General features: G+C 36.4%; 2 protein-coding genes and 1 non-coding gene across 3 annotated transcripts; all 3 read right to left on the reverse strand.

Moving 5' to 3' along the window:
- Positions 1–8: 8 nt before the first annotated feature.
- Positions 9–7267, reverse strand: LOC102802493 (retinol dehydrogenase 12-like). The gene is made up of 8 exons (XM_006823648.3): positions 7108–7267; positions 6797–6882; positions 5823–5942; positions 5572–5698; positions 4786–5009; positions 2237–2384; positions 1523–1649; positions 9–911 (listed from the first exon to the last, which is right to left on the reverse strand). The coding sequence occupies exons 1-8, from the start codon at positions 7178–7180 to the stop codon at positions 776–778; spliced, it is 1041 nt and encodes a 346-aa protein (XP_006823711.2). The 5' UTR covers positions 7181–7267; the 3' UTR covers positions 9–775.
- Positions 7268–16775: 9508 nt separating this feature from the next.
- On the reverse strand, positions 16776–33181 carry LOC100375642 (transaldolase-like). The gene is made up of 9 exons (XM_085506475.1): positions 32978–33181; positions 31254–31377; positions 30805–30912; positions 27160–27291; positions 26165–26225; positions 25333–25447; positions 23440–23569; positions 22370–22437; positions 16776–16976 (listed from the first exon to the last, which is right to left on the reverse strand). Exons 1-9 carry the CDS (start codon positions 33075–33077, stop codon positions 16798–16800), a joined length of 1017 nt encoding a protein of 338 aa, XP_085362601.1. The 5' UTR covers positions 33078–33181; the 3' UTR covers positions 16776–16797.
- Positions 33182–34530: 1349 nt separating this feature from the next.
- On the reverse strand, positions 34531–34660 carry LOC144363533 (U11 spliceosomal RNA). The gene has a single exon (XR_013422743.1). It is a non-coding gene; the product is annotated as a U11 spliceosomal RNA (small nuclear RNA).
- Positions 34661–72089: the final 37429 nt, after the last annotated feature.

Genomic DNA, 72089 nt, shown 5'->3' on the forward strand with positions numbered 1-72089 from the left:
ACCTCGTATCATATTTAATGTTGAATATTTATTCATAGAACAATATATATTGACGCATTCAACACAAAGAAAATGAAGCGACATTTTGCATACTTTGAAACAACAATGGACATTACATCATATATAGTATATTATGAGATGAGATTCTAAGGTCTATGATCACACCAATATATAGTATATTATACGAAACTACATGAATAAACGACAAAATATTCACGTTATCATATCAGTAACGTGTTCTCAGTTTCTTTCTGTAATTACATCGTTGCTTTCTGTAACATGCACTCGGATTATTCCACAAACAGATGTTATCCAATTATATCAATACTACATTTACTTGTGCATCTATTGTAGATCTGTAACTAAACATGCATAATAATCATTCCCATCTCAGGTCGGCATGTCAATGAAGACGATCGTCGACACTGGTGTTACTCCAGGTAATAAGTACATGCAGTGCGACGACATTCACAGTCATCTTCTTAAGGGTATTTGTCCAAGCTTACGCTTTTTATTGTTCACTTTGTCAACATTGTTGTTATCTTCCAAGCAAAACTAACTGATTTGACCAAAAATTAATTATGTAGGTCAAATACCTCCACTGAAGTATTCCCGCGAAATCCTCATAATATATTATTTCCAGCACAAATTCTACCATTAACTATGAACACGCCTGTCATGGTTACTCATACCGGTAACATTGTTTTTTGGACGTGTGATTTGTATAATTATGTGTCTATGACGTGATTAAGTATTGAATATTAACACTGTTATCTTATATATTGTCATTTTCGCCAACATCTTTCACTTCTTTGCGATCTTCTCCTATTTGTTCCAAGATATTATCGTCTAGATAATCTTTGAGACATTCCAAACTGTATTTCCAAAGGATTTCTTGCTTCTCAACGTTCCTAAAAATAATAAGAATAGATTAACGACATCGAGATTAATTTGTGATGCAACTGTAATCATAAATTCAGAATTGATTCATAATAAACACGTGATAACCTCAAAGCTAAATAAGTACTACAAACAGCGTTCAAACTTGTTTTTTGATATCCAATGATTTTCGAAAAGAACCTATATTATATTATTTTTATTGGCCCATAATAACCCATTGATATATGGATATACTAGTACAGTCATTCATTCGGTTCTAATATCATCTCTCCGACTGAACAATTGCTTAGCGATTGGTTGCTTTGAGTCGAACTATAAGGCGTATATTCCCGATTAGAAATCGGTATTAACGGGTTATACCTACTACTATGCCTATGAAATTCATAAGAATGACTTTTGTCGAATTTCAATGTTTTTTTTTTTAAATTATTCAGCATGGTTTTTATAATAGTAAATGTGCGAAACATCAAACTATCAATTTAAAAACGATACTAATGTACACAAATAACAAAAAGTGATAGTCTATGCCAGAAAATGTCCAATGTCTGAATGGTTATGAAACCAGAGTTTTAGAAAATTGATATGGCAAACGTTCTGACTGTTCTGTATCGCGGTTTGTTACCTGGATAATGAAGATGGCGTTGTTCTCTTGCACTCAGAAAAATATACTCCAGTGACGTCATTGTATTCAGGATTCACTGCCAGGTCAATTGATGTTGCAGCGCCTTTTTCCACGTCTATTAACATGCCTGCGATTGATTGGTTGAACAATAGATTAGTTACACTTGTCCCAGGGTAATTCATATACATCAAATATTTTTTACATACAAACAAACTGATATTACAACATGACATACGGGGTATTAAGAAAGTCCACAAATATAGAATTGTTAATATGCTATGTATGTGTTGAAAACTTGTTCCAGCTACTAACACAACACTCATTATGAATAATGGTGATGGACCCCTTAAGTACAATTGCATATGTATTTAAAATGTTACATCAAATAACGTCATTTTATTAAAAATAAGAACAAAAACAAATAATCAAAGACATTGCATTACTACTAATTAGAATACATATCACCAAGTTTGCGGTAATTTAATATTTTTGCAAAAAAAATAATAACAATTTTCAAAAAAATCGATGTTAAAGCATTAATTCACAAAATTATAGATTCACATTCATTAGATTGTTTGTGAATAAAATAAAACCCAATTGTAGAAGTATTCGAAGCTGATTATGTGCTTTAAATGGTAGGTGAATACTTTAAATTCAAATTTGTGGTCAAAATTAGTTTTTATAAGTAAGGCGCATTCAATCACGAGACCTTACCAGTGCGTCTAAAAAAGCCCCATACATTTTTCATCCAATAGTCTTGATAGGTCTTATCGATTTCAGTATTTACAACACCGGGATGTAATGACGTTACATTGACTCCAGATCCTTCCAGTCTTCTTTGGAAGGAAAACATCGACATGATCTATATGATAAGCAAACACTCCTGTCATTGGTCTTTTGCAATCAATGAACTGTTGTACGTCACGAATATGCAAATATGCCTGTATTGCGTGTAACATATGTACCAATGTCACAGATGTTGCGTTGCGTTTAGCGTGTTTTAAGGTAGAAATGCAGGTTCGTGGGCACTTGGGTGAATTTGTTTTTTGCTTTTCATTATTCGAACAGTCTTGGCTATAGACTGTTAAAATTTTGTAGAATTGTGAATAGTGGAACATACTCAAAAGACGATTTTAAAATATAGATAACAGGTGCAAACATTCTCTCTTTTGAATGCTTAGCTGGATTTAGCAAGCCTGTACATAAATAATAAATCAAAGAAAGCTTAGAAAGAACTCCCGTGTGCTGAGAGTATTGAAGACACATTAAAAATTAATTCAAAATTACTTGTACATGAGATATTGATGGAAAAACTGAAAACTAATTATGTGAATCAGGTAACTAATATGAACAGAGCAGAACAGAACAAGAAAATTATGAATTATTATGCTAACTGGAGAATTATTATGAACAAATTTTAACCCAAAATTAATCAGGCCTGTCTATTGTCCTAGAGCATTTATGTACCAAATTTATTCAAATGTGATGATCAGTGATTGAGATATCAGTTTTAATTAATTATGTTAACTAGGTGATTGATAAGCATAAATATTTACCAAAAACTAATTGGGTCTCTGCATAGCTCTAGATTCATTGAAATGTGATGAGTACTCTTTAAAAGTGCCATTAAAATCCAATTCGTGGTTCTTTATATATCAGTGGAACATTCATACTTGAGATATCAGCGGAAAAGCCGAAAATAGATTAATCATTATGCAAATTAGGTAATTGCCCAAAAGTAATCAAATCTGCGCATTAGCTTAGAGCATCTATGTGCTAAGTTTCATCAAAATCCAATGAGTGGTTCTTTAGATATCAGTGGAACAGTCATGGAACAGCTAAAAATCAGCTAATTATCATGCGAATTAGGTAATTATTATGCGTGGATTTTTACCAAAACCTAATTAAATCTGCGCAAGTTTCATAAAAAATCAATGTATGGTTCTTGAGATATCAGTGGAACAGACGGACACACATACACACATACCCCCCCCCCCCCCCCACACACACATACAGACAAACTAACTGCAAAGACTCCCATTGTGTGTTTCGCACACGGGAGTCAAAAAGAAACATGGTGAAAAAAGTAATGACGGGATCTCTATAGTATGCACTATATTTAACTTTTTACAAAACGATAATACATTTAAATTTGGAACTGTTACAGCCATTTTAATTATGAGCATTGGCAAACTTCTTACTGAGTGAATTGTTATGCAAATTAGCAATTAACTCAGCTTCTTTTTAGTGCACATCTCAGAACTAGCTTCTAGACGCTTTGACCTTTTGTTTCAACATTTTCACAAATGATTGACAATGTGTTTATCTTCAAAACGCCGTCGGGGCATTGTTTTTAGTTGAATAGTGTTACAGCAATCGTACAGACAACTAGCCTGGGTGTTAATTTATGCATAAACTTTAAGTAGTGAAATTGGAGCTGCTGCCCTACAAAATTGACAACTGGTAGACATTTTTCAAGACGGCGCTTTCTTCATAGTAAACATATGTACCCATAACCAATTTTGACAGGGAACAGAAGCATGGCTTAGAAGCTATTTTTTTTTTTAAATCAAATCACCTTTGACCAAAAAAGCACATTTTTGTGCATATTTCAAAACTACAGTGTTCATACAAAAAATACTAACAAAATTTTAAAATTCATACAATAAGCTTTCCGAAAATATATAGTTTTGTGGACAAGGGAGGTCATCTTGGTTTCCTAATTAACTACTAGTAATTAAAATACCTGTCAGGTAAACTGCATCTCTACCTTAATGTGCAATAATATGATAGCAAACAATTGAAAGCAGTCGATAACTATCGAACTTATGTGCATGATTGTCAGTGAACGATAAACGACGGACAGCTAACGACAACTATCGTAAAATTGAACGAAAAGGTCACTAATATTAATGTGATGATTTATTAATTATAATTAGTTACATTTGGAAAACCAACGAGATGCTGAATTGTTCGTGTTATGGACATAGAGTTACAAAACAATTGCCCGTAACTCGAAGTGTAGTTAACTGTTAGTTGAACGTTGAGTTACAATTTGAGCGTGGTTTCAAAAAAGTGGGCATGGTTTCTAGAACATGGGCGTGGTTATTTTTGTAACTAGATGTCCGCAACTCGAACAATTCAGCATCTCACAACAAAACTAATTAAACATATTTTCACCAATGTATCACTGAACTTATGAATGAAAATTCTATTAACCATGTACCCATGGAAAGCTATAGCTATTTCAACCGTCAGCGCACCTGATATAATTTTGAGTTCCCATAAAATGGTATTCTGCTGTAAGATAATTGAGCTTGAATATTTTCTAAGTTCAACTCTCCCCTGGCATGGCCCACGGACGACACGTTGATAATTCTACTTCCGGGTGATGATGACTTCAAAAGTGGTAATAATTGAAGCGTCAGTAAGAAATGACTCAAATAATTCACTTGGAACTGTTTTTCAAACCCATCTTCTGTTAATTCTGTTAACAAACCAAAACACATCGTGCAATATACTGTTCTCACCAATAGCGCCCTCTATCAACAGAGTACTTGTTTGGCGACATTGCTTACACGAATCTATGTCATGTTGACAATATATGAACAGACAGGGATTTCGTCAACATTTATTATGTAGCGAGCACCAACAATACAGCTAAGAAGACTTAGTAATTTATTCTGTTTGTTTGGGAGTTATGAAACCACTTCTACTAATGTTGAGTGTCAAAAACGCAGAATATGAGGTTTAATGCAATCCTTGAAGCAAACTTCAACAAAACCTTTATTGATTTTAAATAATATTCCAGTAATCTAAGAAATGTCTGTTATTCATCAATTACAATTGTGTAAAACTGTTATAAGCGCCACAATCGTCGCACCTCATCGCGTTCGACGTGGGTCTCACGCGACATATTCAACACTTATAAAGTACACTGTCTGTTTACACGAATTTCGATACTGGATCCACGTCCTCCTTTAACGTCTATATGTATAGATTTGTTTTTGCAAAAAAACCTAGTGTATATTAATGAGCCCAAACATTACCTTTTGGGGGTAGCGCTATACCAGCGTTACATACGAGAACATTCAGTGAATATCCACGAGATTTGTAATTGTGTACAAAATCCGTCGTTGACTTCAGGGACGTGAGATCAAGCTTCATAAATTCAAGCTGTGTAAGAATAAAGAGAAATTGTATTGTGAGATGTTTGTGAATCATAATCAAGCTGGTGTCAATACTTGGTAACAAAATATCAACTGTTATTGTGGAAACACAATAGCTGTTAATAACTTACATTCAATTCGTCTGGCTGCGGCTCTTCCACTGTGTCTCTCTTCTTGTTCTTCGTCTTCGATTTAGCTTTCTGCCGTTTCTGAACCCATTGGGAATATTCCGCTCTCATATTATCAATTGCCTGAATAATTGAATGATAACACGTTAGCAATACGAGTTACAGAAACATTACGAAGTAATATTGAATTGTTCGGGTTACGGACATCGAGTTACGAAAACATTGAGTTACACAAATGACCACGCCCATATTTTTAGAAACCACGCCTACTTTTGAGAAACCACGCCCAAATTGTAACTCGATGTTCAATTAGCAGTAGGCAGAACTTCGGAGTTATGGGCAATAAATATTTTTGTTTTTGTTGAACGTCCACATTAGTAACTTCAACATCGAGTTAGGGGCAATATAGGTTTGTTGTTTTGTTTGACGTTCAACTGTAATAACTCGTCACTACCTACGTCCTAGTCTGGCGCAGTCGGGGGCGATTAATTTGTTTTTGTAGTTTAAATAAAATAAAAATCCCCAATAAATAAATTTCGCACTAACACCTCCATTTTTTTATTTTATTTAAACTACAAAAACAAATTAATCACCCGACTGCGCCAGTCTACCTACGTCCCTGTGTTGCGATTATACAGTTACATTCTACAATCTGTTTCATTTTTGTTATAAGCGGCTGACAATAATTACAAGCGAACGAACATTAGCATAATAACACGCAACAAGAAATACACGGCGTAGCGCTTTGCCACTGCAGGCGAACGCTCTAACCACTCAACTATTATTACCTAACTGACCTTGGATGACCTGTAGTAAACACGACCCCACGGTGACTGAATAAATGTAGAATTACACAATCAGATCTCGAACAACACAAATGTGTGGCTTTTTACTTATACACATAGTAAGCCTAGCATTCATGATTCAATACAAACCCCTCAGCTTAGTGATTAACTACGGGGACGAACACTTTTTACCTGTGTCGCTTTATCTTCTGATCTGCAAGCAAGGATGACCTTTGCACCCATCATGCTTATATGTTTAGCCGTGACATAGCCGATACCTGTTTGAATAGTTGGTAAAATATCAGTCAGTAGCAAAACAAGCTGCGTAATTCAGATTCAAAGTTTTTTCTAATCAGAAATTCACGAAATACCCTACTGTAGTAGGCGATTTGGTCTAAATAACATACAACACACGAGAAAAGCAAGGCAGTGCGCAATGCAATTTGTTTATCTATAAATGGATTGCGAATCCCGCGGCCTCTGTCGCATACTCATTTATTTACCTGCAGTTGCACCAGTGACGATTACCGTCTTCGCCGACATGTCGACCCGCTGATAACAGTATTTGTTACCCATGGTTACTGTGAAATACGGTACTATCTGTAGGACTCCAGATGACAAGCTACTATATATTTCCGTAAGTAAATGGAAGTCGAATCACGCCTAAATAGGTCAATAAACCTTAGCTTTTGTATTATATTAACTAACACGTTAGAGATGCTGTATTGTTCGAGTTACGGACATCGAGTTACAAAATGATCACGCCCATATTTCAGAAACTACGCTCAAGTTGTAACTCGATGTTCAACAGTACTTCGAATTATGGACAATCTACTTTTTTGTTTTTGTTGAAATTCCAAATATAATAACTCTAACTTTAATTAACAGTTAATGACCGAACTTACGAGCAACATATAATTTTCGTTTCGCTATGACAAGTCAAAGTCAAAGTCGTGGTCGTCACACGGCAACAATGAGTACAGTGAACAATGAGTCAGTAACGACCACATGCCTGGTTTTATTTGATCCGTATATATTTTGATATACCTCTTCATTACGTGTTAATTAATAACCTTTGATCTGATTATATTGAATTAGTGTTCTAGCTTTTCCTCTCCAGTATTTCTATGTAGATCTCGCTTTCCATTCCGATTCTCATGGCCATGAGCCTGAGGTAGGCCCTCATTTCGAGGAGTCAGCGACCAGCGTTACGGATGGCGGTCACAGACCAATCTGTGATCCCTGCAATTGTTTTATCGAGTATTATCAAAACAGACTTCTATTCACTACGTTCAATTACCCACCATGATTCCGGTCAGTCAAAATGACTATTTTGAACTGTAGCCATTAATCAGCGATTCTTCCGTTGACGGAGAGATAGAATCTAGGTCATGGGAAGCCCCATGACACCAAGATTCTTTTACCCCTTACGTCACGAACCCACGTGACCGAGGCCACATGGCAGCGCCATGAGCAGCCGTCAATCACTCTTCTTTTTTCTCCGCCTCGTCGGGGAATGATTCAGAGCGGCTCTGCCTGGCTCTGTTGCTTTTTCCTGTCCAGGTTTCTAGCATGGGTCGTCGCCGCAGCCGCGGCATCCGACATTCTAGCTGGTAGGATAAGTTTTTCTTGTCTTTTTACCCTTGTGTCCCTTTTGTATGTTATGCTTTTCACAACAAAGAAATTAAAACCTGGCGCCACTATGTAACCATATGTTGGTTTCATGGCGGCACCTTTTACAACTGTAATTCGTTTCTCACATGCATGTCGTCTTTTATAATGTATTTAGAAATGGATAAGATACCCAAATTTACCGGCAACAGCGAGGATGTGCCCCTGGAGGTTTTTCCTCCTATGGGGCCCACGCTGGGTCCCGTTGTGGATCCATCCTCGCATGGCGCCGGTTTTGTCGCTGAAATGAGGGCATTGGTCGAAGGACTGTTAGGGCAAACTGCATCCCTGGCAGGCGGAGTAGATCACCTGCAGGCGGAGCGAGCTGTCTCTCAGCCGGCAAGTAGGAAGAAACACAGAAAGCACCGTTTGCATTCTAAACACGTCTCTTCTGGGGAACCCCCATTCCCAGCCGTGACCCCGCCCCCACTGATTCGGGGGAGGCCGAGGCTCAGGCTAGTGGCAACATGTCTCCTCGGGAACCTCAGACACGTAACACCAACGGGGACGCTGGTAGCCAAGGCTTTGTTTTGGGGGCAGGGCGTTTGGGTCAGGACATACATTGTACCTTCCCCCCCCCCCCGCTTTTAACCAGCCAGGGTTCACTGCGCGGTACCGGACTGATTAATTTACCTTCAAGTCCGAGCTCCGCTGCTGACCCACAGGCGTTCCCAGAAGGAACCGACCCTGTTATGAGACGCACTCTCGAACATGCTCTCGCTCACATAATTAGGCTGAGAGGTGGCAGTTCGTTTGCGTTGGATGCAGTGGGTACCTCAGAGTCCACATTGCGTAATGACTCGGTGAGCCACGCCATTGGGGTGATGCGGAATATTATCAGTCCAGGTGACACTATGTATATTCCCCCACCATCGATCCTAAAGCAGCCACTTACGGTAGCTTCTACGCTGATGTGATCGCAGGCGCCGGGATCCAGATCGACCCCATCTGCACGTCTCCCCTGTGTTGAGGGGTGGTCGTTGGTCAGCCACGGAGGAGGTAACGCCAAAAGCGCCGGGCTGGGGTAATCTTTTGCATAACCCTTTCGCTGGACTAAACGTTACCCCATCGGGGCAATCTCGGATTCGGACCCAAATTCGTGGGGCGAAACCAGAAGACCCCGACCAGACCCCAAGGCTCCTTCCCCAGACCCAGGTATCATGGTAATTCTCATCGACCCATTCTGAGACTATCCAACATGCCCTGAGGGCAGAGTTGCGACCCATCAATTTCCTAGAATTTGTGGGCACCACACTGGCGCACTCGCCTCCTAGACCAGGCGACACAGTTAATGGTAGGCCACCGCACGGCTATGTGCGATAACCTCCAGTGTCATATGGCTCTCTTGGCCGGGGCTACAACTGTGCAGCAGGACGAGGTCGAACTGAGTCAGGGACGCGAACTGTCAGGGGTTACGCCACCGCCTCAGTTACACAGACTGGACATCGCCCACCCTCTTTGATTGGGAGATAGTGGGTGCAGTCGCAGAGCTTCAGGGTGTAACAAACCAAATGGTCCAAGTCGAATCCGCTAGCCAGTTGGCCGCTGCCAATGGCAAACAGAGGGCGCCCCAAGCACAGAAAGCACAACGCCCTAGGACTAGCTCCACTAGGAGGCAAGCCAGGAGGCAAGCGCTCATACCCTTCACGGGAAGGAAGGGTAGCGGCGCCCCCCAGGGAAAGAGAGGACCAAGTGGTGGCTCCTCCTCCTCGGGTGGTCGTCAACCCCGGTAGCGGGGTAAGCATGTTTGACGCATACCTCTGCGTCGGGGGGGATGGGCTTGCATTCGGCAAGAGATCAGGCTACAGCTTAGTAACCCCAGTGATCTCCGAGGAGGCTTACCTCACGGTAGAGGAGAACCCCCCCTCTTACAACCGTCGAACCCATGGCCACAGATCCTTGTCGCACGCAGATTGCGCCGGTGCATTCCGGCTTGGAGACAGTGGGAAAACGATCCCTGGACGCTCCAGGTGGTCACACGCGGTTACAGAAAACCACTGACGTCTCCACCGCCCCTGTCAGTGTTCCCCCCCGTTGGGGGCACTGCCAGGGGATCCCCGCAAGGCCGAAGCAATCAGACAGGAAGTAGACAGTTTGCTAAGAAAGGGTGCCATACACAGAATAGTTCAGCCAGCTCTAAGTCCGGGCTTCTACTCAAATGTATTCGTAGTACCAAAATCTACAGGCAGCTGGCATCTAAACCAGTACTAAACCAGACTAAACCAATATGTGCTTCTCGATCAGTTTCACATGGAGACACCATCCAGTGTCCTACTCTCCATCCACCGGCTCAACTGGCTAGTCTCTTTAGACTTATGCGACGCTTACTTGCATATACCGCTGCACCCAGCGAGTTGCTCTCTTGTTCTATTCGTCCATCTGGGCCAAGTATTCGAATTTTGGGTGCTCCCCTTCGGGTTATCCACAGCGCCCTGCGTGTTCACCAGAGTGATGAAACAGGTAGTACTGCTGCTCCACCAAATGTCGGTAAACATCAATTCGTACCTAGACGACTGGTTGCTACACAACCCAGACAAGGGGTTATTAGCCAGACATGTAAGGCTTACACAGGATTTACTTCACCAGTTGGGCTTTCTAGTAAATCACAGAAAGTCCCGACCTGACTCAACAGTTGGTGTTTCTGGGCATGGAGTTCAACATCGAAGTAGGCCTGGTTTGCCCATCTCAAGCGTGTTGCCTAGCGCTAAGCAACCTAGCACAACACCTAGTCAGCGTTCCTTCAGTGTCCCTCAGAGAACTAATGCAGCTCATTGGAATGATGACCTCCGTTCAAAGAGTAGTTCCCCAGGCCGCAGTATGCAGCCGCCTGGTCCAAGGCTTGTTATTGAAACACAGAGCTCACCTACGGGAACTAAACAGGCGAGTATCGAGACCACCATATCAACTGGCTCGAGCTGAAGCAGTGCACCTAGCACTTTCACGCTTTCGACCCGAAGTTCGAGACCACAGAGTCCTGTTCCGCACAGACAACACAGCAGTGGTCTAATCCACCAACAAGGAGGGGGGACGCGTTCCCCATCGTTGTCGGTCCTAGCAAAGCAAATTCTCCTTTGGTGCCTGGAATACAATGTGGAGCTAACTGCACACCACCTTTTAGGGGTGAGAAATGGTCTGGCAGATGCCCTTTCGAGGTGCCTCCATCTCCAGAGCACGGAGTGGCAGATCCCCCAGTGGGTAGCCTCCAGGCTTTTTCGGCTGTGGGACAGTCCAAAGATAGACCTGTTTGCCGCACCCCAGAACGCCAAGCTCCCAACGTACCTAACACTCCTGCTGACACCAGGAGCCTGGGCCGTGGACGCCTTAATGATTCCCTGGTCCCGCATGGATGCGTACGCCTTTCCTCCCTTCCCGCTAATTCACCGGGTACTGGAGAAACTTCGACAAGAGCCCACCTGCATATTAACTCTGGTGGCACCCAATTGGCCGACCAAGGTCTGATTTCCGCTCCTGCTGGAAATGATAGTCGAAATACCAGTAGTGCTGCCCGACATACCGGACTTGCTGTCCCAACCGGACAGGACACTACCAACAAGCCCAGCAGTGTACCACTTACACGCATGGAGGCTCTCAGTAGACTCGCGCAGATGAAAGGTCCATGTAAGCGGGCTGCCAACGTCCTGGCCAGGGCAAACAGGGATTCCACTAACGCTGCCTACAACTCAAAATGGCGAGCACACACCAGTTGGTGTAGTGGAAGGGAGATTGATCCATGCCATCCCTCTATCGGCCAGGTAGCAGACTTCTTTGTCCACTTGTTTGACAAAGTGGGTCTGTCCTACGCAGCGATCCATCTCCAGGTGGATTACTGCGACTGTACTGGAGATCTATAATACACTATCCTCAACACAGACCTTGCAGAGACACCAAGTACGAGCACATGAGGTCCGTGCGATTGCTAACTCACTAGCGCTAGCGTCAGGCGCCCCCCTCGAACACATTCTGAGGGCAGGCTTCTGGAGAACGCAGAACGTCTTCATCAACTACTACCTAAGAGACACCCAATCTATTGAGCAGGGTCTCTTCAGGTTAGGCCCCGTCGTAGCGGGTCAGGCTTTGATTACTGACCCAGCCCGAACGATCGCAGGGGCCCCTGCGATAAGTCAGTCTCGGCATTCTTGCGGGCAGATTGTCTGTACCACTAGCACTTCCTGGAAGCTCCCAGGTTTCGTTTCTTTCGACCTACACCCTCATGCGAACTCTTTCGGTCCTACTTCAAGCTTATCACCCCTGAATTCGGCTTGGGTCTAGCTTTCTCAGGCACACCGAACCCTGTCACCACAGCAGCATTGGCTTCTTGCTTCGGGGACAGCACAGGCAAGGTAAGACACCAGTCTCTTGGGTCTTAACTAAGGTTTTGAGTTTGTTTTCATCCCGGACTGAGAAAAGACTTTCATCATTTTTTTCTGTTTGCTGGGAAAAACCTACCACCTATCGGCGTCTGACTCTGCCTACAGTTCAAAATAGTCATTTTGACTGACCGGAGTCTATGGTGGGGAATTGAACGCAGTGAATTTAGGCGAGGGTTATCCGAACACGCCTATTCACATAGTTCATACCCACCATAGACTCCGGTTCTCCCCGCAACCACCCCACTCTTTCCGTCGCATTGGTCTAAGTCCTTGAGGCGGAGAGAAAGGAAACAGAATGATTGACGGCTGTCTATGGCACTGCCATGTGGCCGCGGTCAAGTGGGTTCGTGACGTAAAGGGTAAAAGAATCTTGGGGTCATGGGGATTCCCCTGACCTAGATTCTATCTCTCTGTCACCGGCATAATCGATGATTAATGCCTACACAGTTCAAAATAGTCATTTTGACTGACCGGAGTCTATGGTGGGTATGAACTATGTGAATAGGCGGGTTTGGAGAACCCTCGCCTAAAAGCAGCTCAAATAGAATTGATGCATCTACAAACAATTTAGGACGCCATTAGCAGTCAGAAAAAAAAGGACTAATACAGAGGGGGGTGGTCAGGTCATCTATAGCGGCGCAATTTGACACCTCCAGTTTCTGGCAAAATATTCATGTTATATTCTAGGATAAGTTTCAGTTGGTATCTTACAATTGCTTGAATGCATGGTTGAATGTAATAAAATTAGATATTTGGTTAAGCATTGTAGCTGCCAAAACAGGGTTGGGTATATAGCCCCCCCCCCCCCCCAATTGAACTACATTAAAAAATAGATTTTTTGATTCCAATAACGAACGATAAAGTACAAAACTTGTTCATGATAAAATGTTTCAAGCTATATACGAGTCGTTATCACCTTTTCTGGGCACTGCCTGGACGTGTTCTAGTGTTAGTAAATATGTTAAGTGGAAAACAAGAAATTGCATTAATTTTTCCAATATATGATAATGTTGGTTTTACCAATTCATCTTCAAATTTTCAGTAAATTATGAAAAAGTTACTACTGACTGTGAGCATAGCGATCATGCAAATGAGAATATAATCTCGTATCAATAGCACAATGGCAGATATTCTATGAATCAAAATCATTATACCAACAAATGTTTACAAAACGAGACTGTATGCATGCACGTGCGCCATTATGAACACTTTATACTTGCCTTAATCTCCGTCCTAACCCGACAGTCTGATTGAATTGTCAACAAGTCATTGTCAATGACACGTCCCCGTTCCGTTCATATTTGAGTGACATATACATTCAAAGCAGATCATGACCGAAATGCACCTGCATATGTACAACACATTGTACTAAATCTGAACAAAATCCATCCATGCATGACTGAGATCTGGTTCCGGAATTGTGAAAATACATGATTTTAATGCATTTTCGGTCTTAAAATGGCCATCATTCAGCTATTGTTAAGCGGATCATGAAACAAATGCACATATTTATTTGTGACATGATGCACCATGTGTGTGTGAAGTTTGAACTTGATCAATCCAGACATGTCTTGGATACGGATCCAGAACTGAATTCTTTAAGAAAATGGCCGCCAGTCGGCCATTTCGAACTTGATCCGGAAAAAAAAATGACGTGCATCAAGGTCCTATTATGTTTAATGTAAGTACCAAATTTGAACGAAATCCATCCATGCATAACTGAGATCCGGGTTCGGAATGGTGAAAATGTGCGATTTCAATGCATTTTCGGCCTTAAAGCGGCCGCCATTTGGTTATCGTTAATGGGATCATGAAACAAATGCACATACATATTTGTGACATGATGTACCTTGTGTGTGTGAAGTTTGAACTTGATCAATCCAGACATGTCTCGGATACGGATCCAGATCTGAATTCTTTAAAACAAAATGGCCGCCAGTCGGCCATTTCGAACTTGATCCGAAAAAAAAAATGACGTGCATCAAGGTCCTATTATGTTTAATGTATGTACCAAATTTGAACGAAATCCGTCCATGCATAACTGAGATCCGGGTCCGGAATGGTGAAAATGTGTGATTTTGATGCATTTTCGGCCTTAAAATGGCCGCTATTCGGCTATCGTTAATCGGGTCATGAAAAAAATGCATGTGCATATGTCCCATATAATGTGTGATGTATGAGTGAAGTTTGAACATAATCGGTCCATGCATGTTCGAGATACAGGTGATCACGGACGGACGCACGGACGGACGGACGCACACAGGGCAAAACATAAGTCCCCGTTTTCGGACTCCGTCCGAACGGGGACTAATAATGCAGTGGTGTGGACAAGTAAACTACAGCAGGGAAATACAACTTTTTATTGCAGAATGTTTTAACACTAATCTTTTATCGTCTGTTGCAAGGCTTTGCAGATTCTCATAAGAGCATCAACTTTTGTTGCCCACACTGTTGCCACATTTTTGTCAAATGACATTGTCATAATACACGGCACTCTGCCATTTTGTTTTGAAAAATTAACCCAGCATGCAACTAGAAACAGGAAAAGAGTGCGCTCAAGTCGCCAATTTCAAGTTTGGCCATTAAAAGATGCGCATTAAAATGTGGTTGTCGCATTACTGAAAAGCATTATTTTTATTTGGCCTATGTAAAAGTATGCATTCAAATATATCACATTGACATACTGTAGAATACTTTATTTTAGCTGGAATTAATTTTCGCTGAAAAGGCTTTTGGCGTTTTTTGTATGAAATTTATTTTCACTGATTTTTGAATGTAAAATATAGGAATACAAGTATATTCGCTGGATTTTATTTTCACTGAACCATTCCTCCAGCGAAAATTAAGTATTTTACAGTACATGTATGCATGATGTTACTTCCCATATTACGGTATCAACTATTACCAGGGTAATTTATTCAAACGAGGGCGTCATCACCTACGCATGCGTCAGATGGACAAAGAATGTCAATGTTTACAAACAATTCCGAACAGCCTTTGCGTTTTTAGCATGTTATTATCATTGCTTGGGACTCGATTCCCGCTTGTGCGCAGGTGACGACCCTCCCGCGTTAAGACTGAAGCAAAGTATTCATTGCAACAAGACTGAAACTGTTAGCAAATTTACATAGTGGATTGCGATAGGAAACAAAACTGAAGCATAAACCAAAAATATATACAATGCATTACAGATACAGCAGATACCCTTGGATCACGTGTTCATAGGTAATTAACTCCGCCTCTGTCCAATAAGTGAGTAAATGCTTATTATGCTCGCTTACTAGAACTGTGATTGACAGGCATTTTGCATACATTAGCTGCCATTTTCACCTTAGGATTTTTAGTTTTTAGTTACAACCAAAAACAACATTTATACATCAAAAGCCCAACCAGATGAGTGTAAACGATGTGAGCGGCTTGGTTCGAATTAGCATACTAATTGCAGTGGCCATCTTGCCCCTATTTATAGTATCGGTTCCCCTTTAACACAAGCTGTAGCTTTATTTCAATGCTCACACTGGGATGAGCTGTACCATCCAAACCGTGTTGGTGTCAGTTGATTTTACTCAATATACAGAAAAACAAATCTTTTTTGGCAATATAGTTTAACTAAAAGAGCTACACTAAAATAATTTCAGTGAAAACCAAGAATTTGTCAACAAGATTGCTGTGGATGTTGTAAGATTACCTACTTTACTTCAAAATATTTTCCAATTACCTGCGGACCTTGTGTAAAGTCCCGACATATTTACACACATACAAATAATACAGTCTTGGCAGTTTTCACTGTAAGTATGAGAAATTTCAGAAAAATCAAGATGCATTTAATCCAGCAATAAGACAATTCATTGAGATTGTTCTACTGTAGCTATGGTAAATTATACAAAAGTCAATTTATTCATGAATCTAATTCTCTGAAAATAGCACGTGTTACATTATCATAGTAAAAACAGTCCGGGTATTAACGTGTTGCCCATCTACATATTAGCATTAACAGTAACATTACTGTTTCTGCCTCAGTCAAAACAATCCTTCTTTCTTGATGCCATACATACAAACTGTTGCCCCCTGAGCCCCCCCCCCCCCCCCCCCCACCATTTATTATTGCATATATATATATATCCACCGTGTTTATAACATCTAACGATTGTGTTAATGTGAATTGGAAGAATCTTTGATGTGTTTTCTAATCATGTCCTCCAACTTGACCGAATCAATGGCAAATTTCCGAATCCCTTCAGCGAGTTTCTCCACTGCCATAGCATCCTCATTGTGTAACCAGCGGAATTTCTTCTCATCCAAGTGAACTTTTTCAATGTCAGCTGCTTGAGCTGTGAAGAGAAAAAAAAACATGGATATTGTCAATTGAACTATTATGCCTTATGGAACAAATTACAACACAGGACAGAATGACAAAACCATGCCTTGTACATGCTAACTGCAGGGACACTTGTCATGTATACTCACAACAGGTGCTACATAAGCAAACTAAACAAGTCATGCATGGCTCAGTCCCTGCTAGTTATCAAATTTAAGATATATAGTTTTGTTTATAGTATAGTTGGAATATAACCATGTCAGGAATATGAATATGAATATGATGATTGTTTAACATTAAAATGATTGACATGGGAATCTGACCGTCAAACAAGTACTTGTTGAGAGATATTGCTCTAGAACAGCATTAATTAAAACAAAATCAGCCATTTTGAATACATGTATATATCTATAACATGATGTATAATGAATATATAAAATTTGAACATAATCAGTCAAAGCATGTCAGAGATATGGCTCTAGAAGCCCAATCATTAAAACAAAATGGCCACCAGTCAGTCATTTTGAATCCGATCTGAAAAATAACATGACGTGCATGTAATGTCTAACGTATGTTATAAGTTTGAACAAAATCCATTCATAAATGCAAAAAATACTTGATATTTGATGATTTTTAGCACAAAAATGGCCACCATTCGGCCACTTTGAATATGATCGTCAAACCAATATATCTGTATATCTATGACAAAATGTATAATGAATATTTAAAATTTGAATATAATCAAAACAAGTCAGAGATATGACACGAGAACAACATTCATTAAAACAAAATGGCCGCTAGTCGGCCATTTTAAATCTTATCTAAAAAACAAAATTTTTTGCATCAAGGCCCCATAATGACTAATGTATATACCAAGTTTGAACAAAATTCATCTGTAAATAGCCGAGAAATGCTTGATTTTGATGATTTTTTAGCACAAAAATGGCTGCCATTCGGTCATCTTAATCAGATCTTGAAACAAATTGCTGTGCATATGTATAATATCATTTATGATGTAGGTGTGAAGTTTGATTATGATTGGTCCAGGCATTTTTGAGATACACGTCGGACGTACGCATACACGCACGCACAAGGGTAAAAACATAAATCCCGTTTTCAGACTGTGTCCGAACGGGGACTAAAAAAAATTGAACTATGTGATCAAACTAAGAAATTTTGAACTACCAGCGCTGTTTTAGTTTTGTTTAAAAATGAAGACAGGTAGACCATAACGGCCAACATGACTCTTAAATTATGTGTTGGCCTATATTCATTATTGTAGTAAATGAAATATAGGGTTTGTCTCAGGCGGATTTATCCTAGTCTTTTTGTATATTATTAAAATGAGTTGTTGAATATATACATGTATGTCATAACTAAATCATACTCTGCTTCGTTATTCTTTTTCAACAATAGTACATTTTCTTGTGCTATATTGGTCGGTCAAAACAAGTTTGTTTGTCATCCACATGTAACTTGCATAGAATGAAATATGGAAATTGCAAATCCTTATTTAATCTACCTTGATATTGGCCATCACACTGGTTCACATTTCGCACAGTAACTGGTTAGCAAAAACCAGTTGTTCACGTCAGAAGATTAAACGTTATGGTTTTTCACTTCTGTTGTTGTTAAAATATGTAGATTGCAAGCTAGTACCGATCAGTGAGTGACAATTTTATTTGACATTGGCACGCTAGTTTGCAAATGTAAATGAATGACATCCATATGGCAACCCCAGAAGCACCTAAACTGTGGTCCATGTGTATAATGTATGGTGAAACGACAACACCTGACACCAGGTGCACCTAAACTGTGGTCCATGTGTATAATGTATGGTGAGACGACAACACCTGAGACACTAGGTGCACCTAAACCGTGGTCCACGTGTAGAATGTATGGTGAGACGACAACACCTGACATCAGGTGCACCAAAACTGTGGTCCACGTGTAGAATGTACGGTGAGACGACAATACCTGACACTAGGTGCACCTAAACTGTGGTCTATGTGTATAATGTACAGTGAAACGACAACACCTGACACCAGGTGCACCTAAACTGTGGTCCACGTGTAGAATGTATGGTGAGACGACAACACCTGACATCAGGTGCACCTAAACTGTGGTCCACGTGTAGAATGTATGGTGAGACGACAACACCTGACATCAGGTGCACCAAAACTGTGGTCCACGTGTAGAATGTACGGTGAGACGACAATACCTGACACTAGGTGCATCTAAACTGTGGTCTATGTGTATAATGTACAGTGAAACGACAACACCTGACACCAGGTGCACCTAAACTGTGGTCCACGTGTAGAATGTACGGTGAGATGACAATACCTGACACTAGGTGCACCTAAACTGTGGTCTATGTGTATAATGTACAGTGAAACGACAACACCTGACACCAGGTGCACCTAAACTGTGGTCCATGTGTAGAATGTACGCGAGACGACAATACCTGACACTAGGTGCACCTAAACTGTGGTCTATGTGTATAATGTACGGTGAGACGACAACACCTGACACCAGGTGCACATAAACTGTGGTCCACGTGTAGAATGTATGGTGAGACGACAACACCTGAGACACTAGGTGCACCTAAACTGTGGTCCACGTGTAGAATGTATGGTGAGACGACAACACCTGACATCAGGTGCACCTAAACTGTGGTCTATGTGTATAATGTACGGTGAGACGACAACACCTGACATCAGGTGCACCTAAACTGTGGTCGACGTGTAGAATGTATGGTGAGACGACAACACCTGACACCAGGTGCACCTAAACTATGGTCCATGTGTAGAATGTATGGTGAGACAACAACACCTGACACCAGGTGCACCTAAACAGTGGTCTATGTGTATAATGTATGGTGAGACGACAACACCTGACATCAGGTGCACCTAAACTGTGATCCATGTGTAGAATGTATGGCGAGACGACAATACCTGACACCAGGTGCACCTAAACTGTGGTCTACGTGTAGAATGTATGGTGAGACGACAACACCTGACATCAGGTGCACCTAAACTGTGGTCTATATGTATAATGTACAGTGAAACGACAACAGGTGCACCTAAACTGTGGTCCATGTGTATAATGTACAGTGAGACGTCAACACCTGACACCAGGTGCACCTAAACTGTGGTCCACGTGTAGAATGTATGGCGAGACGACTACACCTGACACCAGGTGCACCTAAACTGTGGTCCACGTGTAGAATGTATGGTGAGACGACAACACCTGACACCAGGTGCACCAAAACTGTGGTCCATGTGTATAATGTATGGTGAGACGACAACACCGGACACCAGGTGCACCTAAACTGTGGTCTATGTGTATAATGTACGGTGAGACGACAACACCTGACACCAGGTGCACCTAAACTGTGGTCCACGTGTAGAATGTATGGTGAGATGACAACACCTGAGACACTAGGTGCACCTAAACTGTGGTCCACGTGTAGAATGTATGGTGAGACGACAACACCTGACACCAGGTGCACCAAAATTGTGGTCCATGTGTATAATGTATGGTGAGACGACAACACCTGACATCAGTTGCACCTAAACAGTGGTCTATGTGTATAATGTATGGTGAGACGACAACACCTGACATCAGGTGCACCTAAACTGTGGTCGACGTGTAGAATGTATGGTGAGACGACAACACCTGACACCAGGTGCACCTAAACTATGGTCCATGTGTAGAATGTATGGTGAGACAACAACACCTGACACCAGGTGCACCTAAACAGTGGTCTATGTGTATAATGTATGGTGAGACGACAACACCTGACATCAGGTGCACCTAAACTGTGATCCATGTGTAGAATGTATGGCGAGACGACAATACCTGACACCAGGTGCACCTAAACTGTGGTCTACGTGTAGAATGTATGGTGAGACGACAACACCTGACATCAGGTGCACCTAAACTGTGGTCTATGTGTATAATGTACAGTGAAACGACAACAGGTGCACCTAAACTGTGGTCCATGTGTATAATGTACAGTGAGACGTCAACACCTGACACCAGGTGCACCTAAACTGTGGTCCACGTGTAGAATGTATGGCGAGACGACTACACCTGACACCAGGTGCACCTAAACTGTGGTCCACGTGTAGAATGTATGGTGAGACGACAACACCTGACACCAGGTGCACCAAAACTGTGGTCCATGTGTATAATGTATGGTGAGACGACAACACCTGACACCAGGTGCACCTAAACTGTGGTCCATGTGTATAATGTATGGTGAGACGACAACACCTGACACCAGGTGCACCTAAACTGTGGTCCACGTGTAGAATGTATGGTGAGACGACAACACCTGACATCAGGTGCACCAAAACTGTGGTCCATGTGTATAATGTATGGTGAGACGACAACACCTGACACCAGGTGCACCTAAACTGTGGTCCATGTGTATAATGTATGGTGAGACGACATCACCTGACACCAGGTGCACCTAAACTGTGGTCCACGTGTAGAATGTATGGTGAGACGACAACACCTGAGACACTAGGTGCACCTAAACTGTGGTCCACGTGTAGAATGTATGGTGAGACGACAACACCTGACACCAGGTGCACCAAAACTGTGGTCCATGTGTATAATGTATGGTGAGACGACAACACCTGACACCAGGTGCACCTAAACTGTGGTCCATGTGTATAATGTATGGTGAGACGACAACACCTGACACCAGGTGCACCTAAACTGTGGTCCACGTGTAGAATGTATGGTGAGACGACAACATCTGACACCAGGTGCACCAAAACTGTGGTCCATGTGTATAATGTATGGTGAGACGACAACACCTGACACCAGGTGCACCTAAACTGTGGTCCATGTGTATAATGTATGGTGAGACGACAACACCTGACACCAGGTGCACCTAAACTGTGGTCCATGTGTATAATGTACGGTGAGACGACAACACCTGACACCAGGTGCACCTAAACTGTGGTCCACGTGTAGAATGTATGGTGAGACGACAACACCTGAGACACTAGGTGCACCTAAACTGTGGTCCACGTGTAGAATGTATGGTGAGACGACAACACCTGACACCAGGTGCACCAAAACTGTGGTCCATGTGTATAATGTATGGTGAGACGACAACACCTGACACCAGGTGCACCTAAACTGTGGTCCACGTGTAGAATGTATGGTGAGACAACAACACCTGACATCAGGTGCACCTAAACTGTGGTCTATGTGTATAATGTACGGTGAGACGTCAGCACCTGACACCAGGTGCACCTAAACTGTGGTCCATGTGTATAATGTACGGTGAGACGACAACACCTGACATCAGGTGCACCTAAACTGTGGTCCATGTTTAGTGTGCGCAGTGAGAAGCTATAATTTGAGAACAAACACATTGAATCTTACCATTATCCACAGTTAGATACTGTTTTATTGGCGCTGATGAATCTTGCAATTTAGCAAGTAGACCAGGACTGCAAAATCAAAAACAGATCAGTTTTGATGTGAAATATTTAGTATATACACAGGATACAAGAAAAGTGAGAAGCAGGTTTTCTGCCAAGCTTAGAATTCATTTCAAAAAGCAAGTCATGTTTGAAATGTAGCTCTCTTAATTTTGAAAACATTTTTGCAAAGAATGTCATGCTTGTATTTCAAAATGTTTTACTTTTACCTGAGTGAGACAGCTTTAGGATTTGGGGTAGAATGTTAGTGACAAAAAGCGGGTTTTGAAATGGTGATCCAATACATTATAGCAGTCTACTTGGCTAATTTTCTAATATTGCCAATACTGGTGTAGCATAATTAATTCAGTTTCATTATTGGGACTTTTAACATCTGTGATGATGATTTTTAACTATTTAATTTCAAAAACTAGACAAATTATTCCATTTAATTTTGTAAAATTGTGGGTATTATAATTTTAGGTACCTGCTTCTCAAGTTCGATATTGTCTATGCAACTGTACTATGAAACCAACATTCAATAACAAACATATGTTTCAAAATGTCCTTATTCAGATATATCATTAACATTGATTATTGAATTTGAATGCAAGTCATATGAGAAGACCACAACGTATGTATTCAGAAATAAAAAATGTAGAGTTTGAACTTCAGGAGTTGAGAGGGCACCCATTAGTTTTCAAAGCAAAACGTGATGAAATCATCTTGGCGTATATAGATAATACAGAAAACATATTACATAGTTTTTTTTTTTTATATATTGGTATTTTCAGGTAGTCACACTAAAACAAACTTTTATGGCTTTGGGGCAATTATCTCTGATGCCTCAATGAAGTATAAACCCCTGAAGATCATATCAATCTTACCCCTAAAAGTGATCAATACAGATGCAGTGATCTGTGCATCTCGCAACTATGATATACAACTCATCAACTCTTACCAACTTTTGACCAATTTCTCCATCAACAAATAGACGTATGATGAAATGGCGCCCCCACTGTTCAGACTTACCTAATGGTGAGCAAATCACAACCAGCCAGGGCAGTGATCTGTCCATCATTTCTGAAACTAGCACCCATAACAACCGTCTTATAGTCGTATTTCTTGTAATAGTTGTAAATCTTTGTCACACTTATGACACCTATGAGAAAAAAACAAATATAGTTTATATAATAAGCAGCCAGCTGACAAACTGTACAGTACAAAACATGTAAAGATAGTGTTCTTAAATTAGAAAAATACTCATAAATTCAAATAACCAGAGGTTATATTGTATTCAATTTGAAATAAATTGCACTCCTGGGCAATATACAGATATAAAAAAGATTTAGTCATCAGCCTAATTTTAAAGAAAATGATGGTTGTATTTAGTGGGTAGTGGCCATTTTTTTCAGCATTATAATTCTTTTTACCATAGATTCCTATGGCAGAGATATTATGACATATCTCAAATTGTCGGCTGGTGACATCTAGGCTGAAAAAAAATCACATGTTGCGGTACTCAACATGAATTATTCCAAAAATCGGAGTTCTAAAAAGTGCATTTCATTTTAAATGTTCTACGGAATTGTTTTTGAAAAACATTAGGACAAATTTCTCAAAATAGGTCACTGTAACTAACACACATTGGTACACAATAGCAAAGTAAAGAAACAATATAGATATATACTTTGGGAAACAATGTTTATCTTTTTAAATGCTTGTTTTAGTATTTTTCACTCTATGTAATCCAAGATTACCTTTGTGGTACCGAGTAAGTATGTATGTACTTAGTGTACACGTATTCAAACAAAAATTAATTTGCTAGTGTTCGTACGGTTTTGGTATACATGTATGCACAGCATAGACGTCCTAGACTATCACATCACATGGTGCATATCAATCACAGTTTTTTAGCATACAATATCGCAAACTGATATGGTAAAATATAGCATTATCAATACCAGTGGATTTTATGATGTCATTGTAGCTGATTATTTGCAATAATGAATCCCATTATAGAGTATCGAGGCCCCGTACTGTGAATATGAGTACATTTTTGTTTTTGAAAATGAATAAAATAGAAGCTATTTAAAAAGAAGAGAAATTGTGTGGTAACAATGGATACAGTTTAAACAAATTAAAAACAAAAGCATTTACCATTGTCACCACTGGTGGCACACTGTTCTATACATTATTGTGGAATACATAATGTTGCATCAAGTTCATTTTCACTGATATGGAAAGAAATAAACTTTTATAATCTCTCTAAACCAAAGAAATGTACATGTACAATGTACTGTACACAACAAAAGGAGTATCACTTTCACCACTGGTGGCGCTGTGCTCTAAAAAAAAAGCTTTTATTTTCAATAGTATTTAATTTAGGTTTTTTTAAGTTTTAAAGTTGTAATGTCAACAAAACGTAGTTGAAAGCCTTTTCAATTTCAACTAATTTGGCCAGAAATTATTGTGTTGTTTATAAAAAGAATTTCTATTTGTCTTCAGTACAAGTAAGCATTACTGTTTAAATTCTATTTCAGGATCATGCTTAAGTACCTAATATTCAATGTTCCAAGTTTGCTCAGATGCAGTGGTAACAATAGTCTTTCAATAAATTTAAAGGTGAGGCACCTAACGGCTATAAAACATCACAGGAAGTTATATTGAAGTATTTTGAGTATTCTGTGGATTCCCTCATGTTCCAAATTACAGCTATAAGCAAATACATGTACGTTAGCAAAGGTAATTTGAAAAAAAAAAAACCAATCAATTTGAAAGCCTAAACATCATTTTAAAATTCAGAGTTTTGACCGGTCAGTGAGGTGAATAACTTAACATATGCATTTGCAACAACTTACACCAACACATAGGGGCTTACAATGATAGACACTGTTTGTAAGACCAACTGCTAACGTTTCTCACCTGGATCTTTCAGGGGCTCAAAAGTTTTCTGGTCGGTATTTTTAACGTACCAATCATAGATGCGACCAACAAATGGTGAAATCAACGTCACACCAGCCTCAGCACAAGCAACAGCCTATAAAACAAGATTATGTTCATTTTTAACGAGCGATATATCAAGCATCCAACAAGTCATTTAGCGTGGACACCAGCAATTGTAACTACACCAATGAATGCCTTAATAAATGGCACAGAATTATGTTTTTTTTTACGGTTTCCATAACTTCAGTACATTACCATGGGAACAAGCAAGTACACCCTGTCCTGTACAGTAGGTAAAGTCTATTATATTCATAGATTCTTATTCCATTTATTTTTTTTCAATTTCAGTTTTTTGTCTCATAAATACTGCATCTAGTCGACAGGTTATTGTAAATGACATTGAAAGTTGAGCAAGTGGAAATCCATTCACAGTAAAAATTAATCTTGTTTCAAAACAAATCAAAATATTTGTACCAAGTTTAAACAAAAAATGTCTTAAAGTGTTGGACAAAAACAAAATGGCTGCTATTTTAAAACAAATCGAATAAAATATTCAAAAAAAAAAAATCTTTAGTAACTCGCAATATATGATATGTTCACGGAAAATTGATACAGCTATGCCTGCGCATCAGTTGATATGTTGAAATTCTGTGATTTTGTGTTTTTTTGGTCAAGAATAGGCCAGTCAGAATTTCAACGCAACAAATTTTGATGCAAATTTAAACAAAATTTATCAAAGTGTGTCAGAACACTTTGTAAGGGAGAGCACAGACTCATGGGATACATGTAGTAAATTTAAAACATACAGTACCTGAGCGAAGGAGAAAAGTAGCGTCATATTGCAGTGAATACCGTATTCTTCTTCCAAAACTCTGAAATGAGATATCAGGATATTAAATTTACATATAATGAATGGTGTTAGAGTGTAAAATACTGCACAACACATGCTACCAGTATGTTATTTAAAGTGGCACTGTTCTCAGAATTGCAACTGGACTTGAACAGCTTTTTATCCGCTAAAAAAAATTTACTCTCTTACAGGCAAGCTTGTAAATTCAAACCACTGTTAACATTATGTGTTGTGCCTAGACAGTTTAAAGCTTTACTTCCGTAGTTAAAGTTACACAGTTACGACTACGAGCAAAGTTCATGTTTTGAACTGCACATAGTGTGTGTTAGGCAGAAATGTACGTTAAGACCAACCAGAGAACAAAATATGCAATCCCATGCCACCTGAATGCATAATTTGCGGTATTCTCTTGATAGCTTTATTTGTTTCATGTAGTGAGATACAGCAACCCAAAATGCCAGCAAAAACTGTTAATGCTGGTGCGATCATTTGCAGAAATGTGATTGTATTTCAGCCAAGTTATGTTGCTACGATGTCCGAGGTAAATGAAAGGAAAATATTTAAAAGATGTAATTACGACGCATATTTTCCAAATAAGGGAGACAGATAAATGTGCCAATAATACATGTACTTTTGAACACATCCATACTGAACTCCTAGATAGCTTTCTATCACCAGAGAAATTTCCTAGTTAAAGCTTGGTATCGTCTCAAGTTATACTTGTTTGTGTGTATAACAGTTAAAGTCTCCATCTTTGTTCATAAGAGACCAATATCTCGCGCATGTGTGGTGCAACGACCACCGAACTATAAATATAACAATAGAAATCATTGTTTCCCTGCCATCATGAACTAAAAATTTGCATAATGCATCAACATGGTGAAACTAAATGCTACATGTAGTAATAATAAATTGTTTAATAGTTTGTGATTAAAAAAATAATGTACGATTCTTACTTTGCAGCCTGGACTCCCTCCCAAGTAGTGCTAAGTTTTATCAATATACGCTCTTTGCTGATCCCAGCGTCCTTGTACATTTCAATAAAAGTCTTCGCCTTTTCCACCATTGCGTTTTTGTCGAATGAGAGTCTGCAAATAATGAACAATAGCTGATTACAGTGTTCTCCCCAGGCCAAAACAGCGTCGCGGGCCCCGACGCGATCGGATTTGCCCGCGACGCTATGTGTTTCCTCCGCGATGCTATTATTTATCCCGTGATCTGATTTCTTCAGTCTCTCGCAGACTGTAAGTTTCCTGGCTAACTAGTTAAATCTACAAATGCATTGTATTAACGCCAATTTCCCGGGATAATCCCCTGTTGTTTCTCATTGGGTGGATATCGTTTTAAAAAAACAAAGCAATTCTATAAAGACAAAGCCGTAAGCCCCGGTGTCAAACGCTCTTTGCCAAACGTATATTCATATGCAAATGATATAGTCACACTTGGGGTCAAAAGCCACATGTTTCCGGTGTGTACGAAACGTATTTTCATTATTATTTTTAGAAATGTAGTAGTACTATTATTCTAAGTTTTGATTTTTGTCTGTATTTTTGATATTGTATTTGTTTTTTGAGATCAAAATGTGAAAAAATACATATTTATGATGTAAACAATTTTGACCTCGTGATTGTGAATCCAAGATGGCGTCACCCACGTAAGATCCAGCGAGCGTGAACTTCCCACTCGGATCGCATATCGTGCTCAGATTCGGATGAATTAAGTGAAGCATAATTGAAAATAATATATTTATCAAGAAATCGGGAATTCTAATCAAGAAATGTGTGGAAATTGGAGTGACACTTGTGTTATTTCTTGGAAGAAAAGCCTCAATTTTACGTGGTATAACAATGGCGACAATTCGTAATTCAGACCTCCGTTGTCTCGAATTGTTCACAATTGTGTTGAACAGACAACATCGATGATTAAAAAAAATACATAAAGATGGATAATTTCAGCCAGAAAAACTATTATTGCTCGAACATAGTAGCGTAAGTATCATGACTCGTAACAGTTGTTGTACTTAACCGGAAAACAACAGAAACGGAAGACAAGCAATGAGAATAATCAACCCCATGTTTAATTTACCGGGACCGAACAGGGTTTTATAAAGTTGCTGAATCCTGGGCCAAGCAAAGGAACAGAAAACTCGGTATTTCTGCAGGACATTTGCAATACTAAACATGCAGTGCAATAATTGTATACATAAAATAAATAGAAAAAAAGGAAAAAAAAACTGTTTTTGTTTTATTTCTCCATATGACAAACAATATGTTAATTTATGCTAATTATATGCTAATTTATTTCTCAGAATGCTCAATTGCACTGAGCACCCGGGTCATCGAACACTGAGAATAAGGCTTTATAGCGAGAATGAAGTAGGTGACTAATGCCAATCACAGATGTTACAATCAGTTCAATTGTGACTGACTTATGACTATATTGAGCATTCAAATCATAAGGTGTGCGGATGTTTGAGAGGGAATTCCTAGTAACCAACTTGTTGCTGACTCAGTCGTAAATATTCAACATGTAGAATCTTTACACCTAGTTATTTCTCTATAATCATTACTGTATAATCGCTTGATTAGACATCATTTTTTTAACATTTCAATCTTTCCTGACGTTTAGATTAGAGTTTTCTGTAGTCATTGACACCTATTCAAGAGTAGTGGTATGATGTTTATTGTAAAAAATCAAAGCCAAAAGATTTCATTACAACATTTTTACTTCCCTGTTGCGTTCACCATGAAGTCATTAAAATATTTAAATGAGCTATGGTAATTTGAGCACGTTTGCACCATCCAGCATTTTGATTGGTTAATTAGCGATTTGACCTATCAGATCAAACAAGACAGTTTCAGATCAACTCATGTATGGAAAAAATACAACTAATATCACATCGCAGAGAGGTTTACATATGACCAAAATCAATCGCTAACGGGAGACAAAGTTAAATTTTACTTTCATTTCATAACAATTCAAGGAAGTTAATCACTTGTGAAACGCAGCATGCCCTGATTGCACTATTTGCTACTAAGCAATGCATTCGTGTTTGTTTTGTATTTGAAACTTCTTTTAGAATATACTTTTTGTTATGAACAAAAATAAAAAAAATCAATGCGTATTACATGAAATATACTGAGTATGTTTTTGTTATCATGTGAACAGTTTTTTTGATTGACTGTAATTTTTCAACATATCGTGATGACTATTTTCGAACCAAATTAAGGTCTTTCACTCCTCCCTGACACCTAAAATTAGAGTGAGAGCAATTAGAGATTAAGAGGTTATATGGTATGTAATTTTCAATTTGATTACTGAAAAACACTGCAAAAATGATGTTGTGATCAGTAAACTTTTATACAATTCAGGTAGACCTGATGTCATTATAATCTAAATCTTATTAGAAATGAAATCATTTGAAATCATCAATGTTTGCAAAATAAAACATTTGCAAATAAATTGTTCCAAAAATAATGTGCAGCTTATATCAGAAAAAAGTGCTGGATGTGCCCCTGGCTTAATAAATATTATATTTTTAAAAATCATAATATCATTTGCAACTTTCAATGTTACCCCCCCCCCCCAATTTGTTTTCTAAAATTTACACATGTAGGTTGCTTTTCATATTGAAATATTGATATTGAATTATTATTTTTCCTAAAACCTGATTATTTTTTTTTATTTTTTTTTTTAATTCCGAAAAAAATAAATAATATATTACAAAGTCCCTGTGATTTATCAACTTTAATAAATGTTTGATGTCAGGTTTAAATACTATGGCCACCAGCCAGCCATTTTGAATCTGATCTGAAAAACAAAATAATGGTTCCATAATACTCATTGTACATGTACAATGCAGATGTCAAGAGAATGAAAACTGAGAATGGGTTAATACTAGCTCATTATCTAATGTGAAATATTAAAATTTACAGGGACATAATAAGCAAGTACAGTACAGATCGTTTATGGTATACATCCTATTAAATAGAAGCATTAATTTTTGGTTTTAAAAGTGTTCATAATTATATATTTGGTTGTTTTGTACCTAGAACGATTTATTTTTATCAAGAAAAACTGACTAAAAAATGCCAAAATATACAGATTTTGGCACTAATGAATTTAGTATTTAGAAACGTATATGCTTAAGTAAATAACAGAGTTGCTTCTAATAGAGCAAATACAGCATTTCCAAAGGAATCAATGTTAAATGCATATAAATTAACCATCTAACTTTTTTTAATAACTCATGACAACTGGAAGTGCCCAGCTAAATATGATTTTTCACTATAACTAAACAGAGTTTTGAGATACCACAAGATATTTTGAAAATAGGAACAAATGATAAAAGTTTTACAAAAATTCCAATTTCCTTTATGTTCAGCTCCTTGCGAGAAAAGAAGTTCAGCAATGATATCTTTATATTTTTCAATTAAACCAAATAATAAAATTCAGGTAATTTCAAACATCTGTTTTAATGGTACCAAACTATCAACATTACAGAACAATACCCAGCAACCCTTATAAAATGCATCTCCAGGCACCAAATTGTCTAAATGCTAGATAAAAATAGACATAGTTGCCTACACACTGTATCTTACCTGGCATCAACCTCCGTGGAGACTCTGCCTGGAACAATCTTTAAAATCTCACTCCCAAACAAAACAAACAGTTTGTCTATTGCCAAGGTTACTTGTTCATCCTCATCACTGCAAACAAAAAATACCACAGATAAATGATGATAAAAATAACATATTTAAAATTTTTTTTAATACAGTAAATGCAGTGCTGGGTTATCTGGGCTTGATTTTTCATTTAACATTTGTGATAATTAGTCTAATCAACAACAAATATTTTTCAGTGTGTTTCTTCCTTTCATTTATTGTATTTACTGTCTATCAGCAGGACACAGACATTTTCATTCTGTTTCAACGAGTATGAAACATAAAAACTGGAGCTGCCTATTTAGGAAATGATCAAATGTTGAGGTTTCAGCTGAATAAATGGTTTTTAGCTGGCAAAGATGAATGAAGATACAAAAAATACTGACCTGGAATGACTTCTCGCGTATTTGACCGCATTTTCCAGTAAATGTTGATACTGGGGCATCTTAGTAGCCGCCAGAATCAAAGATGGGTTAGTTGTGGCATCAGTAGGCTTGTATGTCTTGATGGCTGTAAGGTATAATAGTAATATTAAATAGTGAAATTAAATCTCAGCGATTGTTTTTTTCAGTATGCCCTATTTTGCTGGGAAGAGCATTTGAATATTTATACTGGAACTGGTAATATATATATATTTTATTTTTACTTAACAAATGCGATACTAAGATAAATCTATAGCAGGATGTGAATAATATTCTTGTTCTACTGAAAAAAAATACAAGGAACAATACATAAATTAAATTTGTTATAGTGATTGGCTAGAGTACCAAACATTGTCTGCACCCACAATGCTGATTGGTTAATGTTGAACTAATTAATTAATAATTTTAATCACAAATGATGCTGATGTCATAATATCATTTCTGGATTGGTCAATTTGAATTCTAACATCCATTCTGATTTATAAAAGTATATATTTATAAAACATTTATAACGTCCCCAGCTTTTTGTCCTTCACTGTATTAGAAAATAAATCATTCCCAATAGTAACATATGCAGGCAGTGTTTCATCGTACACCTATTATATGAAAAACTGGCTTTTGAAAAAAAGCAAAAAAAAAAAAAAAAAAACAGATTAAAGCACTCCAGTTGTTGCGTCATGTCATCGATAAGGGTCCCAAATGTTGTATACTATGTGCACAATACATTGTATGTCTGCACAAAATCTCAATAGAAGCGCATAAAAAATAAAAAAACTGTGTTTATACCAAATCCCTAAAATAAGATTCACACCCCACCATACCTGAACTTTAACCCTAACACTCAAGCCCATAATTAATTGTACATGTACATAACTTGAAGAGGGACATACTAGTATACAATTTAAACCAGGAAGGGTACTGGAGAAGCAGGGTTAAGATTAACGTTATGGGGGAGGAGACCCTAAGTAACTTCCCTTACCCCCCCCCCCCCACCAACCAATAAAAACACACCTGTAATGTACACAAGCGGATAGTTTCCAATAGCGCAAAAATCAGTGAATAGCACACAGCACCATTTATTCATTCAGAGTTTATCCACGAATAATCGGTCGGACACGTTGGACTGAAATTACGTACGTAAATTAGTTTATATCAGTAAGTACGATCGTACCGGTCTAGTACGATTTGACAACGCTATTGTTATGTTGATAAAGTACACATCAACAAATTCCGGTCTGGTGACGGTCTGGTGATATTTCGATTAACAGTTATTCCAGTTTGAAATGCGTTGTGTCGATTTTTAATGTTCTTTATGCAGACAAAAACACAGAACCTTTTACTGATGGTTTGGTCTCGTAACAGACCTGGGGTCACTGCGAGAGTATAACTCAATTCAACTGATTGAATGAAAGGGTTTTCTTTTTTTTTGACAAAACCAAATTTATCACAGATAAATACAACGTAGATATTGTGATCCGATGTCTCGTCAGTTATTTGGAGTATGCAAAATGGTTACTGTCTATGTATAGTACCCCTGTTTTTGAGTCCCTACTCCGACCCCAACTTCAAGAAACCTTTCTGTCTCACGTGTTGGTCGACCCCATGCCCTCAAAATGGCGACTCCTTACACCGGGACAAAAACGCTTGCCCGTCTTTCTCAAATCTGGCTTTAAACGCGCATATCATACCTTCAAAGTCGCCAGTATCCGCCACAACCACGGTATACGTTTTCAGCTGATCCAGTGAGGACGCCATTTTCTGTTTTTTTGCTGGCGATTCCGACGTCATGATGCGATCAAAATCCTATAAGCTGCTGAAACAGGAAGTATGGGCGAAACCATTTAATATGATGTGACCCTCAGGATTCGGCATACGTAGATGTAGATTGGGGTCAAACCCCGGGTCAGATAGGCTGGACCGCTGTTTCACCGCGTTGCACACTTGTTTTGACTGTATTTATTCCGATTTCGATTTCTAAAATCCAATTTGAGGCAGTTAATAGTTTGCCAAAACAATTTTTCAGAGGTGTTACTCGGAATGACTTCAATGAAAGTCGATGATGAAGTTCCCCGAAATAATTGATACCCTTTTCCTGCTTTCGAATCATTTTGGCATGTTCATAATTTACAAGTTTGCAGAGGATGTACTCAGAATGATTGAAACTGAAAGTCGATGATACAACGGGTTTCATGAAGGCGTGAAAATATGTTATAAGAATGATTTTATTGGCTGCGGAGAAACCATTTGGTAACGTATATTACCCATGCGTATTTCGCGGGCTTTGCTCACCCATTGAGGGATTTACTGCATCACACACACGAGAGAATTCCTCAAATGTGTTTAAAACGCTTGAAATTAGAGTGTATCCGTCGTACAATTAGTATCATTTAGCACAGAAAGAAAAATTCCGAAAAAAATATGCCTTCATGAAATCCATTGTAAATTTCCCGGAAACAATTTTATTTAATTTAATTTTGGCATTTTGTTATCACGATTGCGGTCACAGTGACTTCTAAGTACTGTAGGAACCAACTCTTCCAATATTTTATATGTTTTTGTTGTTTTGCTGTTTTTTCATTTAAATTACTTAGGAATGGAATATTAAAAACACGTCATTTTTCAGCAATTTACATGTATAGTACACATGTAGTTCATAGATCTGAGGGTATGTCAAATTTATAAACAATTGTTTTGGATTACAAATGTACCGTGAAAACCCATTTAAATTCGAAGGTAGATAAGAAAACAAAAACAAAGTCCGCTGTTGATAAATTCTGGTCAATCGCCATATGAAGGTTTCTGCTTACAATTCTAATCTGTATGAAACGTTTTGGCCATTCTGTGCATGTAGGCCTGTTAGCAGAAATATATGTTATATATGTTTTAATAGATAAAGTATGTAAAACATAGAAATATGTGCGCCTGTAGTCAAATTACAGCACACACAGCTGTGTTGGGTTTGCGCCCTCAGACGACCGGTGTGCTGATGGCACTCCTGTCACAAGATGGCGCAGCACAAGAGGTTTTTGGTTCATCCTCTGTTCCGGTCATATTTTAAACGTACACTAGCATTCTCATTTACCAGATATATTCACACTGCATACATTAAGTGGTTACGAATTGCACGTAATTCTATTACACAATTATTTTTGCCATGTGGTTCCACCAATGGCAGAGCGCCCCCCCCTCCCGTGCAAGAATGATATGCCACCGCCTCTGTCTACTATTAAATTGTAAATTTAAGGGCGTCGGTATTCAGTGAAACCAACTGCCCAAGGTGTCAAAGATTGTGCTTCCGGAATCACTTGATGTCGATTCCGCACAGTTTGTCATAAACAGACTGTGTCCCATTTCAAAGAGAAGCCCTTTTACCTTATTGTGCTCACAGTAACTATATATGTGCTTGTACCAAAACTCTGTCCTCGGTTTCAAATAAATATAAATTTATCTTAGCGGTGGTGGTGGCACCCATGGGGAATGGGTTGTCGTCCCCCTAATTAAGCTGAAACCCTCTGTGTCAGCAATATTTGTCCCTCAAAAAGCAGGAAATAGCGTTTCAGAGGGTCTAGATTTCAATGTTATTCCGAGGGGCATGTTTTTCTCTAAAAGTGCTCCTCTCTCACTCAGACCTTTAAAAGTATGATGCGAGTCTCAAGTTTGTTAGGGTTGGACCATTTGATTTTTGATGGGGGGAGGGTCAGCTCAGTGAAAGGCAATTTTTTTTTGTGTGTTTGAAGATTTTTTTATCAGTAGGGTTGCTTGTATTTTTTTTATGAGTCCGCCATATCCAAAATTTTTCATCAAAAAAAAAATCCGACCGACCGACCCAATTTTTCAGTTTTTCGACTTGAGGGCAACATAAGTTTTTTTTGACCTAACTTATGGCGTTACGATGACAGATGTATAATAATGTTATATATTCTTAGTTGAACCTTGTCATTACACCTAAGATTTCCAATTTGTGTCACGTTTACATATATTACTCGTATGCTACTGTGTTTGTGAATTATTTCCTCCAACAACCGGTTCGATCCGTGCATTCAGACGGATATACCTCGATACGTACAGAGGATGGTCTGGGTCCAAAAAGCTGACCCGCAAACGGGTTTATTTTCGGCTCGTGTCAGAGCGATCAGACCAGGTTTCGGCACGTGCTGACTAGCACGAGTCCAATCGTCTGATAACAAATGTGTCACACGCAACGTAATATTACCGTAATTGGTATAGTACAGGTGTGATGGTTCAAATACCAAAATGGCAACAGTAACAGAAAAACTTCCCTGGCGGCGATGATAACATACGAACACGGAGCCAACAGATGAGGTTTCAACTGGTACTGGTATTATTATAATCTGCAAACATCAAGTACAATAACGCGGTAAAACTCCACTACTCCAATAACTATATACTTAAACTCCAATACAATTCAACGATATTTCTGGTGCTGAACAACTCCCCTACATATACCCACACTGTCTATAAATAGACCATTACATCAGCATACATAATGAGTCTGGAATTTACTATAAATTTCTAGAATGTTCCATTACCTTCTATTGTCTTCTATTATCTTCTCCTACAGTGTTCTATTACCTATTCAACCAGTTTCTAAAAAAATCTAGAATATTCCACCCAGACAAAGTATGGTTCTAGAACATTCTCAGTGACACGGAAGTGGTAAATAAGTCGTATTCGACAAATAGTAGTGCATAACTAGCAATTGAAATGTAACTAAACCATGAGAACACTAATTAAAAAAACATTCCCACGTCACATATTCCCAGTATTTGTTGATAGCCTTGTTGAACAATCATGTTCGTAGAATAAAAACAAATCAAAATAGTTTTTTCCTATTTACTGATTTACGAATACTGAGTGAATATCTAATATTATCATTCAAGTATGAGACAGTATATGTTATTGATCAAAAACAGTCACATGATCGTTTATCGGCGTATTTCTCCCATTTTATGTCATACACAAAATATTGCTTGTTCTTGGTTTCAACCAGTATCAAGAATTATCATATACAAGTGGTTATTATTGACCACAACCGAACAATAACAGCCATTGTCGAAGGTATTATAGCTTGTAGTACACGTGAGAATATTGAATGTATGTGGAAACTGCAAGCTGATTTGGTTAGAAAAAATAAAACATTATTTTTCTTAAATAACTGTCACCTTGACAGGGTTTTCCACGGTTTGAAAATTAAACAGGTCACACCAAGGGACAAGGAGGGATACAGGAACATTTATGAATAATTGGGGGTTACTGAAATTTCAATTTGCATTATGAATTAGCTAAGTTCAGAATTATAAAAGATTCAGCATTCAGGAATGAGAACAATGAAGTGCTATCGCCAAGTAATGTCACGAGGTGATCGTACACTACAGCCTGAAAGTAGGTCGTGTTACATGCCCTAGATTTCCCCCCTGGACTTCACTAGATGAGTGTCCGGGTGATGAATGAACAGGTGCCGTGGACCAATTAATGATTAACACAATAAACCGTGTGACGTCGTCGTATTTAAAACTGAGACAGCGTGCTTGTAGAGGTTTCGGCCGTTTGAGGTATTGTTCAGCAAAGGAGGACAATGCTGCTATACTTGACCCTAAAATCCGGCAAGCAGATCCCAGTATTATCACAGCAGAATTTTGTAATTCATTTTACAAATATATATGTGATGAGTATCGAATGCTGTTCCCCTCTATCGTCGCAGGATCGTTACTGACCTTGTTGCGTAATTTGGTAACCCCCACTACTCACCAACCGGGTATTTGCGTTGATGCGTGGTGAGGCCGCATTTAGTTCTGAACTGTTGCATGAGCGAGCGAGTGTATCTAATAAACTATGGTTTCACGTAATTTATTTATTTTAACAATGAATCACATCTCGTACACACAATAGGTTATTTATTTACGTAGGCTGTATTATGATAGCCTGTTATCACGAGATGACGAGACATTATCACGAAATAACAAGATACTATATATGACGAGATAATATCACGAGATCACCAGATACTATCACGAGATCACCAGATACGAGAGCCGAGATCTGCCAGAGTTCATTTCAGAGCACTCTTGCTTCACGTATAATTACACTATTACAAATGTAAAGAAAGGGTGGTTGGTCATTTATTTCATACATTACACAATACATTATGCGTTGCCCAAGTGAGATCAAACACGTGTTGTTGATTGGTTAACCGGAAAAATTCAAATTCTGTTTTTAACCTGCAGTGTACATGATTTGTGAATATTTTTAGCAGATCCGTGGCATACATGTTTTGTCTTTTATTGCGACGGCTTAGATGGATTGCCAGTTTTGCAATAGAAATGTACAAAAACAGATTTGCAGCTTTTCGAGTCAGAAAGTCTGAAGCGTTATGTTGGGGCAACACCACTGACCACCAGTGCGGGACGGGCGTTTGTGTTTTAGTGAGACCGGCATCCAATTGATTGAATCTATGAAGGAGGTTGTTATTGTTTGGAAACTCATAAAATATATGTTGAAGTGAATCTCGATCACCACAGAGTAGGCATTTATTGTTTGTGCAATGTTTTGCATTGAGTAGAAAATTCCCAGTTGTGTATGCTCCTTGTAGGACACGCCATTGTAGTCCCCTTCCAGTTTTCAAATAAGGGGACCATAACAGTATCCAGTCCATAAAGGTTTTATCATATACCTTATATGACAAAAAAGTCTTTAGTTACGTTATTTTTCGCTCGTCTGGCCCAAAAGAAAACCTATTCGATTTCACCCGGGTTTCGATACGGGCCTTTTTACTGGTGCAGATTTATATGGAGGATTCTAAATGACGCAAACGCGTCAACATCTCTCACACAATAGACCGGTACCACATGACGTCAGTGACAGGGATCTATAGACAAACGAATGTCACCAAGTATATCCACAAATTAAGTTTTAATTAACTGGTAACAGTAATATCTAACAGTAGTGTGACAATACACCGTAACTGGTAACAGTAATATCTAACAGTAGTGTGACAATACACCGTAACTGGTAACAGTAATATCTAACAGTAGTGTGACAATACACCGTAACTGGACACAGTTATATTTAACAGTGGTGTGACAATACATCGGAATCGGTAACAGTAATATTTTATAGTAGTGTGACAACACACCGTAACTGGGAACAGTAATATTTAACAGTAGTGTGACAATACACCGTAAATGCTAACAGTAATATTTAATAGTAGTGTGACAATACATCGTAACTGCTAACAGTAATATTTAACAGTAGTGTGACAATACATCGTAACTGCTAACAGTAATATTTAACAGTAGTGTGACAATACATCGTAACAGCTAACAATAATATTTAACAGTAGTGTGACAATACATCGTAACAGCTAACAGTAATATTTAACAGTAGTGTGACAATACATCGTAACTGCTAACAGTAATATTTAACAGTAGTGTGACAATACATCGTAACAGCTAACAATAATATTTAACAGTAGTGTGACAATACATCGTAACAGCTAACAGTAATATTTAACAGTAGTGTGACAATACATCGTAACTGCTAACAGTAATATTTAACAGTAGTGTGACAATACATCGTAACAGCTAACAGTAATATTTAACAGTAGGGTGACAATACACCGTAACTGCTAACAGTAATATTTAACAGTAGTGTGACAATACATCGTAACTGCTAACAGTAATATTTAACAGTAGTGTGACAATACATCGTAACAGCTAACAGTAATATTTAACAGTAGTGTGACAATACACCGTAACTGCTAACAGTAATATTTAACAGTAGTGTGACAATACATCGTAACTGCTAACAGTAATATTTAACAGTAGTGTGACAATACATCGTAACAGCTAACAGTAGTGTGACAATTATACACCGTAAATGCTAACAGTAATATTTAACAGTAGTGTGGCAATACATCGTAACTGCTAACAGTAATATTTAACAGTAGTGTGACAATACATCGTAACTCGACACAGTTATATTTAACAGTGGTGTGACAATACATCGTAATCGGTAACAGTAATATTTTACAGTAGTGTGACAATACACCGTAACTGGTAACAGTAATATTTAACACAGGTGTGACAATACACCGTAACTGGTAACAGTAATATTTAACAGTGGTGAGACAATACACCGTAACTGGTAACAGTAATATCTAACAGTAGTGTGACAATACACTGTAACTGGTAACAGTAATATCTAATAGTAGGGTGACAATACACCGTAACTGGACACAGTTATATTTAACAGTGGTGTGACAATACATCGTAATCGGTAACAGTAATATTTTACAGTAGTGTGACAACACACCGTAACTGGGAACAGTAACATTTAACAGTAGTGTGACAATACACCGTAAATGCTAACAGTAATATTTAATAGCAGTGTGACAATACATCGTAACAGCTAACAGTAATATTTAACAGTAGTGTGACAATACATCGTAACTGCTAACAGTAATATTTAACAGTAGTGTGACAATACATCGTAACAGCTAACAGTAATATTTAACAGTAGTGTGACAATACATCGTAACAGCTAACAGTAATATTTAACAGTAGTGTGACAATACATCGTAACTGCTAACAGTAATATTTAACTGTAGTGTGACAATACATCGTAACAGCTAACAGTAATATTTAACAGTAGTGTGACAATACACCGTAGCTGCTAACAGTAATATTTAACAGTAGTGTGACAATACATCGTAACTGCTAACAGTAATATTTAACAGTAGTGTGACAATACATCGTAACAGCTAACAGTAATATTTAACAGTAGTATGACAATACACCGTAACTGCTAACAGTAATATTTAACAGTAGTGTGACAATACATCGTAACTGCTAACAGTAATATTTAACAGTAGTGTGACAATACATCGTAACAGCTAACAGTAATATTTAACAGTAGTGTGACAATACATCGTAACAGCTAACAGTAATATTTAACAGTAGTGTGACAATACATCGTAACTGGTAACAGTAATATTTAACAGTAGTGTGACAATTATACACCGTAAATGCTAACAGTAATATTTAACAGTAGTGTGGCAATACATCGTAACTGCTAACAGTAATATTTAACAGTAGTGTGATAATACATCGTAACTGGACACAGTTATATTTAACAGTGGTGTGACAATACATCGTAACAGCTAACATTAATATTTAACAGTAGCGTGACAATACATCGTAATCGGTAACAGTAATATTTTACAGTAGTGTGACAATACACCGTAACTGGTAACAGTAATATTTAAGAGTAGTGTGACAATACACCGTAAATGCTAACAGTAATATTTAATAGTAGTGTGACAATACATCGTAACTGCTAACAGTAATATTTAACAGTAGTGTGACAATACATCGTAACTGCTAACATTAATATTTAACAGTAGTGTGATAATGAATCGTAATTGATAACAGTAATATTCAACAGTGGCGTGACAATACACCGTAACTGGTAACAGTAATATCTAACAGTAGTGTGACAATACATCGTAACTGCTAACAGTAATATTTAACAGTAGTGTGACAATAATCGTAATTGGTAACAGTAATATTTAACAGTAGTGTGACAATACAAAGTAACTGGTAACAGTAATATCTATCAGTAGTGTGACAATACAAAGTAACTGCTAACAGTAATATTTAACAGTAGTAATCCCTAACAACAACGCAACAATTTAGTGGCAATAATACACCAACAGTATTGCTCAGCAGTAATCTTTAACAGTAGTCGGCGTGATAATAAGTTCACAGATGTGTATCAAGCTTCTCATTGTAAGTTGTAATATATAGTTCTACAACACTGCCGTTGAGCATAATAGATGATGTGGATTTCACCGAATCAAAGAATAGCGACTACCCCAAGTTAAATCAGAACGTGAATAAAATTGATATGGGCATTATCATATTGTCGCAATCAATGAATGTAATGTCCGATGTACTTCAATGTTACTTCATATAACATACAATTGAGCACCGCTGCTGTTGACTCCCTATTTATTGCGGAGTTGTCAGTCATTGGACAATTACATCACTGGTGTGTTGTCATCTTGGAATTTTCCGACGCGAGAACCCGCTAACTTCAGCAAACGGTCGTTCTGCAGAGTTGTTTTCCTCAGACAGGAACCAAACCGTTAACTAAGTGTTCATCTGATACAATTCGGTCGGTTTGAACCACCACAGGATTTTTTTATAAACATTTCAAATAAAAGTACATGTAGACATCAGACTTACACTTCGGACGCATCTCAGTTTTCCACAAGAAACCTTTATACTGATCTAGGTGCAACAGTAAGTTGGCACAAATAGTCCAACCGTGAATTGTACATACTGAATAGAAACAGGCATTAAAACGTCTTTCTACAGCTGAACCCAAAATTAGAGTATAATTGTAAATAAATAACATCAGATACCAATTATCTTATAGTTGACTGATAAAAATCCGTTGGCCGATGCATACAACAATGATCCACTTTCACCGGAAATGACGGTTATTGCGCCACTAACTACTGACATTGGGCGCCATTTGTTTTCACGTTTCTATAACTGTTCAAATGCATCGAATACAATACACAAAAAATAACACTCTTTTTAACAGTCTACACCATCATGCAACCTTCTCATCAACCAGTGTATTAACACACCTTTTCTTACATTGCTGGGATAAGTGAAATATTACGACCCATTTAAACCATCATTTAAGGACGCTTACTCGTTGCGTTACTTGATATTAATTTTATTAGTTCAAAATACATTTTTAGTTATTTTTGTACTGAAATCCAGTTTCTAATTATGTTTTCTATTTTACTGCTTAGATCACGACACCCTATTGTAACAAGGTTTAACCTATCTATCACTTTACATCTATCCAATGTTCTCGTTTGTCTTATTTTCATCATATTGTATCTTCTAAATTATATTTTGTAGTTAGTTACCAAAATATTTTATGAACAACTGCTGGTATCACGAACTTATTGCAAGTGCTTTTATTGATGATTATAGACTCCAGAAATAGTGTGATTTATTAGCAGACATCTGGTGAGCTTCAAACTGCAAACTGGAAAAAAAACGAGAGAATAACAAATCACATTTGGAAATAAGGAAGAAATATTATTTCAACTTGGAAAAACGACTATTCATATAACAATTTCATAACATTTCCTTAAGAAAAATTCGTTTACCTTTTTAGATATGGTCCAATTGCTGATGTTTTGAAATAAGTCTAAGTTAGGGCTACATTGCGACCCCTTAGCTCCTTAGTTATTTATCAACATAGCATTTAAATACAGCCCTACATACATGGTATCTTTACAGATTGCGCTACCACGATCTTCGGATCCACATCCTGGTAAAAATGGTCGGAATTTGGTTTCTCCTCACAGCAGTCTTCCAGGTGCAGGTTAGTGTACGATATATATTATGTTTATCAAAACGATATTCTTTGTCTTCTTTTCTCTGTGAAAACTGAGTAGAGCTGTTGTGCATTACAACACAGTACTGGACTAATAATACTTTTGTTAACCTTCCTAAATATGTTCTCTATGTTTATCAATGTTTAACATTCAATGTGTATTACAATGTTGCAACATGGTGTTTATAAGTGTTTAAACTAATTCGACTGCAATTCACCATTAACTAAAACACTAATTAGACTGCTAAGCATAAATTGAAAAATAAATCACGTGTTGTTGGTCTGCTTTATAATATATGTGATATATACATTACTGTTCATCAGTTGAAGCGACGGCATATGAGCGATGCTCTGTACATTTAGGTGGCCAGACAACTACATTGGTTCGAGCAACAAAGAAACGTTGTAAATATTTATTTTGGCGATGCCGTCTGATTTTTCCCGGGAATTCTTGTTCACATCCACAGTCACTGTTTCCGTTACTACAATTTCTGTCACATTTCTGGATTACAGTGTATACCTTATTTAAAGAATGAGTCGTAATGCTTCATACAATGTGTCCACTTTCAAGCTTATTGTTGTTATGTGATGATGAAACTCACAAAACACACCACTCACTGGTCGTGAAACACAGTTACTGACAATGTGATGGAATTCCTACTAAAGTACATTAAACCTAGTATATTTGTTATATCTTTTTGATGCTCATCGCTCCTTGAGGAGTTGTATAATAGATGTTCAGTAAGCATAAATAGTTTAACATTTACTTAACTTAGAAGCATTTTCTATCATTTATATTATGTAGATTCGTAATTTTTATGCCCGGTGCTTTGTGAGGATGTCCACTGAGAAGAAAAAAAACGTGATATCGCAAATGTAATACATCCTGCCCATCGTCTTCAATCTATATTTTGTACTATCACTAATTTTGAATGCGTTTCTAAACTTTGTGAAGTAATAAACTATAATTTAATAGCTTGTACAGTTTGAGATGAAATCATTGGTGCATTACTCATCTTGATTCTGTGAGTTATGTAATAACTCGTGATTCAGGCTACACAGATATGTTTTTTGGCTCCCATTCCGAAAACCTATTCAGGGAACCAATTGAATGACCGCCGTTTTGTACAATGCGGACACCGTACGGCGTCGGTTCGTGCGTCTTTTCTGGCCACATCTTTATTTTTCACATGTCTAATACTATCTAATTCAAGCATCACACATAAATCCTAAATGACATGTGCACGAGCATTAGTTTCACGGTTCAGTTTTATATTGTTATTGGTTACCGCCCATTATCGGCAGTTGATGCAGTTCATATTTGGGCAACAACCTCATTGTACATTAGTCATATAAGAGAAGCATAAGGTTTGATTCAAACAGGCATAATTTTGTATTAAATGAATGCTGAGTTAAGTTTTTGAAATGAATATAATCAAACAACATCTACATTGAACATGAGATTATTTTTACTAACGCTAATTTAAAATGGCTGTCTCATTTTAGTGCTGTTCATTAGTTTATTAATATTAAACTTTTTGTGTGTGATTCCAAAAACGAATGCAAATTTTGGCAGGAACAGACAAAGTGTGTTGGTAGTCAGTTTGTCATGCTCGGGCAAATTCTAGGATTACGATACAAGAAAAATAAAATAAAATAAGGCAGACCCGACAACGAAGTTCAGGTAAATGCATATTAGTCGATATTATAGTGAAATAACAATGTCTAAAAATAGTTGTAAAGAGACATCCTTGTTGATGACAATTACCCTATCATGAACAAATCCCAAAGTTGTTGGCTGTTAACATGTATTACGGTCTCAGGAGTAATAGAATAGAGAAAAACAGGTCTATTGAATTAACTTTAGTCACATGCTGTCTATAGTATCATGTTTCTCTTATTATTGTATAGTTATAATATTGCACGGTCATATCAATATACTGCCCCTGCTCTGTGGTCTCGTACGATTTATTTTGTACTCAAAAAAATATATATTAATAATAATCTCCTATTAATACCAATACTTTCTGAATAGGCAAATATTGGTGGTCGGATTCCCAGAAACTATAATGGTAAATATGAATTAGTCATTACAAGATGAATCGCTTTTGTAGTTACATATATCAATGGATACAATTTGATACAAATAACTCGCAATGCAATATGGTCTTATTTCAGGGCCTGCATTGATTGGTACTGGCGAAGATATGAAGTTGTACACCAAAGGTTATTCTGATAGAAAGTGGGATGGTCCTCTTCGAAGTTCATGCTGTATGATGAGAATTGCAGTTATGCCTGACGGTAGCTTACTTGGAGTCGGTGAAGACAATTAACTATATACTAAGACGTCAATTTATTCTGGCAATTGGAAGGTCGTTGAGGGCAGTTGCTGCATTCAGGATGTGGCTGTGAAGCAGGACGGTACAATCATCGCTGTATCCTCCGCCACAGGTACAAAACTGATGACTCGTCCCGATTTGAACAGTGAATGGACAACCAGCCGTAAATTCAACGATGTTGTCCGTATCGATGTACTGCCAGACGGCACAGTTTTAGGTGTCACTAAAACTGGAGGACTCAAGCGACGTGTTGGTGGATTTGATGGTACATGGCAATACCAGAATAGTTTTGGTATGAAAGCAGACGACATTTCAATTCAACCTGACGGAATCGTACTAGGTATTGAAAAAGGCGGGTGTGGTGTTCACGCCCTTGACTTAGAGACTGGTAAATGGGGAGAACAATTACCTGAATCTGAATGTGTAACAGCTATTGCGTCTCCTGGTAATTTGAGTAAGTACAGTGTTCATACATACGAAAATAGTTTCGTGAACAGAATCATTATTTGCATTCTTGATCAATTTTAGTACAAATGCTACTAAACCAAGCAGCATATTATATATTATATGAACTATTTTTAATGACAAAAAGATTTATTAGTTATTATCTTCACTTTGTGACATATGATATATTCAAATATACAAAAAATAGCTGTTGAAAAGTACAGGCGAATATGCATGTGATTGTAATTACTTTTATTATGTGTTATGGAACATATAAATATGAGCGTATATACAGTACTTTGTAAAGACTAATACGTTTTTGGAAAGCACAATTGAGTGATCAGTAGGAATTGTAGTTGACAGTATATCTTTTGAGTTTTATTTGTTGGCAAATACGAATATTATTTATTTTAATATTTACCTAACGACATAATTGATTTTGTTTATTTTTTGGATAGAATTGTTTCGATCTATATTTGGTAGTTTCAAGAGTTAATTTCTTGCGCAAAAACTGTCGTTTGCATACATTATACTTTATACCAAGATTCTAGGTTAAAATAGGTAAACTATGTATTAATCATATTACCTTCTTATCACGTAAGTGTATGAAACAAAATAATTACTAGCTATAGCAACATATATATTTCTACTTAAAGTATTCCCTGAGGCGACTGAAGAACCCAAAACTGTTGAACCCACAGAAGCACCAACCGAGGCCCCAACAGATGCACCAACAGAGGCACCAACGGAGGCTCCAACAGAACCACCGCCACCACCACCACCACCACCTTCGAGTACGTAATTTACATTTAATTCGTTCCAAATATTTACAATCCAGACCACTCGTGACATACTATTACTTTTTGATTACTCGACAATGTTTTTCAAATATTTACATATTTATTTGTAGAATATCAAGTTTTTACTGACTTAGTACAAAACAGAGATGCTTACGGTGAATGCTATAAAAGAGGTATGATGCTTGCTGTCCCACATGATAAGAGTGCATATAATGACATAGTTAATGCAATCAAAGCCAAGGGGACACTGGATGCAAAACGTTTCTGGTTTGGTATAAGAACAATCGATGGAGAAATTAAAACAATTTATGGAAGTAACGCTTACTACCGAGCATTTGCACCTAACGAGCCCAGCGGTGATGGCGGCTGTATCAGTCTTTCGTGAGTGATTCTTTTCAATTTCCGTCAATATATTTGAATGCATCTGTCACGTGCCCGATTAAAGTAGCAGTCCCGTGACATTATGTCGTGGTCACACTCAGAATAAGTAAATGTGATTGTTTATGACATTAGACGTGGATTTCCGTGAAGTAAAGCTCATTATACGCCCTTCTAGCTAAAATCTTTGCAGTGAACTTGAGGTGTTAAGAATATAAAGATAAAAGTAATATTTGCATGGAGGGTTAACACATACTGAGATAGACAATAAAATACAATTGACCTGTCACACCAGATATATCCATAGTCAAGAGCTTCTTAATTGCTTGTTATCATTAGCGAATTAGTTCCAAGGGTAATTTTAGTGCATATTTTGGTTAATGTTTCGTCCTAGATAATATTTCAAATTAAGTTATTCAATTGGCATGTTTTTGTTTTATTGTTTATTTGAAGGCACTTATATTGTCAGCATTCTAAAAGTCAATTTAGTGTTCAATCTCATCATAAACTCTCACTGAGTTTTGGTTCTGTCAGAATACGAAAAACGGATAATTGTTCCGAATAATAAGCTTTTTCTATTATTTAATTGGGGTTAGTTTTTGTTTTTGTTATGCTACATTATATTGTTGAATTATATATTTTAATATATTTGTTGTATTTTGGGTGTATTTAAAAATAATTTACTAAAGATGTAAGTCGATTAAGGTATGCTGGAAAATGTACTGTATTCTGTTTTTCCTCAAAGGGTGGAACAAGATTATAAGTACGACGATGTCAGCTGTGGGAACCAGGGTATGTCCGTATGCGAACCTCTAGGTAAGACTTTTATATGTGAGCTCGATTTTATGTTTTGTGACTTGAAACTATCCTCAGACTTGTGACTTGAAACTGTCGTTTATTTTGTACATTCGTTTAAACATGTAGGCATGTTTTAATTTCTTACTATTGAAGGACAGTTGTTGAAATAAATGATAAACTTGGTAAATTAAGATGATTTTATATCATTTGATTTGTATATGTTTAGTAAGTAATCATTTCTAATTAAATTTTATTCAAAATTACAGATCCTAACTTTGCTGCACAGTTAGTCAAATACAAAGTATTCGAAATAAGGGCTACCCGTGAAGATTCAATAAATGAATGTAAAAGGAAAGGCATGGTACTTGCCAGAGACAACAATGAAGATGTCCATGCTGCCATTACAATCAAGATTTGGATACTTAACGCAAGAAAAGAGAATTTTCACATTGATGCACTCAAAAGTGGTTCCGACGTGGTATCAAGTGATGGCACTGTTCAGAATTTCAAACCATTCGCAAAGGGCGAAGTTGATGGACAAGGTGACTGCTTTTATCTACGGTAGGTATTGATATGTTATCGTGTGTGTCACTAATTGAATGTGTTCCATCGTCTAATACAATATTATCAGGCTGATGACACGGTATTCAGCATTTATGTTATTATTATGGCCACTGGTTGTCTAATTTTTATTTAGGTTGGACAAATTTACTTTGTCAAATTTATTTGTATTTAAGAGATATAAAATATAATGTTTACAGGAATGAATTATATTCTACATACATTTTTTTTCTAGATATTTAGTTGCTAAAGTAGACTTTATAGAGACAGAAAGTAACGTTCTAATACAGAATATAAATAGAATATAACTACAAGCTTTTCAAAGATGAAATTTTATTATAATTTTAGAAGAACAAATCTTATGAAAAATCAGGCAAGGTATACGTATAACAGGTATCAAAATGATCATAGTATAGTAATTGTTTAGAAGAAAAATGACAAAAATATTTGTGAAAAATATAGAATTGAAGATATCCACAGAAAATAAGTATAAGTTCGAATAACCTACTACTAAAAATGCACGTGTTCTAGTATAGTGTCGCAAGCAAAGTAATATGCAATCTCACTAACACTACTTGTAATATAATGCAACACAATATTCTAATATTTAATTAAGGTGTAGTGTTAGCTTGTGTTCAGTGATGTGGTACAACAGCATCACCAAGAGACTGTTTTTTGCAAACGTCTTGACGAAAAATGTAAGGAGTTTAAGAAGAGTGTTAAGTCATCTGCAAACTAAATACATTTTATAATAACTATTGTTATATAAATCAACAAATAACGTATATAAGTGTATAAATTGTAAAAAGTGTGTCCATGATATGATTAAGGGCACAATGTATAGCATTGGTGTAAAAGATATAAAATTGTATTTATTTCAAATAGCGTTTATTAAATATCCATTAGCGGCGGCATGAAATTTGGCATGTTGAGGCGACATCTGGTCACCACCCCTCGCGACTTCCATGGGGGTCCATAACATGCTCCTCCTGAAATTTGTTTAAATCTAAACGCTCTGAAACGCCATTTCCTGCAATTTGAGAGACAACATTTGCTGACACAAAGGGTTTCAGCTTGACTTTAGGGGGGGGGGGGCGACACCACCCACATTTGGGGGGGGGTTGCCTCATCTCTCCCCCCGTGCCGCTGCCACTGATATTAAGTGAATTTAACCTTCTGTTCATTTTCTTTTTTATATAAATCCATAAAAAATCTACATTAATTTTGTGACATATTATACATATTCACATCAAGTTAATTATTGGAATAAAAAGATTAGAAGAGCAATCTATCAATATTAAAAACCGAGCTGGGTATTCATCGTTGACAATCGTACATTCTTTTTTGTTGACAGGAGAACTAAGGAATTGCAGTGGGGCGATCAAAAATGCCATAAGACGTTTGGATACGTATGCTACGACAGTGAGTTTGTCTTTTGCATAGCATATATTCGAATACAAAATAAGAAAATGGGTCTTCAATACTAGTAATTCTTTTCAAAATTAGATTTTTGTTCTTTGTGTGCAGGACGCTTTTTGTAACAGACACACTTATTCACTCAGTAGTGAATGCATAATTGAATGATATCAATTGAAAAAAATATACAATTAATAACTGATACTTCTTTTTTCTTTGAAAAGAAAATGCTACATCTGACTAAGGAATATATATGCCAAATAGGTAAGAAACTACTGGTTGAAGTGATTATGATCACAAATGTTTAACACATCCATTTTGAAAATACTTGAATCAACCGTAACGATTTTTCTAATTTATTGTGACAACAAAGTTAAGCTCCTACAATGTGGCCTTGGATGTGAAAGTCACAGATGAAGTATAATTTGACTCCTGCCTATAACTGATGGTGTAACTACAAGTCTATTTGTACATTGTCAGCTGTCTAATTCTAATTATCTCATATTTGTTTCACAGAAGTTGATCCTACCGCGAAGCCAACCATGAACCTACACAGTGACAACCAACGCATGTCACCCTATCCCAGGTGAAAAGATGCATTGCATGAATAAATAAATAAATAAATAAATCAAATGTATGAAACTATGTAAATGATTCACGTTTTCATTGATGCTTGTCAATATTTTTGCATCATATATTGCGTCGTATTCACATTATCGACCACAGAGTCATTTTTTGTGTACATACATTGCTACAATGTAGATCAGGAAATTTATGAAAAAACAATGAGTAGCCTTTTAAAACTCTAGTAAAATTCTGAATCGAATAGTGTAAGAATCACTGCGATAAGGTATCATTGAAAGTCCCATTTACTCTGTGAAGCAAGAAACAGGTGTGGTTCGTATTTTTGTTTTGTAGGCCGGTATTTAATTTTGAATGGTGTGCTAACTCCGGCTTTTCTGATGATATTCCTTAAGAGTGAGAAGATATGTAATAATAACAGAACGGCATGGCCCTGCAAAAACATTTGTGGGTATGGAAGTTATTTGCTTTCGCCATGCATTACGTGGTTGTAATATCGTGTAGTGAATGCTGTATGTCATACTGTATCATAGAATACATGTAGAGTAACGAGATATCGAAAATATCACACATAGATATATCATGGGTTGATCACAATGTTGTAATAGGTATTTCATAGAGCGAAGATAACATAAGTTTAGTGTATATCATATGTGATGTTAACTAGATATATAGATACTGCAAAGAGATCACATAGTTTTAATCTGTATCAAATAGTCGCAAATTTAGCAAACTTTGAAAACATCACAAAGATCTAATGTATACAGAATGTGGCGTGCTCTGTGTGCAGGGAGTATCGGCAACTGCACTGCTATCTGCACTGCTATCTAGTAGCACCGGTACAACGAGAGCATTTCGGGCAGCGAGCGTCAGTTATTCCTTTTGATCAGCAGGGATTACTGCGAAGCACGTCTGCATATCTACCCCTGAATAGGGTAAAGCTCACTGGAGTAAAGAATCAGCATCACAGGATATTACAAGATCAAGTCAGTTCACCTTCCTGATAAACGATTTTCACACTTGTCTTAACCTAAATACTACAAGTAAATTATGGCCATGCGAACAATAAAATGTAACCAATGATTAGATATCTCAAAATAGCGGACCAATCAGTGTATAGAGAATGCCAATTTTGGTAGTAGAATAAACCCCTTTTTAGCCAAGCTCAACAATTTAAAGTAGCCGACTAAGATCAATGATATATATTTTCATTCACGCTAGGCTCAGCACAATCTAAGGTATTTCACAATCACCATGGACTGTCGGAAACGTACCATTAAGCCAGAGGGAGAGACAGGGTGTATGTATCTCAAATTCGGGTGACAATACTATCCAGTGACTGTAAGAGCAGTCTAAAAATAAACACGAACAATGGGTTGTTGTATTGTATCCAAACATGCATGGTTTCTCTTAAAATACCAGCCAGAGTTGAGAATGATGACTTACCCCGCTTGTATTGGATACCAAAACTACAGAAAACACCATACAAGGAAAGATTCATTGCCGGATCTTCTAATTATTCAACTAAAGGATTGTCTAAAACATTAACTACAATACTGTCTGCCATTAAAGAAGGAATTCAAAAGTACTGTCACACTGTCTTCTCCAGAAGTGGCGTAAATCACATGTGGATATTGCACAATTCTAAAGAACTTTTGGAAAAACTAGATCTAGATCTTTATCTGAAATAAAGTATATTAAAACATTCGACTTTTCCACGTTATATACTACAATACCACGTGGTAAATTTAAATCACAATTGATAGATATTGTTCATCAAGCATTTTTTCATGAGAATGGTTCTCGGCGATATAAATATATTGTTCTAAACTACAATTCCACTTATTTCGTCAAGAATGAAACAAATGCCACAACTGTTTAGAGTGAAGAAGACATTGTCCTCATGTTTGAATTTTTGATAGATAATATATTTGTTAAGTTTGGACGACATATATTTCAACAAATTATCGGTATTCCAATGGGAAACAACTGTGCCCCCTTGCTGGCCGAATTGTTTTTATTCTCGTATGAGACCGAGTTTCTTCAGAAATTTGTTAGGAGCAAACCATTTAAAGAAAATAAATCTTTAATGTTACATTTAGATATATTGATGATGTCCTTTCCATCACTTTTGTGATTCGCTCCCATTGATATATCCCACAGAACTAGACATTAAAGAAAATACAGAATCAACTTCCTCGGCTTCATACCTTGACATTTACCTCGAATTTGACAACAATGGTCATCTTTCTACCAGACTTTATGACAAAAGACATGATATCAATTTCACTATCATCAATTTTCCAAACCTTAACAGCAATATACCTGTTTCCCCCGCTGATGGCGTTTACATATCTCAGCTTATCCGTTATGGCAGAGCATGTAGTATGTATTATGATTTTTTACAACGACATCGTCTTCTCTGTTTTAAACTATGCAGTCAAGGGTTTATAAGAGAAATACTGATCTTGTCATTTAAAAATGTTCTATGGCAAGTATCATCAGCTGGTGAAGTGTTTTTCAAGTTCTTGAGGGGTGCCAAATTTGAACTCAAACAATTAACTGTTTCGTGTTTAGTCAGAATATACATGACACGCATCGTTATCCCAGATCGTGTTGAATTGTTTCAGACAGACTCAAGGCCATTCAGAAACTCACAGTCAAAATATTCATACTAGATCAAACTTATGTATGTGCTCTCTCGGGAAGTTGGAGCATCAGGTGAATATACAGTTGAAGACTGTCAGACTCTCAGTACTATGGTTCGCCCTCAATGACTCACAGAAGTTTGATTTTAACAGCTACCTACTAGTGATCACACATTGGTGGCAAGGAGCCTGTTGAGGACAGGAGCAGGGGTGTGTACAGTAAAGTATGGAATAGGTACAAACAGTCCTTATTACATTGCTTCTGAGATACGACCAAGGATAAGTACAAGGAGGTTCACCCAAGCAAGCAAAACATAGGCGTAGAGTGAAAAGTGACACGTGGTTGATATTGATTCAATCATATAATTTTACAATAGTAAATATATGGATATTATAACAAAAACATTTGTGAGCACTATTTTACTAATAGCTCACTGCATAATATTTGTTTCAGACATGAAGGAAAATGTGAAAGCAATAGGCCTGCTAATGGTTCTATATTCAACAAATGTGACTCATACGCTAGCACCCAACCAAGGTTAGTTATCCCGATTTTGTTTAATATTGTGAAATGTTACATAACAACATAAAAAAGTCGTGTATCATAAAAGTACTATATATTCAAGTTCAGGCTTGAATAGGTGTATTCACTCAACGAATCACCGACTGATCCGTTCTTACAATGATGAACTATCATTTTAAAATTAAATATGTTCATGGGAACTCAAGAATCCAGTTCGCTCCCGAAAATGAAACAGCTTAGTTTATGTTTCGTACATACCTACCTTAATGTTTAAAGAAATTGTGTGGTTGGCAACGAATAACCATTCAACACATTCTTGTCTACCTTGAAAAAACGGCCAGATTGAAACCAATGAATTGATTTTTATGTGGAACTCCTTTTAAAAGCGTCATGAGAATCAATCATATTTGAATTTATGAATGAAAGATCGATCTCAAAATTTGGCTTTCATGGCAAACATGTCTAATTCACTACCAATCTCTAAGCGATTCGTACTTTTCCTCGACAATCTCTTCTAAAAATGTACAAGAATTCATCTTTAACGGTATGTGTTTATGATCAAATAATCATTTACGAAATAGTTTAATAAATGTGTTTTGTTTTTGGGTTATGTTATTTTCCGTATTTTTTGTTTTTAGGATCTTCTTGTTTTGTGCGGTACAACTTCAGAACAGCGTGTCCTGTGTCTCCCCCTACTAAACCATCATGCCTTGACAGGAATTGTTGTTGGGATGAACGAATGAAGATGTGTTATCACCAGTCTACTGTAGGTAGGATAATCTAAAACGAAAAAGCAGTCATGTTGTTGTGTTTTGTTTGTTTTTGTTTTATTTAGGCCTGGATTTTATCTATGAAAACTTCAAAATTGCATTGGATATACGCACGTCCCATAACCAGAATCCTTAGTACTTATATTGTGGTTCCAATTTTATTATGTTTCATTATTTGTTCTAGTTGTTTGATTAATGCTATAAATATCTGTAAATTGCTATACTAAATATAGGATAATTTTAACCCATTCGTTTGAACATGTTCTTAATAAAATAGGCTAACTGATTGGCGTACTGGGTGTACGTTTCCATATCATGTTGTAAATCCCTACTATGTTCGGTTGTATCGTGTCACGTTGCTTTCGAAAAATCACAGAGTGGGATTTCAAACCGGAAATGGCAAATATATTTCGTGTTATCATACCGTAGTGCCTTGTCCTGCCCGACGCTATCTGCATTCGCATCGTCCCTCGTCGTCGACTCATCGTCGTGAGTACCAGGGATCGTGGGTTCCTGGACAGTCTTGTACCGTCGCGTCTTAGAACTGGCGTAAGGCGGGCCTGGGTGAACTTAACAGAACTGCACAAAAATGGTATTATCGTATGTTCACATTTTTCGATTGAGAGCGTAGCATACAGTATTGGCCATATGTGAGTTGAAGTAAATGTGCCGAACAATCAAATGTCTGTTATACCAAATTGTACAACTTTGTCCTTCCCTATTTTGCTAGCAGGTTGGCTGAATTTCGAATTTAGGCTTTGTTTCAAAATTTGCTAAAAATTTTGTTATATCTCATAAGCAGAAAGAGGATGTTGGATGTTCCCACATTTACTAGGTGGAGAGTAAATTCACTCGTAATTATTTAAAAAAAGTTACAGATATCGGTTATTGTAGCGTTTCCCCACCCCCGCCCCTCCCGTATTTCAGTTGTACATGTGTAACTATGGAGGGGCAATTTTGAATTACAGGGGGGCTGGAGTGTTTGGGCTCAAGTTAGGGGTTTGTAGACATTCACTGTTTTAGTAATTACTTAACTCATTTTTCCCGTGTCACAAATACCAAGATACAAGTCTGTATTTGATAGTGAAGCAGATTGGACATTGTATATATAAGACTTTGCTCAGAGCAATTCTTTAAACTGGAACCACATACTATTTAAAGACAACGGCACATGAACGATCCAAGAAATGTAATGTATTGTACTGTATATTCTAATAAACCCTATGTCTCCATATTTACTGTGTAAATGTCGTGTGTTTTCTTGTGCATGATATCATACTGAGGAAACCGCAACCACACCCTTAGCAATTCTACCTCAAACTATTAAGCTAACAATAGTATACACTTATTCATTTTGGCAACATTTGGGTACCATTCGCTGACATATTAATAAAATTCAAATGAATGCCTACAGCAACAGATAAATAATAATTGCAACTACAGTAAGTTACAAATGACATATTTGCCACAAGGTGTCCTAACTACACTTGAACTATACAATCATTTCATATTGATTTTATAATGGGTCTATCTCTAGCAACCAATAACATCACTATAGCAATGTGGTATGGACAGCCTATTGGATGATTACTTACACAAAGAGTGGGCTATGTTTATAAATGGGGTTTTGACGCAGAAACAAAACTATTATTTTTTAAAGATATGCGCATGGTTGCCATGGAAACCCTAAATAAACACAAACGGTAAAGATCGAGTTTCCAAGAAAAGTTTGTCAAAGATTGCCCTTATAATGTTGGCGATGGCAATTAGATTTTGGTAAGGATGCCCATCTGGTTGCCAGGGAAACAACAATTTCGGTGATATTTTGTATTTCATGAAGAAATATTTTTTTTGAATGATTTTGATACGTAAACCTCAACATTAGTTCCCCATAGATGTTCTAGAAGGGTTATCTCTTAACATAAGTAAATCAATTAGAATTGGCGGTGATGACATGCGGACCGCTTTGCCATGACAACAACGGATACAACTCAAAAAGTTATAGCAGTTATAGCAAAATTTCAGAAATAAGTAACAATTGATTTGAGGTTGGAAGCGATGTTTAAAATGGGAACACCAATTTTGGAAACGATTTTTCATTCATTATTAGTCAACTGACTAACTAAATAAGTGACCGACCATCCAACTAACCGCATTTGTCACTGGTACTAGGTGTCAACCAGGACAACACCAAGTGAAACAAACCATTTTTTGGAGGCATAATTATTCAATTTGTAATGTAATTTAAATAAATTATTTAAAATTTAAAACAAGTTTTATCCTTAATTTCGTGCCATTCTAAAAAATGTTATGTTTACCAAAATAATAAATTTCCTACTACTAGTTAATGCTAGTTCACATTATGTTCAATACAATTGTCATAACAAAATAATAACAATGAGTATTGACGAATCTAACTCACATAACTCCTACTTATTATTAGGAATATATAACATCGCACTCAACTCGTTCATACGAGAGTGTTCTATGAATAACTGCTGGGCTTTGAGCGATGGTCGTTTACCTTACATGTATTCGCATGGACTGGTAACTGCTGTGGTTGTTTCACTACCATTCCCTCCAGTAACAGCTGAGTTCACAACTAGAAAATCTACATCTGAATGGAAGAATTTATTTTGTAAAATGACGACGGCTTCAACATTGAAGGAGCACAATATATTAAGTTTGTGGTTTGAAAAGAAAGTGCTCATTGATAGTGTCTGGATCTTGACAAGAAAATCTGATTATAAGCTACCGTGTTTCGAAATACAATGAAACTTTGTGTCATTTAAGTATGCTTTATATTTGTACGGCATTTTTTTATCAATTTTCCAGTATCATATTTTGTTTTGTGTCGTGTACGTCAATTTGTTTCTATGATTCTCATTCAAATAAAAGTACATGTATTCTTTATTCCAGTGTTATTCTTAGTAAGTCTTTTACTATCAGTAGAAGTATGAATAGTTTGGAAATGAAAATACGTTGTGGTGACCAACTATATCCAGAAATTATTAATGGCGAATTCCGCAGCAATGATGATGCTTATATTTATTTTGTTGGGGATGAATTTGCATGGATTCATTTTTATTGTTCAGATGCTGGCTTAGATGATTAATATGGACATGGTTTATCTGTTTACAGTCGTTCTAACCAAATATATGGTATTCATATTTATGAAGTAGAGGTTTATACTACATATGGTAAGATGTATGTTACACTATGGTGTAATATAACAGAACATTCTATGAACAAGTGAAAATTACATGGAGAAATAGACTTTCCTGTTTTGCAATAACTCTGGATTTAGTTCCTGTATTAATGCATTTAGTTTAAAACCATGTTTTGTTTATGTGAGCCATGTAGTCAAAAGTACATAAAATGATTTGAGCTTTCCCAAATAATAAATCTCGGTCTGTTATTCCAGAGTAGAACTTTATATCTCGGAAAACACATTTTTGTTACACAAACATATACGTTATATTACAAATTTTGATGTCTTTTATTAAATCTAATTTTCTTTTGATACTAGACGAGTCTATTATTCACTCTCACTTACTGACCATACACTACAATGTTACTTGGTCACTAGTATATGTGATTTGATTTAATATATAATGCATTTAACAATGCATGTCATTTACAGTTCAATTGTGATTAGATAGAAGACCACGAACTTGCAGCCACCATGCTTGTTGATCACATTACTTTTTCTTAGGCATGACTAACATACCCCTAATTGCAATAGGGAATGAGTCATTAAGAATGCCATGTTATTAAATATCTTGGCTCGTCTAATTATTTCCAAACAAGATTTTGTGTTTATATGGTTGGTTAGTTCAATTCCCCAATATTCAAGTAACGGCCTAAAATGTATATTGCAGGGACGATATGTGGTGAGTTCCACAGTGGGGTAAGATGTGTTAAGGCAAATACCTGACATCATCTTGTGGTCAGTTTCCAAATTGTATATTATATTATGTTCTACCATTTTATTTTCAGCAATCAGTACATATATATACACATTTAATTATTTGCTGGGCATACATTATTAGATGATTTCGGAAAACAGCAGTGTACATTTCAGTGACATGAACACATCATATTGATACACAAACAGTGGGCACATTCTTTTTCACTCTTATTAATACGATATACCCAGGGCATACCGGGTCACTCCCTTAAAGATGAATAATATGTCATTACAGGCGGGGTTGACGAGTGTTTTTGGAAAGACAATGGCTCTGATTATAGAGGAACGCACTCTGTTACATTTTTGAATAAAGAATGTGTTTCATGGAATAATTACTGGACTGATATATTTCCTGAATTTCCTGTTACTTATGTCGATCGGATACAAAGTCAGGGTGTTACAGACCAATCTTACTGCAGGAATCCATTCGGGTTCAGGATGAATGTCTACTGTTTACATGATGAAATCAATATGGAAGAATGCGATATCGGCAAGCCGGGAGTTAATTGCCGTAAGTTCAACTATAATATTGATCAATACTAGAATGTGTATAGTTTAAATAAATAAATAAATACAACAGTTTAATTGCATGAAATGTATTCAATTATATATAATTAAATTTACATTTGCGCATGGAGTTGTGTTAACCCAGCTCAATATGTTGTTTTTTTATAACTCCAAAGCAACTACATGCAAGACAACAAGAGCTTCTTTTCCAAAATAAAATTTAACAATAGTTAGCTAGAAACTATGGTGCCTCATTAGGTCATGTGTGACAGAGTTGGTTCACGCCAGAAAATATATTCAAACGAATAATAAAAACTATGCACATAAGAGTCCACATTGAATTGAATCGGTTTATGTATTTTTGCACGATTTATGTGTTTCGTAGTAAACACTCAAACACAATAATGATGTGCAGTTGGCGAGGAGAAAATCTGAAAATAAAACCTTATATATGTACGAAATAAACCTTTTAACAACTTCCGTGTTCTAGAACTCCTATAGTGCTGGGAATATGTAATTTTTCAAAACATCACTTGTCTTTAAGTTGTAATTTTATTTACAAAATCGCATACAAATATAACAGAACCATTTGTTGAACAACTGGTACAGTTATCATGTTTGTTAGCAGGTTTTTTCTCTAGTACATGAGAAGAATGTTCATAAAAATAGCAAACAATTACCCCTTAAATAAATTATTTTAAGGCCATGTGTAAAACCGCGTAATGCTGTGTTATTCTAGCTAATATAATAGTCCGGCTTTTACTGACCACACATAACATGAAAATAATTACCTTATTCATTCAGGAATTCGATGCTTTATTAATATGTTTATCTACTGAATATGTAACGTACATTACAACAACTATATAGTGTACATTTCAAAAGTAAAGGTCAATAATACAATTGTCTGATATGCATTTAAATTGATAAATAGTTCCATTGTTTGGTGGTTGTACACATGAGACTGTGCTGAATTATAGTACATTTGACCTTTTGAATGTTTTTAGTTTCCATGTACTAGTTTTAGTTATTGTATGGCAAAGAAGGTGCTCTCCACAGTCTGTGAACATATGCAATATGACGTTTATAGAGTATATCCAAGTGTGGCTGAGTCATAGGGGAGGTGATATAACAATTATCGACTTTCTCATTGTGGTTGATCAAGTTATTAAATTTGCAGTTCACCGAAGTTATTGCAAGTGGTTACCAAATGTGTCTATTTGCATTTTTGTATGATATAGCACCTACTTATATTATAATTTGTTTAACAAAATAATTTGTCTTCTAGAGTATCCGAAGACCAAGTTATGTGATTCTAATCCATGTCTCAATAGTGGAACATGTGTGCCTTTATTTGATGCCCATACGTGTGTGTGTCCCATTGGTTTCACTGGTACAAACTGTGAAACAGGTAGTTAGAACAATGTATTACGTTTTCTTGACCATTGGGTATTCCGTAAAATACAACTTGTTGTCCCCATATGCATCTATATATAAATTAAAATGTGAAATAAGAACCCTAGCTTTGGGAGTTATCAGCAATATTCTAGAATTTGAACATGATTATGAGGACATTTGATTTATACTCTTGTTTGTTTGTTGATACATATACTTTTTATGAACATCTGTCTGTCATCAGGTAGTATATAATATGCTATGTCAACGTTATGCTCTTTACTTTTAGCGTATGCATTCGAAGTTCGAGGATCATTTGACTTCAGTCAAGCCGAAGAGGCATGTAGATTATTGAATGCAACACTAGCTTCCTTTTCAAGTGTTCGAAATGCCTGCTTATTTGGATTGAATACTGCTGAATATTTGTGGACAGAAGAACACATTTTACGAGCTGTGTTTAGCGATGCAATTAACATATTGCTAGACGACAGCCTCTCATTTAATGCTAATAAACGTCTATATGGAACTGTTTACATCAAGTCAAAGCATAATGTGATTTCATCGAATATGCACGCAATGTGTGAAAAGAAACAAGGTATGTATTTTCAAGGAAGATGATTTTTTCCAAGATGACTTCCCTTTTCAATAATTTCAATATTTTATCATGGAAAATACAACTTCAACAACGAGACTCATGTAATCATCAATCATTATGTATATTGTAGCGTCTTTAAACGTGAATATTGTTGTAATGCGCTGCTATTGTAGTAATCCGTTGTATTTACCTTTAAAAGCTTGTTTTGCGATTTATTGAAGCTTAATAACGTTGTACGTAAAAGAACTATGATATAATTCACGTGATGAACTAGGCCGAGCCTTATTGTGAATACTGAATAAAAGCATGATGTCACATTTGAAATGACATGCATTCAATTTTTAAATTTCTGTAATATGTATCGATGTATTATTAACTTTTTAGTAACTGAAGTTTGTTTTAAAACCCATGTCACGTTAAAATACAATGCAGTCATAATCATTGACATTGTAAATTATTTGAGTTATTTGTAACAAACTGGGATTTTCATCTTACCGCGATTACAAACTTAGGTCCATTTGCAGTAGATTTAAATGCAATACAAGGCTTGTAATCTCGACAATGCTTCATCCCCCAACTTACCAACTATATGCGAAATATCTCGAATTGTGTCCTTCTTGATAACCGCGACATCTATTGATATAAATATATTAAACAACGCTTTATTTACTACAACTATATGATATTTACGAAAAAACTTACATGTGTGTTCCAAAAATAACAGATATATTCGATGTCATTTATGTATTGAATACAACATACGCGTTTCACAAATTAAGTGTATTGCTTTCAGTCTGAAAGATCATACACACTAGATCGAAACGTCGAAATGTCGTTATCCTCATAACACTGTAGCCGACTTGTCTAACTATGCTTCTTCATATACTTTCACGCATGGTTAGAGTGTATAATTGTCAGTTGCGCCATAAAATTTGTTTGTGTTTTCAGTTACCACAATTTTGTGAAATATTATTCATCTACCATTTGTTATCAAAATAACCTTTTTAGAAACTTTTATTAACATATTCCATATGCCAGTATAACTATATTCCATTTGGCATCATTGCATCGAAACTACAATCAAAACTCAAATACTAGTGTATATATATATATATATATATATATATATATATATATATATATATATATATATATATATATATATATATATATATATATATATATATATATATATATATATATATATATAATTATATAATTATATATATATATATATATATATATATATATATATTCGCCAAGCGTTGGATTGTTCACCCACCAACAGGGAACGTGAGCTGGGTTTAGACCGTCGTGAGACCCTACTGATGAGGTATATATATATATATATATATATATATATATATATATATATATATATATATATATATATATATATATATATATATATATCAAATTTATTGCAATAATGTTATTGCTGTAATTGTTATTACTTGCTAGGTGTTGGCGACGAATAAATACAAATAAGTACACAGATTGATAAATAATATAGGGTCAGTTTGCTTAGAAACATATTGGTGTTTTACGAATGTATTTAACAAAGTAATAATGTGGCAAGCCAGTTCCTATACAAACTAAAGCTGAATGTTGGAGCGAAGAAGAATTGAATTCTACAAACTCACAAACATACTATATGACGTGATGATAATTGCTTCTCCTAACCCAGAGCTACGCAATGAATCACGGGTCAAATTATTTATTGAATAACAACTATGTAGATAAAGTAATAACGGTGATCTATAAACTTGACTATATTGCCGTGAAACTTTTTATTTTTGTAGTACAAGTGGCGATTTTTTGACTAGTATTAGTATTCTGAAAACTTTATTCGATGTAACGATAAAATAGAAGAATATATCATGTAACAGCGGAATTCAATATATTGTGAACCTTGGTGCAATACATATATATTGGTGATTGTGGATATACCTCTATTTACGAAAACAAACTATTACTGACAACTTTTTCATTGGTCAACTCTAACAATTCATTGGAGTGTACACTGATGTGATGCTTATTTTAGCGACAAGACATAGTGTCCCCACTGCCAATTCAGGTATAACGCAAATGATTTGAACAACCCATTCATACCATTTGACTTCGAAGGATACTCTAAGGTTATTACGAAGATACCTCAAAGTATGCACGAAGACAGTACAGCGGCAGTATCGTCCGACGCGCAGCGGAGGTCGATGTGACAGCGTACTGTTTAGAATAGAATCAGCGAACTTCTTTGCATGGCGTCTGGTCTAACCCTGGTGGCAGCCATGTTTGTTTTTATTATTAAAGGACACTTACGTGCGTAATCATTCTATATTTGGATTACGCATTCCCTTATAAATGGCAGGATGAAAATAGTAAAATACCGCAGAATTACGGTACGCTGTAACCTATGGTGTTACGGTGACAGATGTATAATAATGACAAGTATGTGATTAATAATATTTTGCTACCTGGCTTACATCTCAAACATATTTCAGTTAGTAATATCTCCTTATTTACTGGCGTCATTCTGAATTTGGGGGTACAATATAAATTTACACGTTGCTGCCGTCGACAGAGGGGTGGTCACACAAACTCTGTGCGACCATATATGATCGCGTCTAAATTCGATTTAATATGACGAACGACGTAAAATGCACATTCATTCTGCCCATAGCATGTTGTGGTCTTTCATGCAGCTTGTCAATTTTGAGTTCACTGTTGTTCACATCTGATAATGTGGTTATATCACCTTTAAACATTCATAATATGGTATAATTTTAATATGTCTTGTGTATATTTCTAGAATGAAGCCGGGTACATGATACGGTCTTATTTTGAACATTTGGCTGCAGGAGAGTATGGAAAGCTCATAAACAACTCCATATTCTGCATGGATTTCAGAAACATTTGACCAGGTTCCCTGGATACAAATAAATCTATTACAAATGAACAAAATTTCAGCGATTGAGCTCAGTGATGTATTCTATCATGACATTATCTACTACATACGTGCTTATACGTTGCTACACAGTGAGCAAACCTGGATAACGACGACCTCAGATATCGGTGTTTTTGATTCTCAAATGGTGTGTGACATTGCGTTATTATTATGCACAATATGTTCTTTGTGTAAATGATTACTGTAAAATACTTTTTTTCGCTTGGAATTAATTTACGCTACTTTCACTGAAGGAATGATTGACTGTAAAATAAAATTAAGCTCGTCAGTGAAAATACATTCCAAACAAAACACCAAAAAATGTCTTTTCAGCAGTAAAAAAATTTTCGGGTTGCTACCGAATTTAACAGTGCAATACAGAACATATCATTGTGCTGAAAGAGTATGCCTTTTGGATTAGTTTCATTTTCGGTTGTTACCATTGCCACTGCTACATTAGATCAGCTGTGCTAAATTCATTTAACTTTCATAAAGTATTTCAGCCGAAATCAACTCCGTCCGGTTTCTTTGACACCTTAGTGTGTAAGTGTTTTTCGCACGCTGTCTTAAATTGTTATAAAATATCGCTTTGGGGTACTTTTGCTTCAAAACTGTTTGATATGCCTTATCACAGATTTGTTTCCTGTTTAGATATGCAGACGTACATATGATGAATCAAGAAGTTTCATATCAATGTGTCCAGTCATATTGGCATTAAGTATTAGAGTCCTGCCAATAAAACGTCAGTTTGACAAACACATTGGTTCATACATTGAACTTTATACTGACGATACATATAATGGTAAGAGGGTATTTTTTCCCATTACTTAAATGGTTATCCAATCACATTTCTATTTATTTGGATTATGAATATATTGCGAGAAATGGTGTATAATGGCATTTATTTGAGACAAAATATTTTCTATGTACATGATATAAGACCACTGAATAGTAACGATACGATAATATGTGTGAAAAATAGAGTGACAAAAACATGGAAGGCCATATTTCTTATTCTCCCATTTCAAACAAAAATAACCCTTAACCCTGTAAGAAATTATCACTCGGGTCTGTAATTCAATAAGATATTTTATTCTCAATGTGTGTACCTACGGGACCACGCCTTATTGGAAGGTTAATAAAAAGCTAACTTTATCAGAATCAAGACAATGGAATTATTATATCCGCATCACTGACGGTGAGTTTTCCTCATTTCTTTTTGCCATTGATTTTTTTTATATTTATCTAGACAAATACGCCTTTTTACCAAGTAAAAACATATTTATTGAAGTTATTGTTTATTAATAAATTGTTGAATACACGACATAGTTGGTAATTTTATTTCGCTTCATTAATATTAACAGATAATAATATATATGTATAATATAAAGAATATTACGTTTTTACTATTCTTGTGCAATCAGTAATTACAAGAATTGCCATTGGTGTACATGTGGAATGCATTTTTTATGAAATAATAATATAATTTAATTTATAATCGGTTGTTTTCATTTTTCACACTTTTACAAAAGTAAGAATTTCAAAATGTCGAAAAATGAAATTGTTTATTGTTGTGTCCGAGGCAATAATACATTAGCATCGTTAATCTTCAGAAGGCAAAAAAACATGTGAGCCTTAAATTGTTAAAAGTTACTATGGTTATGATATCAATCAATTAGACTAGGTTGTTAAGATTCCCACTAATGTATTACAGATGTTGTTGATTGCCAAAACATCAGCCGAATTTGTCCAAAGAAGTTAAAGTGTACTGCTGAATATGGCATCATTTCAACTATAGATATCCCAACACCTTACGGCAAAACATCACGGTGTTCTTGGCTTTTAACAGCGCCAAGTACAGCATATGTTGTACTGGTATTCAAAGGATTTGATATCGGTAGAACGAACGAAATATGTAACACAGTTTTTTGTCGAGGTATACAGCGGTGCTTCTATTAATGGTATTAAGAAAGGCCGGTTCTGCAACCAGCGGCCGCCAACGACCGACATTATGTCTGAATTCAACAATATGCTTGTGATATTCAAGTCTGATGATTGCGAAGACGGAAGTACAGGATTTGTAGCTGAATATACATTCACACACATTGCAATGATTGGCGATATTGTGAATACTACAGGTAATATTTTCATTGTCATACACACTATTTAACTTAAATATTGAGAGTATATTTGATATATTTTTACTTATCATCTAGATAATTCCACGTTCAATATGTGTATTTGTGACCTGTAAATAGATTGTCAAACGAGGTGGCATGAATTCGAGGATTCTTGTTATCAGTTAGTCAATAAGCCCAAAAAACTATCTTGGAATGAGACTCAGAATGTGTGCAAATATTGGGGAAACCTAGCTAGCATAACATCGGAAAGGGAGTCTTGGTTCATTCACAGTTTGACGTCAGTCGAAAAATTAGCATGGACTTACATTGGTGAGTAGTAGTATGATATTTAGTAATTTGCATATGAAGTACATGAAATGAAATACATATAATATGAAATATAATTAGAATAAATATGAGAAAGCGGCGTTATCTGTAGTTTATTTATATTGGTATCTAGGTTTAAATGGTTTGTCAACCGGTGGACAGCTGTACCGGAGTGACGGACAACCATTGATATACAGTGATTGGGATAAAGACGGGTAAATAAAAAGTACATTTTTTTGTCAGCCAAGGTTGTGTCATGGCCTGTTTTAGATATCTCTTGATTGGATAAACAATGCTATGACGTGCAGACGCATTGTTAATGTTAAATAGAGTTTTGCACTGATAATATAATTTTACAACAGTAACACAAACACAGTTATCATTTATTATGTTGTTTGACAACAACGTTCATATTTTTAATTCCATAATTCCACATATAACATCTTGATTTGTAGTGTAATTGCTTTCATTCCAGATTCCAACCTGATGGTGGTATCTATGAAAACTGCACTGCTATTTTTCTTACAAGCTTGTATACCTCTCAACACTGGCATGATATATTTTGTACAAAGAAAATGACCAATAGATTTATATGTGAAAGTAAAACACGTCATTTTACAAAAGAGGGTAAGTTATACTGAACATAAAAAAACCAACTGAAAGCTAAATAAAAGAGATATTATGGCTTAAATTTCCCCATTTAATGTATACTCAATGTCTTAGGAGAACTAGTCAATATCTGTATTTCTCTCTTTTATATAAATCACACGAAAGTGCCGATTTTTTATGAAAAAACAATTGTAATTACTAGACCTTATGTGAGTGTATTTTACACGTTCTAATTTGAAAAGTCATCACATCGCTTCCCAAGTAAGTCAATAGTATAAGTGGTGTACTTGAGATGATAATACTGTGGGATAATACTATGTTTTGGTGATCTGGTGTCTGAACAACAACATTGCAAATGAGGTTTAGATTGTTGAAATACAGCTTTGACTTTGCTTATTATGAAATATATTTTCTTAAAGACCGTTATATATATTATAACATGAAACAGGCTTTCCTGTTGATGGCACAATTAACCCCGTCTAAATAGTATTTTATGCAGGCTAATGAGCAGTTTGAGGTATAGATGCAGTTCGTAGTCATTTAAGTGAATTTTTTGGGCTTTTCATGACTTGAACATTCTCGGCTAGAGATTGTTAAAATACATAGGCGAAAAGGATTTTAAAAATATAGAAACAGGCACAAACATTATCTTTTTTGAACGCTTAACAACATTTATAAGGTGTACATATATAGTTGAAAAGAAACAAAAGTGAAGACATAATCTGCATAATATGTACTCTATGTAAATTATTACAAAACGATAATAGGTTAAATTTGAGAATATCAGCTAAATTCATTCTGAATGAATGGTTAGGCAAATTAGCCATTGTCTCCACTCCTTATTTCAGTTTGCCCGGGACGTTTAAATTTAAATAGCTCTCACAAATTGTTGCTTCTTTTACGTGATAATTTCACACTTTGTTCGTCAGTTATTTATTAATAAATGGGCGTCCAAGAATTTGCTGTATATTAAATCCTGGTCAGTATTTCATACATCGGATGGCATTGTCCAAGAATGCAAAGCCATGACGTTCATTTTGACGAAAAAGCTAAAAACGTTTCAATCTCACCGACCAACCCCCCAAGAAAATTTACCACATCCCGACAATAGGTGATGTTCAACCGTTCTCCTAAACGAAGTCTTCTTGCGTGAGAACTGTCATGGCGTCGTGTTTTCAATGCCACGGGAGGAGCATAATGGATTACGTAAAGCCGATGAGATGTATATATACATGATAAGTGTGTGGTTTGAGTTGAAGTTCACATTTTCTCAAACTTTTAACTACAACAAAATCCATTGAATGACAAACTGTTTTTCGCGATCCACAGTAAAACTTACCGCGGCTATTGTGGCAAACTATTGCTGTATTGTGCGGACGTGGTTTAATGGTTGACAATGATAATACATATACAGAGAAGTAATAACAAACGAATAAAAGAACTAACTAGCGGAACAAAAGAACATTGGTCGTGTGATGGCGCAGTGCGAAGCTCAACACAAAAAAGGTTTCAGTCAGACGACCGAGTTGAAATGGGCCGGAGCCATACCCTCAACAAGCAATACAGTTGGATTTTACCAATATTTTGCTACACAACGTTAATTCGCAATTTTAAAACTCAAAAGCCGGTGAAATGAAATTGCAATAGAAGGAAACTACTGTTCACTCTTTCATTCATTCAACTGCAGACGAAATGGCCGATAGAAATCCAACGAACCTTGACCTCTTGAAATACCTCATTCTATAGTGCATTAGCACTATAGGTTATACAATGTACCACGGCTATACAGTGCATTTTGTGACATCGCAACCAATGCATGCTGTCGGCTATTTTCTTTCAGTTTTAATTATCCGAGGGTTACACGTTTGTATGTAATTTTTTTTTTACTTTCGGCCACTATGCGGCCACTTTACGCCAAAAGAAGAAATGACACTGTGACCCTGTTTTGCGTGAAAATGAAATCTGGTCTTTTATTTCTTGTATGCGAAAATAAATAAAAAAATATTTCACTGGAAGCTGCGAGGCTGAAAGTTGTCAAAATGATTGTGCGATAAAGGTGAAAACGTTTAATTATCATTTACAAATGTATGTTTTTCCTGCTGTTTGTTTTTATCTTTCTTTTCATTCTGTTTGGCGTGCTAGGAGTGTATACGTCTGGTAGTTGTTGTAGTTTGCAAGGTTAGTTGATCGCGGTTGAGGTAAACAACCGGAACTGGAAGTCACGCATCAGTCCCAGTTCAACAACCATTTGCATATATCCTCAACAGTGACATGTCAAAGAGCAACGTAAATACACTTTCGAGACTTTAAATCACCAACGAGTGCAAGGGTTTCCTATACTTTAAAATCGTGTTTTGAGTACTTTCCACTATTGACAGAGCTCCGAAAATTAATTACTATCTTATTACAAATGCAACAGCAACTGATATATGTTTTCTAATAACAGAACGTGGTACCTGTCCAGGTCATCTATATCAGTGTGGAAGTGGGGAATACATTCATTACTCCGATGTTTGTGACCAGAACCCAGACTGCTATGACAAATCAGACGAACTGTTATGCGGTATGCTTTATGTACTATATATTGTTTGGAAATCACATATTGTTTTCTATTATACTTTAAGCTATTATATGTTCTAAATAATATGTTTTTATTCACAGACAAGAGTAAATGTGAATGATACGAATGTGTAGACAAAACATGCATACCTTTTTCTAAATATTGTGATTTTCGACAAGATTGCGAAGACTCGTCTGATGAAACTGACTGTGGTAAACATAAATAAAAGTATTTTAATACGTGGTTTACTTGGAAAACCTTGTACTATATGTATATATAATCTACTATGAAAACTATGAAAAAACAATTTATAACAAAGACAATTTCTTTTTGAGTGAAATCGCGATTAAAGTTTCAAATATATTGAATCGAAGCATTATGCGTTAATTATTTATCTGGGTAACGTTTACACTAGGCACCTCAAATAAATGTGACACATTTTGTTCAGATTGTCATGAATGTGTTTATTAATGAATTCACTGAGCAGTTTTATGTAATGTATTTGTATGGTTTTGTAGTAAACTGGAACTAGAAGAAAACGCAGTTTTTAAACATCACATTTGTCCCACACAATTTATACACGAACGTAGTCAGAAATAAAACAACATAGAACACTGTTCTCTCGTTATATCTTGAATCTCAAAATACGTAACAATTTCACAGATTTTTCAGTTTGTGAAAATGGAAAGAATTTGTTTACATGTGAAAATGGTCAGTGTATTGAAATGAACAAGCATTGTGACATGACAGTTAATTGTTATGATGGGAGTGACGAGGATTTATACTGACTGGTGCAAACTACCTAGCTTGCAATAGTGTCGAATGTTTTGAAGGTATTTGCTTACCTTCAACGGTGCTATGTGATGGTGTCACTGACTGCGTTTATTGTGAGAAAGAGACATCTCCAGATGAAGCACATTGTGGTAAGTTCATGATCAGCCATATCTGACAATTAATGTTATTGTTTCCATATTCCATAGAGTAAAACATAAGCAAAAATGGCAATTCAACAAATGGCAATTCCGAATAGTTCGCTTAAAAACATATCTATAGATGTAGATACTATTGCACGGTCACCAAACGTTCTTTGTAAAAACATCTGGTAATAGCACAAACAAAGGAACATTGACAAGTTTGCATAAGCAATCATTTTCAAAACAAAGTCAAAGATGCCTTTATGATTTAGATGCCACTAATTATATAGTTGGTTGCAGAGACGCTACCCACCTTGAGAACTGTAGTAAGTAGAAGCTTTGGTTAAACGTAATTATGTTATTTAAGCTACATCTTACAATGTCAACAAATTGAATGTCATCTGTATAATCTCCGAGTGTAGGATGTACGTTTTATAATGTTAAGAACAAAATCTTCGATATTATGTCCTTCTCTTATGAGGGTATTATTAGGAAATAATAAATTGTAGAATAAACTAAGGTAACAAAGTGTGTACATAACAATTCATATAAGTGGTCCCATTCCACTACACCAGTTCCACAACCAAGAGGCTTATGTTTAAATATTGGGGTTGAAATCTAGATAACAAAACAAAAACAATATCTTATAAATAAATCTGTATTTGTATAGGACCTGGTAGAATACCCATTGGTGAAATGAGATATTGCTGAACAATATTAAATGTATGGTAAAATTAAAGTATACTAACGATTTCAGTTTTGCCATAATTGACAGACTGGAAAGAAAATGATTATTAGAGTCATAATTTCTAATTTGTGATTGCTAAGAACGCCACCAGCGTTTCTTAAATAATTCTTTTACAATCATTCAGCAAAGGAGCAACATTCATTTTCATTGGAATTGCGACGTTTTGTTGAATTTGGAACATATTTGAATAATATATTGTCAATCAGAAATTTCTTTTATTTAAAATTGTAGTATACTTTTGCATTAGTCATGTTCTTGAAAATTAGTTAAAATCGCAACAAATTACTACTTATTTATAAACAATTAGAACCATGTATGCAATTGTATATATTTATTTGAACATGCAAACAACATATCCAGCTCATTCGCGGACAATCAATTCTGTAACCATTACAAATACATATATTAGTTATTTCTTGTTTAGACATTGTGGAAATTGAATTATCTGCAATTTCGGTAATTTTTAAGGTAATTCAGTTTGCTCAAGTGGTACGTACAGGTGTCAGAATAGTTACTGCATTCCAATCCATAGAATATGCAATGATGTAATCGACTGTCCTAGCAAAGAAGATGAACAGAACTGTGGTAAGATGAAACTATTTTTATTTTACGATTTGTAAGACGCATATAGTTTACACATACAATTTAACTGGCCAAATACAACCGTGTTTCTTTTAACAATTGTAACAGCTTACACATGTAAATATATACATTTAATGTAAGTATTTATTTATTTATTTGAGCGATAAATAAACAAACAATTATGGCCTAAATAATGATAAGTAGATAATTAGTGTACCAAACACTGTAACAATATAGAATTGTGATCAGTCTATGTCAGTTGATTCAATATAGAAAAACAATTATGGAATGACATATATGCATTTTTAATTATCTCAGTCGTCGTGCAGTGTTGTTCACGATATGAGTGTCATATATATGTAACTCAGGTACAGGTCATGTGTATTTATGTGAAACCATTTGAGATGCAGGTAAACGGTTAATCAAGTATGGTTTTAGTAACATATTTCAATCTATAAATCTGAGAATTACAATTTTCATCGCCATCGTATATATTTTAGTGAACATTCCTTATTACAGTTTTTGTGAATGCACAGTAATGTCATCTTTTACAGAATCATACAGGTGTATCAATGGAACTTTTAAATGTAAAAATGAAAACATGTGTATTGCAAAAGATTATATATGTGATGGAATTGCACACTGTAAAGATGGTGGCGATGAACAATAATGTGGTACGATTCAATTGTTTAATAATAAAGTACAATAAAAACACAGACAATACAATAAGAATGTAGACTTTCAGTTTTATTACTGATAGTAAAATATCTTCAAGGGCTCTATATATATTTTAAAACCATGTGTTTGATATGTTCATGTAAACAACTA

The sequence above is a fragment of the Saccoglossus kowalevskii genome, chromosome 12 (genome assembly GCF_978046115.1).
Source record: "Saccoglossus kowalevskii chromosome 12, keSacKowa6.1, whole genome shotgun sequence".
NCBI lineage: Eukaryota > Metazoa > Hemichordata > Enteropneusta > Harrimaniidae > Saccoglossus > Saccoglossus kowalevskii.

What these genes read in the sequence shown, in the direction of transcription:
- LOC102802493 (XM_006823648.3), bottom strand. Translation starts at nt 7,180, where the DNA reads ATGGGTAACAAATACTGTTATCAGCGGGTCGACATGTCGGCGAAGACG. An exon ending in CGTCACTGGTGCAACTGCAG is followed by an intron (nt 6,883 to 7,107) that starts GTAAATAAATGA and finishes CTATTCAAACAG; the next exon opens with GTATCGGCTATGTCACGGCT. An exon ending in GGGCTTTTTTAGACGCACTG is followed by an intron (nt 1,650 to 2,236) that starts GTAAGGTCTCGT and finishes AATCAATCGCAG; the next exon opens with GCATGTTAATAGACGTGGAA.
- LOC100375642 (XM_085506475.1), bottom strand. Translation starts at nt 33,077, where the DNA reads ATGACGTCGGAATCGCCAGCAAAAAAACAGAAAATGGCGTCCTCACTG. An exon ending in GGATACTGGCGACTTTGAAG is followed by an intron (nt 31,378 to 32,977) that starts GTATGATATGCG and finishes TATACCTTACAG; the next exon opens with CCATCAAGACATACAAGCCT. An exon ending in TACGCGAGAAGTCATTCCAG is followed by an intron (nt 30,913 to 31,253) that starts GTCAGTATTTTT and finishes TTTTGTTTGCAG; the next exon opens with TGATGAGGATGAACAAGTAA.